The sequence below is a fragment of the Brassica rapa genome, chromosome A02, assembly GCF_000309985.2.
Source record: "Brassica rapa cultivar Chiifu-401-42 chromosome A02, CAAS_Brap_v3.01, whole genome shotgun sequence".
NCBI lineage: Eukaryota > Viridiplantae > Streptophyta > Magnoliopsida > Brassicales > Brassicaceae > Brassica > Brassica rapa.
In genome coordinates, this window is record NC_024796.2 from 15,853,038 (window position 1) to 15,924,619 (window position 71,582).

General features: G+C 33.4%; 8 protein-coding genes, 2 long non-coding RNA genes and 2 pseudogenes across 30 annotated transcripts in view; 5 read left to right on the forward strand and 7 right to left on the reverse strand.

The window, feature by feature from the left end:
- Nucleotides 1-4,572: 4,572 nt before the first annotated feature.
- Nucleotides 4,573-10,794, forward strand: LOC103853311 (probable E3 ubiquitin-protein ligase RHA1A). Its single transcript, XM_033285727.1, has one exon. The coding sequence runs from the start codon at nt 6,641-6,643 to the stop codon at nt 7,019-7,021; it is 381 nt and encodes a 126-aa protein (XP_033141618.1). The 5' UTR covers nt 4,573-6,640; the 3' UTR covers nt 7,022-10,794.
- Nucleotides 10,795-14,913: 4,119 nt separating this feature from the next.
- Nucleotides 14,914-16,296, reverse strand: LOC117131934. The gene is made up of 2 exons (XR_004455403.1): nt 16,076-16,296; nt 14,914-15,946 (listed from the first exon to the last, which is right to left on the reverse strand). It is a non-coding gene; the product is annotated as an uncharacterized LOC117131934 (long non-coding RNA).
- LOC103853312 (cytochrome P450 86A2) lies at nt 15,942-23,616 on the forward strand. The gene is made up of 2 exons (XM_009130236.3): nt 15,942-17,527; nt 17,699-23,616. The coding sequence occupies exons 1-2, from the start codon at nt 17,106-17,108 to the stop codon at nt 18,942-18,944; spliced, it is 1,668 nt and encodes a 555-aa protein (XP_009128484.1). The 5' UTR covers nt 15,942-17,105; the 3' UTR covers nt 18,945-23,616.
- A 759-nt stretch (nt 23,617-24,375) lies between these two features.
- LOC103853313 (acyl-CoA thioesterase 2) lies at nt 24,376-28,646 on the forward strand. 16 transcript variants are annotated; one of them, XM_018656152.2, is made up of 17 exons: nt 24,438-24,552; nt 24,617-24,709; nt 24,779-24,849; nt 24,922-24,997; nt 25,078-25,124; nt 25,203-25,319; nt 25,404-25,481; nt 25,583-25,670; nt 25,743-25,855; nt 25,936-25,998; nt 26,073-26,128; nt 26,210-26,314; nt 26,421-26,477; nt 26,707-26,808; nt 26,947-26,995; nt 27,397-27,465; nt 28,244-28,361. In XM_018656152.2, exons 1-17 carry the CDS (start codon nt 24,522-24,524, stop codon nt 28,352-28,354), a joined length of 1,326 nt encoding a protein of 441 aa, XP_018511668.1. In that variant the 5' UTR covers nt 24,438-24,521; the 3' UTR covers nt 28,355-28,361. The 16 variants fall into 16 exon arrangements, 14 of the variants coding, with proteins under 14 accessions (XP_033141022.1, XP_018511667.1, XP_033141026.1 ...); XM_009130238.3 differs by having other exon boundaries at nt 24,441-24,552; nt 28,277-28,560; XM_018656151.2 differs by having other exon boundaries at nt 24,377-24,547; nt 24,615-24,709; nt 25,583-25,855.
- On the reverse strand, nt 28,266-32,893 carry LOC103853314 (transcription factor MYB3R-2). The gene is given in 7 exon segments (XM_018656701.2): nt 28,266-31,727; nt 31,843-31,971; nt 32,058-32,170; nt 32,259-32,368; nt 32,481-32,538; nt 32,625-32,685; nt 32,808-32,893. Coding segments are annotated over 7 exon segments (1,263 nt in total). The 3' UTR covers nt 28,266-31,021.
- Nucleotides 28,266-34,618, reverse strand: LOC117131933 (annotated as a pseudogene).
- Nucleotides 29,967-30,497, reverse strand: LOC103853468 (BON1-associated protein 2-like). Its single transcript, XM_009130372.1, has one exon. It carries the CDS (start codon nt 30,495-30,497, stop codon nt 29,967-29,969), a length of 531 nt encoding a protein of 176 aa, XP_009128620.1.
- Nucleotides 34,619-34,854: 236 nt separating the features above from the next.
- On the reverse strand, nt 34,855-43,039 carry LOC103853469 (transcription factor MYB3R-2). Its single transcript, XM_009130373.3, has 7 exons — nt 38,292-43,039; nt 38,107-38,167; nt 37,963-38,020; nt 37,754-37,863; nt 37,553-37,665; nt 37,342-37,470; nt 34,855-37,226 (listed from the first exon to the last, which is right to left on the reverse strand). Exons 1-7 carry the CDS (start codon nt 38,375-38,377, stop codon nt 36,536-36,538), a joined length of 1,248 nt encoding a protein of 415 aa, XP_009128621.2. The 5' UTR covers nt 38,378-43,039; the 3' UTR covers nt 34,855-36,535.
- An 8,117-nt stretch (nt 43,040-51,156) lies between these two features.
- LOC103853316 (methionine adenosyltransferase 2 subunit beta) lies at nt 51,157-54,478 on the reverse strand. Of its 5 annotated transcripts, none has more exons than XM_033285050.1 (7): nt 54,185-54,471; nt 53,910-54,111; nt 53,624-53,811; nt 53,419-53,545; nt 53,218-53,348; nt 51,909-53,131; nt 51,157-51,524 (listed from the first exon to the last, which is right to left on the reverse strand). In XM_033285050.1, exons 1-6 carry the CDS (start codon nt 54,401-54,403, stop codon nt 52,988-52,990), a joined length of 1,011 nt encoding a protein of 336 aa, XP_033140941.1. In that variant the 5' UTR covers nt 54,404-54,471; the 3' UTR covers nt 51,157-51,524; nt 51,909-52,987. The 5 variants fall into 5 exon arrangements, with proteins under 5 accessions (XP_033140941.1, XP_033140940.1, XP_033140939.1 ...); XM_033285049.1 differs by having other exon boundaries at nt 51,157-51,552; XM_033285048.1 differs by having other exon boundaries at nt 51,157-51,633.
- Nucleotides 54,479-62,598: 8,120 nt separating this feature from the next.
- LOC117131920 lies at nt 62,599-66,846 on the reverse strand. The gene is made up of 2 exons (XR_004455366.1): nt 66,535-66,846; nt 62,599-65,240 (listed from the first exon to the last, which is right to left on the reverse strand). It is a non-coding gene; the product is annotated as an uncharacterized LOC117131920 (long non-coding RNA).
- On the forward strand, nt 64,846-69,942 carry LOC103853318 (annotated as a pseudogene).
- A 1,123-nt stretch (nt 69,943-71,065) lies between these two features.
- LOC103853319 (FT-interacting protein 3) overlaps nt 71,066-71,582 on the forward strand; it is a 4,924-nt gene continuing 4,407 nt past the window's right edge. For both annotated transcript variants that reach the window (XM_033285047.1, XM_009130245.2), the window contains exon 1: nt 71,066-71,582. This exon is cut by the window's right edge. The gene's annotated coding sequence lies outside the window, so the exon portion shown is untranslated.

The window sequence follows — 71,582 nt, forward strand, 5'->3', positions numbered from 1 at the left end:
TTCTTCTTCTTTTTCCTCATCTTGGTTTATAGCTTCATGTTCATGATCATCACCTTGATTATTACCTTCTTCTATATCACCCTCATGTGGAAGCTTAAGCATACTTGGTTCATAATCAGCTTAGTTTGTTGTAGACGTCACATCCCAAGCTTTCTTCTCCTCGAAAATCACATCTCTACTAACCATCACCTTTCTTGCAACTGGATCATAAAGTCTATAGGCTTTGGAACCCAGCTCCGTTCCGAGATTGATCACACTGTCTTATCTCTAATCCAACTTATTCAGATAAGGTTCAGTGATTTTCGTATGTGCTACACAACTCAATATATATCCTCAAGTGTTGGATATTTGGTTTCTTCGTTGTGAGGCACTCGTATAGCGTTTGATCTTTCAAGGCTTTTGTAGGAACTCCATTGATTAGGTAAGTTAAATGTCGTACAGCTCCCCCCCCCCATAGGTAGTTCAGCATCTTCATTGCCTTAAGCATACTTCTTGTCATTTCCATCAAGGTTCGGTTTCTCCGTCTACAACACTGTTTTTCTGGGTGTGTAAGGTGTGGTTAGATGCCTTTTTACTCCATTATCTTCACAGAATAAATTGAACTAAGCTGAGGAAAACTCTCCTTCTATATTGGTGCGAAAGTTTTTAATGGTTGACCCGATTTTCTTCTCTACACTCTCCTTAAACCTTTTGAATCGATCGAATACCTCACTCTTCTCTTTCAATAGCATAACCCACATATACATCAAGAAGTCATCAATTAGGACAAAGACATAGCGATTATTTTATGGGGTCGGTGGTGTGATTTGTCTACATAAATCTCTATGCAATAACTCCAATGACTTTGTCGCAGGAAACATGACAATGAGTGTCTAATCTGCTTCCTTGCTAGACATGTGTCACAAACGCTTTCCTCGTCTGTTATACTCGGCATTCCTACAACCATCTTCTTCCTTACCATGTTGTTCATCACTTCATAGCTTATATGTCCTAGTCGAGCATGCCACCTCCATGTAGCATTTTATTTCTGACATGTAAATATTTCGGGTAGCTAATCTCCATCGGGGTCTTGTAGAGACAGTTTGGGGATCTTGTAACACGTACAAGAAACCTTCCACACAAATCTGTGAATGTTATATAGACGTCTTTCATGTTAACCTCACATCCGTTTTATGTTGCTTGTCTGACGCTCAATATGTTATGCTTGAGATCGAGTATGTAATATATGTCTTTGAGTGCCTTTTTCTCATCAGGCTTGCACACAAAATTTACCACCCCCCTTTCCTACGATATCAACACACGAACGATCACCAAACTTCACCTTGCCATTGGTGTTTAGATTAAAACTCGAAAAGAACTCCTTGTTTTCCGTCATGTGATTGCTCGCTCCATTATCCAAATACCATACACTTGCATTGCTTTTTTCGATATCAAGGTTCTTTGGAATCACCTTTTCTTCATTCAAGAACACCACTTCATGTACATAGAGGACGTAGGCCTCTTATGTCTCGTTTAGGTTGGTTTCTTGATTCTTTACTGGTTTCTCTGGACAGACTGTTGTATAGTGACCCAGCTTGTCACATCTCCAACATATCACCTTTGAATGATCTTTCTTCTAGTTTTTGTCATCGGTGTGTGACACATGGTTTTGGTTGTTTAACTGACCTTGACCTCTGCCTCTAGCATTCCGTCCTCTACCTTTACCATGGAAACTTTCATAGTTCCTATGACTATGCTGGTTGTTATTTGAAAACATAAGCTTATATTGGTCTTCTTTTTGAGTTTCTTCTCCTACATGCTCCTTGTACGCCTTTAGCCTTCTAACTATGTCCTCAAAACCCATAGAATTAAGGTCTAGGACTCGCTCAAGATACTCTACGATCTGGATATACTTGTGTCTCGGAAGTCCCTTCAAGAATTTCTTCACCATCTTGGATTCTTATATGTTTTCTCCCAATGAGGCTGCTTTGGATGATAGGCCTGGTATATTTCCTTCAAATTCATCAATCGTATCATTATCATCCATCTTCAACCTATCAAACTCTATCATCAATGTCTGAAGTTTCACCTCCCTTACACGATCAGATCCAAGGTGTCATGACTTGATGACGTTCCAGATATCTTTTGTTGCGGTTTGTTCTCCCACCTGAAGAATCAACGTCTCAGAAACATATTGAAACAAAAGAGCAGTCGCAACATCTATCTTCTTTTGATCATCTGAACCGTGTTCGATCGTGTCCCACAATTCATGAACACAAAGCAGAACTTTCATCCTCATTGAATAAACCGTATAGTTTGTCGATGGTAACATACAATGGATGGATGCAGATCCAAAGTCCTTCGTGTGAAGAGCCCTCACATCTGCCATCTTGCTTTTGTGATCTCTTCACAATGGATCGAAGCTTCAACTTAAGCTTAGATCGAATCTCCAACCTGGGGCTCTGGTGCCAATTCAAATTTCTAGAAACACAAATTTATAAGAACAATTTTTCTTATTGCTTAAGAAACTTCTCAAAACTAAAGCTTTCAATATTTGTTTTAGATCTTATAGAACACCGGCCTCTCCATTAGATATATATTTTTATAGTGAAAGTTTAAATGTATGAAATGAAAACACAAACTTTATTTAAATAGAAAAATTTCTTTTCCTATTCTAAATTTTGTTTTTGTGTGTGTTTATTTTCTAACATATTAGAGCACCCGCATCGGTTCAACTTTTACACAAGTCTCTAGCTACATAAATAATCAAAAAATAAAGGAGGAAAGAGAGAAGAATAATTACCAAAAACGTCCCTTGAAAAAGAGACTATCACACAAAGAGGAAGAGACTATCACTAACTTGTCTTTCATTCATTGCTCATTTTTGTTCATTTTTTTGTTATCATTTATTTTAATTATATAACTAAAATAATAATAATACAATAATGTTAAGAAACTGTTTTTTAGAACTTGTCCACGAATGATGCTCTTAAAGACCTATTAATATGTTAACTCTCCACAAGTTTTGGAATTATCCAACATCATCCATTTACACGATTACTTCGAGCAGTTACCTCGAGGCATAAAGGCTAATTAAGCATTGTGATCAAAAGTGAAGGGAAATGGTCTACGTCTACCGAGCTTTACTAGATTCTTTTTTCTTGGGCTTCCAGGCACGAATCTCTGTTAATGGTTAGCGGAAGCAGCGGAATTACTCCATTCATCTCCATTATCCGTGACTTAATGGCCATGACCCAAACAAAAACATGCGAAATTCCTAAAATAATCCTGATTTGTGCCTTCAATAAGACCTTATTCTCCCTATATCTGGTTTCGAAATATCACCAACTGACCTGAATATCCAAATAGAAGCTTACATCACCAAAGATACTGAACCCAGAAACGAAGAAACACAGAAGATCAGACCCCTCTTTATCAAGCCAAGTCCCTCAGACCAACCAGTATCAGCAATCCTAGGACCAAATCAGCTTACCATGTTTTTTTTGTAATATCCACTAAAAATTGTACGTAAATCTTACCATATTGGTGTGTAATATGTGTGTGAAAGCAGATATTTTACTTGAGACCAAAGGTTCAAGTGTGTGAGTGATGGTGTGTGTATTAAGGATTAATCACATATATGACTGATATGTGAATCTTCAGAGAATAAGGATAGTCAATATATGATCATAAAAATATATATATGGGCACTTCCCAACCACTTTTCTTGATTCCTTACCGGCCTTGAGAAATGAAGAAGATACGACCATTAACTACCTTCTGTAAACCCTAGGCTAGCTTGTATATATGTTACAATGTACATATATTCATCCTATTTAATATATTCAACACCTTTACAATGTGGACAGAAGAAGATGAGACAAGAAGTGGCTAAGATATGTTCTTCTGGTTTGGCTAAGAATCTCCACTTTGAATCTAACAGTTTCGGCTGGTGATTATGAATCTATCAGTTTCAGCTGGTGATTGCGCGCACTTTACTACTCTCTTTATGTGATCTTTTTCTTTTGTGGAAATGTTCTGTTTTATTTTCTAAATTTATCTATATGGAAATGACATCAGTATCTCTCTGTTTTGAAACACTGTATTATATTTAGAGTTATTCTTGGGGAGTTCACAAACCAATAGAATTTTATTATTTCATATTCGATATCTTTTAGAAAAGTAAAAACAATATTGTCAAGTTATATTATGTTTTTAAAACAAAAAGATAATAAAAATAGTAGTTACAGAAAAAAAAGAATTAAAAAAAAATTAACTTCGTAAGCAAAACACTAAACCATAAATCCTAATCCATAAACCCTAAATCTTAAACTCTAAACCCTTGGGTAAACCCTAAACCCTTGGGTAAACCTTAAACCCTTGGATAAATCATAATCTCTAAATAAAAACACTAAACACTAAAACCCTAAACCATAAAGGCATAAACTCTTGAGTGTTTTAGTGTTTAGTTTTTTGATTTAGAGTTTAGGATTTATCCAAGGGTTTAGGGTTTACCCAAAGGTTTAGGGTTTACCCAAAGGTTTAGAGTTTAGGATTTATGGTTTAGGGATTAGGATTTAGGGTTTAGTGTTTTGCAGACGACGTTAAATTTTTTTTTTTGTAGTTACTACTATATTTTTATTTATTTCTTTTTACCTTTTAATTTTAAAAACATAATTAATTTGATAATATATATATTTTTTTTAAAGATATCGAATATGAAATAACACAATCCTATTGGTTGGTGAATCTAGAGGTTTACCCTAGAGGTGAACCCAATAATAAGTCTTTTTAAAAGATATTGAATATGAAATGACACAATCTCATTGGTATAACTCATGAGCAAGCTCAGCTCAGCTTGATTTATTTATCTGTGCATGGTGCTTGGTCACCATTGCTAAACTATGTTCTATGGCCTTTCTTTTGGCCTTTTTCTTTGAATGGAAGTACTTATTGTTAAAAAAAGAACTATGTTTCCTAGGCTCATTTAATAAATGAGCTTAATGATCAGATTTAAATTAAATCATGAGTTATATGCATTGATGACTTTTACTTTTCTTACGTAAGAAAATATAATTTCTATATTAATCATATCGTCTTCTAAAATTAAAATGTAAAACCAAAAAGTTTTAAGTATATATAAAAATGTAAGATATTATTGATAGAAATCCTCATATCATATATATCTTTAGAATTAAAATGTAAAACAAAATATTCCTATAACTCTCATGCGGCATAAATATCTCTTTTTTTTCTAGACAAACGGCATAAATATCGTTATGATTTAAACATATGAAGACTTTGAAGATCACTCATCTTAAGACTCTTATGTGGAATAGACTTTTGGATCATTGATTTAGCTTTGATGTAATTTATTAGTAGGTGTTGGATTTATTTAGTATTTAATATTGATGTTTTGAATTTTAGGTATTTAAATTTTAAATTATATTCTGAAATTATTTTATTCTATAATTCATAATTTTTATAATTTTATATTTGATCGCTAAGCTAAAATAGCTCATGAAAAATCCAAATTTACTATAAGATAAATTGAGTTGAGCGAGCTAACTCATTTTGACACCCCTAATTATATTGTCTTACTTAACAATTTGGTTCTTAGCTGAGGTGTGAAGTATTGTATTATGTGACTTGAAATTAATGATTTGTTTTCTATCTCTTCTTTGGTTTTTTTTTTTTTTTTTTTTTTTTGTTATCAACATTACAGACTCATATTGACTTTGTGAACTACACTGGGAGATCTTGATCCATGTGAACTACAAATGACGTTGCCTTCCTAGCGCTACGGGCTAAGCTATCCGCCTTCTTGTTCTGCGTTCTTAGTACATAGATAATCTCTGCTCGGAAAAAACTCTTTTTCAGGCTGTTTATATCCTCCAAATAACTTGCAAACGCTGACCATTCTTCTGGTTCTGAAACCATATTCACCAATTGAGAACAATCCGTTGCAAACGTAATCTGAAATTGTCGTAAGTTTTTCATACATTCTATTGCCCATAGTAAAGCTTCCATCTCCGCATGAAGAGGAGAGAGGGAAGCCCGGACATTCCTTGGTAAATGCTTACAATAATTGATGGACCTGTTATTTTATTATCTAATTTAAAGACAAATTAGCAATACTTTTACGATTTACGCCGCTAATACTAAGTCAACAGATTATATACTTTAGCACTAATTGAAAAAAAAAACTAAATAAATAAGTAAAGCTAAAGAAACTAGTGATCTAGCCTGTCAGGAAAAAAGATTTGTGATATTATCTCTCTAATTTAAATATTATGTATATACTTTGCTTTTGCTTGCAAGTCATGTTTTTCAATTACGTGAACCTCTCTTTGTTTACTTCTGATCTTTAATTTGGTTTTCTTGTCCTTCACAAACCAATCATACACCGTGTATCTATTATCTTGTTCGTCTATGATTGGTCGTTCTCCGTCACAGCCAGTAGCTTTATTTCTTTAACGTACGTTTCAATCATCTCTTCTCCTAATCCAGCCCTAGCTCGGCGATCTACGCAAACACCTTATTGTAATATAGTACAACCAACCATATAAATAGCAATTTATATGCTTCCCAAAATCTTCCTTCTTTATTTCTCAAAATTTGATTGAAAAGAATTCTTAAACCATTCTTAAGAAAAGGAAAGATGGGCCTTTCTTACGGCAGCACCGGAGTTATAATCGTTGGAGTTATTCTGAATGATCTTATGAAAGAGGTTTGTTCTTTTCTTGACCTAACTCGTTTGTTAGGTCTTTATTCGTCGGAAGCTTCGGGAAGCATAAACAAGATTCCGATGGATGATATACTTCCAGCTACGAAATTTGAGGATATGTCTCGGGTGAATCCGCCGGAGAGTTGTCGGATATGTCAAGATGAGTTCGAAGGTGGTGAACAAGTCCGGTCTTTGAGGAATTGCGCTCATGTTTTTCACAAGACATGTATTGACCGTTGGATCCATGACGACAAGATGACTTGTCCTTTGTGTAGGACCTTAATCATCCCTGATTTCTATTTCTTTCGCTTGTAAAATCTCAAAAGAGATGCAACAATCGTTTGAAAAACTATTTTTGGATACTTTTTGGTATATATCTTTATCATTAGAACGATCTCTCAGACAGTTTCTCGTAAGAGTAATTCCAAAGTAACACCAAGAGGCTATATATATTGAATGCTTTCGAATGGAACTACAAATATGACATCAAAATATATATCTCCTAAATATTATTTGCAAAATGATTTGTATATGTGTCATTACCACAATCATTCCCAACAAAGAAAAAATGATGGCTTTTTAAAAATATGACATGGCATTGTGACATATATAATTTCTCTTACAAGGATTTCTATTTTTTGGCAAGGTTTTCTAAATATTGTAATGGCTAATAACTATTATATCATCTTTAATGTAAGTTTTCTATATAAATATTTATTTTTAGCAAATGTTTTGAAATATAGTAATATTGATAACTCATATATCAACATTAAATAATATATATATATATATCAAATTAATAAAAATAAATGAAATCTAAGTACAAATTTCTTTTACATCAACTTATATATCATATTTTGTATATATAATCAAAATTTTGTTGATAGTTAAATGATTACATTTTATTCAAATTTATCGGTTCATTAAGTTGATTAACATATTTATTTTTACGAGTTTAACGTAATTTAACTAAAAGCAAAAAGAATTTATATGATAAAATATAATGATATAAATAACATTATTTTTATAAAAATGTAAACTATTCTCTATTATACCATCCAGAACATATGGTATTCCAAAGTAGCACCAAAACCTACATATATTTAATGGTGAATGCTTTCCAATAGAACTACAAATAAGGCATCAAAATATATATATCTCCTGAATATTATTTGCAAAGTGATTTGTATATGTGTCATCACCACAATCATTCTCAACAAAAAATATGACATAGCATTTAAAAAATACTAGCGCTAGATCCGCACGCACGTATGTATATTAATTTTACATTTTTATAAACTGATATTTTTTTTTCATGATTAGTGTTATATATTTTAAATGTGTCACCGTAAAATTAATTGTATTCAAAACACCTGGACTGAATCGGGTATTAAGATTATTTTTGGTACAAATATCCGAGTCCATTTCAGATACATTGGTTATTTAGATATTTTTATGTTTTTACACATCAGAATCAAAATCATTCAGACCCGGAAGGACCCAACTCAAACCCCACTAATTTAAAGGCCCCAAAAAAATTGATCCAAAAAAAAAACTTGTACCTCAATGAATACCCGAATGTTTATACCTAACTGATTCTGTAAATAAATAAAAAAAATATTTCTATATGTTTGACTATTTTTTATTTAGTAAAATAGTTATATGGAGTGAAACATTAAATGACAATAAATGTAGTACATTTTAATTATTTTGATTTAACATATTATTTTGTTCATATAAACTATGCCTTTTAATTTTGTGTTTGACTACAAAATTTTCACCGATTGAAACTAAGATAAAGAAAAAGTTTTAGTAAAACAGATTAAACCGAAATATTAACCATATGAAAAACCCCGGTTATTTTACATTTTTTATTTCTATAATCTGCACAAAGTTAATGTTGATTAACTAATAAATAAAAATCTGCATTATTACTTTTATGGTAATATAAAATGTAGTTTTAAGATAAATATAATTAATGATGTTATGTACTGTTAAGTTAATATAATTAATTAAATTAATAAAATGACACTATACTTTTTTTGTATATTTCTATATCCATGTTTTCAAACAATTTTTGTTTATACTGATACCTATATTTCCAAACAAATCCCAAATGTACTTCAGTTTTAATAATATAGATGACATAGCATTGTGACATGTATATTTTCTTTTATAAGGATTTCTATTTCTTGGCAGTTTTTTCTCTAAATATGGTAATGAATAAAAACTCTTATACCATCGTTAAAGTAAATTTTCTATATAAATTTTGTTTTTAGCAAAATTTTTGAAATATATTAGTAACTGATAAATCATATATCAAAATTAAGATATATATATATATAATTAATAAAATAAATGGAATATAACTACAAATATTTTTTACATCAACTTATATATCATATTTTGTATATATATAATCAAAATTAATTGCAAGTGTTCATTAACAAATACCAAAATATAGCAATACTAATCAAATCAAATTTTTGTTAATAGTTAAACATTTAAAGTTTATTTAAATTCATCGGTTCATTAAATAATCTAGTTATGTATCAAAAACAATTGGGGGAATTCTGCTTTTACGCCATTTTTTTACCATTATTCATGTTTACTCTCATTAGATTGACATTTTCATAAATACCTAAAGTATGAGGTTTCATTAAAGAAAGAAAAGACTTTTCTACCTTGATTTATAGATAAAATACAAATATTTATTAAAATAAATAATAAAAATGAAAAACATTAATAGTTTCAGATATAAGTTTTTTAATTTGAATTTTTTATAATTTTTTATAATTATTTTTTCTTCAAAATGTTTTTTCAAAAATTATACTGAAATTTGAAAATGATTTTTAAATTATTTTAAAATTTTATTTTAAATATTTATTTATTTATTTTTAAAAGTTTTAAACGCTACCCTCCAAAACCGCACCCCTAAATTTGAACCTTAAATCTAGATTAATTAATCCTTCACTATAAGAAAATATCAAATTACCAAACTGCATGTTCCATATTATGCAGTCGCAAAATATTAAGATTGAATTGCTATTATGTAGCGATTGTTTTACGACTAAATGAATCAGTTGCAAAACAGTCGCTAAAATTACCGACTGTATTGCGACTATCCACTGTGGTCGGCACTAGTGGTTTCGAATCAGTCGCTAGTTAGCGACTGATTTGCGACTACTTACTCTATAACCAAAAAATTTTTGACCCTTAGATTAAAATGAAACTAATGGCTGAGATGAAAATTTTTGTTATAGAGTAAATATTCACAAAATTGCGACTGATTTACGACTGATAATTTCTGCGACATTATGATTTGTGACTGCGTGCATCAGTTGCAAATCAGCCGTAAATCAGCCGCAAAACGTAAGTTTACAACTGATTAGCTACTGATTTTGTAGTCGGAAAATACATGTTCCCTTGTACTGCTAGAGATATAAGTGTATATCTATCTCTTTAAAACTAAAGATAAATGTGAACATGAAAAATGATTTTAAGAATGTGGTAGCTTAAACAATTCATCAAAAAAATTTATATACACAAAATCTTTACAATGGTATTATATCAAACAATTGAGTTATGTCCTCACAAAAGTTATATGGCGTTATGTGTCTATTTTTCCATTACAGTCGCACTAGTAATAGATTTAAATGGGACATCAAATAAATTTCTTTAAATAATAAATATTATTGAACAAAATTAAAATAAAATTTAAAATTTAAAAAATTTCTTAGTTCTTATAAAATTAGTCAGTCAACATATACATAGAAATGTGAAGAGTACACTTTTTATAAAAGTACAAAATCATGAATTATATAGATGAAACAACATGATTTTTTTGTCATCAACATAAATAAACTCACTAAAACTCTATATATAATACTAGTAACTTTGCATTCATATGAACGACAAAAGACGTTTATTTCTTAGCACTGCGTGCAAGACTGTCCACTTTTGAATTCATCATTCTTAGTATATGAATGAGCTCAGAGGAGTGGAAGCTTCTTCTCAGGATCTTGATATATTCTAAATAACTTGCAAACAATGTCTATTCTCTTGGTTCCAAAACCATTTTCACTAATTGAGAACAATCTGTTGTAAATGTGACCCTAAACTGTCGTAAATTCCTCATACATTTCATTGTCCAGATAAGCGTCTCTACTTCCGAACGTAAGGATAAGAGACTAGTGCCTCTACTTCCGAAACAACATGATATGACCTCAGTTTTAACCAAAATTGCGTACGTTTGTATTTTAATAGTTGACATCTGAATGAAAAAAATATTATTTGCCTCGAAATAATTTTATATCCATGTCACAAAATAAAATGTTATGGCTAAGAACATAAATATAATATATTTAGGAAATATAATTAAAGGTAAAAATTAGGATAAATAATTATTGACTACATGAAATACTGACCACCATATTGTTAGCCATACAAACCGGATTATTTTATTTAATTATACAAAGTATATGTTATGCATGACAACATCCTTCAATTTAATGATATTATGTAGTCTACATCATGAACTTAATTTTATTAATCCAAAAACTGATATAAATTCAGAGACATTAACTAAGTTTAGCTCTCCGGTTGATCAATTAAAATCTGACTCATCCGACCAAAATTTAACAAAAATTTGACTCATCACGATAAAAAAAAAATTTATTTAAATTACAATATGGTGGGTCAGATTTTAATTGATGAATAAGAGAACTAAACGGAGTTAACATCTCAAACCTCCAAGTCACTTTTTGGATTGATGATATTGAATTTTTGATGTTTATTACATAACATCACTAAATTAAAAAATGTTACCACTTTGTGTAAGTAGATATATACATTAATTTAATCTACATGACTAGCCAGAGAGATATACCCTTACTGATAGTGGGGCACATGCTCCCTACTCTTTTTTATTTTCTTGTTACGCACATATGCTAACTTGTTTAATTGTTCTTAGATCAATGAATAAACTAAATAAGTGCTCCCATTTCACAATTCTTTTGTTTTGTTTTTGGTATTGTGTCCCCGACTGAAAGCATTTCTAGATCTTCCACTGTGGCTAACCATATAGTGGTTAATATTTCAGGTAGATAGCAATCATTTTTTCTATAAATTTAAAATAATTCAACCAGCTATAAAATAAACATATCTAATATAATTAGTTGCATTTAATAAAAGTAATATTTACATCTAAATATGAAAATTATATTTTGAAACAACAACTATCGTAAACAAAAAATATTATAAAACTAATTCAACGATTTGAGAAATTTATATCGATCTACCTACGGAGTATTATTCTAGTAGAGTAACTTTTTCATTCGTTAGTTAGCAAAAAAAAAAAAAACTTTTTCATTCGTTGACTTAGACTTTTTTGTAATATATTATTTCTTCAGCTATTTTCCACTCCGGGTTTGTAACCTTGTCATAAGAAAATAAGTCAACTGCAATAGTAAATGCTTTCGAAAAATCATGTTGGGAGGCAATTAGCACCGAAAATTAAATGCATCACTGATTTCTTCATTTGAGTTATTGGCATCTGTATATAATGTACTCCATAAAATAATTATTGGCATAGTTATCTCACTGAGAAAGAAAAATAGAGAGAGTCAACGCTGAGTGATAAATGCATTTTGCATATTGAAGTTGGCAGGCCATCTACTCGTTGTCTGACATCTCTCAAGTTGTTCCGTTCTGTTATACTTACACACACACACACACACACACACACACTTGTTCATTTGTTCGCAGTTTACAAAGTCAATGTGCTGCAATATATGGAGAAAAAGAATCAAATGTAGTTATTGCATTTAGCAACAAAAAAAAAGTAGTTATTGCAGTGTAGAGTACCAGAGTTTAGAAGTCTGAGAACAAAAAACAATCTTAAGAAATGAATGAAGAATCTTTAAGCAAAAAAAAAAAAAAAGAATGATGAATCCATGTCTCCAGATCCATGTAAGAATGAATAATAGCTGAGGATACCATTTTTAGCTTCTAGAATATATTTCTTAGTTCAATATATTTCTTAATAAGACTATGAACAATGGTTTTGTGTTTCAACACCCTATTTTTTGCTATTCAATATTCCACGTCATTTTCTCCTTTTTCACCTAATAATCTAATAAAAAATATTCATTAAATACAGTTTTTTTTTCAGTATCCAAATTACATGAAACAAGTTTACAAATATAAAGTTTTTGTATCTATAAAATAAATAGTCACAAATAATAAAGAGGGAAAAATATGCAAAAAGACTCAACAAGAACTAAGGAATACAATATGTGGTGGGTGTCCCACCATAATCTTTTTTCAACATGTTGAATACTTTCAACACAAATGAATCCACCTCATCTTAACATCCATATTCAACACTTCCATTGTGATCATTCAACTGTTGAATCATGGATTCAACACCTCCATTGCACATAGTCTAACTGGAATCAAAGAATTAGTAGATCGGTACCGCCCAAAAAGGGAATGGACTAAGGTTGTTGGCAAAAAAAAACCATTTCCCAGCTTGAATCTCGTTCAATCCATAAACTTGTGAAATTCCATCTCCAACTGAGACCACTCTAACAAACCTAGGATGCTTATGTTGTGTATAGTAGTCAAAGGGGACTGAGCAAGAGACGCATGCTCATCAAACAGTGCTTTCTAGTTTTCTTCATGATTTAGCATGAACCGTGGGTTGGTCTGGTATGAGAAGTTATGGAAAAGAGTATATTACAATATTTTTTTAATTTGTGCATTTCTACAAGACAATTACGTATTTAAAAAATATCGTCTTAATTCATCCTTTCATCTCGGTCTTAGACTGCTACGGTTAACTCTTTCCCGAGCACCTGGACTGTCACTTCCCGCTTCGGCCGCTTCAAAAACCTCGAAGGATTTCTATTTTAAGGCTGTTGATGTCTAACGACCACACCCCCACTCACGTCCCTTTTTGGAGCTGGGTGGTCATGAGGCAGTGATGTTTGGGTGTTTCATTGGGTCTTCATTTGAAAAAATCAGGTTGGAGCTTTTGATTCTATAACGCCCGCTCTCTCGGCCCGTGGGCCCCATCTCGTTTGACGGTCGGTCCGTTAATTTTCCAAAGGCTCGAAATCATTGTTTACTGACCCTGCAATCACCACCTGACCTTTTCCCATGCTTTGGCCTCACTCGCACGCTATCGCGAATCACTTCCCGATAGGTCACCCATCCTTCCACTACTCCAGCTCAAGCACGCATAACTTTGGAGTTCTTTCAGGATGTGTTCCGGAAAAGGTAAGTCAACTTTGGTGATATAGGTAGCCAAATCAATTCTCTTAAGCCTTTTCACATATCACAACTCGGGATGTTACAATTCACATTCTCTCAAAGAACGCAACGTCCTCGTTGCGCCCCACGACATGTCTCAAGACGCCTCTCGAGTCAGAACCGCGATGGCTAACCAGCTCTGATACCACTTATAACGCCCCGACCCGCCCACGGCTAATGGACCACCCACGCCCGCTCTCTCGGCCCGTGGGCCCCATCCCGTCTGACGGTCGGTCCGTTAATTTTTCAAAGGCTCGAAATCATTGTTTACTGACCCTGCAATCACAACCTGACCTTTTCCCATGCTTTGGCCTCACTCGCACGCTATCGCGAATCACTTCCCGATAGGTCACCCATCCTTCCACTACTCCAGCTCAAGCACGCTTAACTCTGGAGTTCTTTCAGGATGTGTTCCGGAAAAGGTAAGTCAACTTTAGTGATATAGGTAGCCAAATCAATTCTTTTAAACCTTTTCACATATCACAACTCGGGATGTTACAGATTCTTTATCATGTCTTCTATAAAGTCGCTTATCAGACCTTGTCTTAGGTAAGGTGTCTCGCTCAATAGTTAGATTGGTGGTAATTTGTTTAGTGCAAAGTATCTGTTCTTTGAAGTTGTGATATTCCTTGTTTTTTAACCTACATGTTTTCTATATTTCTTTGCAAGAGATTGTGGAGCATTAGCTCAATCACCTTCGGTCTTGAGTAGTTGATTATTAACCATGTTCTTCTTCAGCTACTGGGGTGGAGATCCATTTTTTGTGGCTTTCAACAATTGAAGCTTGTTTCTGAGTGACGGTTGCTCTTGTTCCTTGTCGTAACTTGTCTTGGAGCTCTTCTCGTATATTAATAAATCGACCATCGATGTTTTCTTATTGACTTCTGAATTTGTCTTTGCTTCACACTTATATTGTGGTGTTATATTCTTCAAAAGTTCTTAGTGCTCTTTTTGTACCGTGTTTTATATTAAGTTATGTAATCGTCGTGTTTCTTTGATTTAGCTCTGGGTGGTAACACTTACCACGCCGTTTATGGCTCGGGCGAGGAGACTTGAGTGGAACAAAATCCAACAAATGAAAAAAAGTAAAAAAGAAAATCTAGTGAACTGATAAATGTAGTCGGGTAGGCCAAGTCTCAACCAATACACAAGAAAATGTATATATTTCTTGTGGGGTTAATCAATTTACTCTAACAATTTCCTCACCATTGAATCAAAGAAAAAGAAGCAAATTAGATAAAAGAGTCACGAGCTGCTTACCAAATCCCCGAAAATAAAAGAAAGCTGATAAACCAAGCGAGAAAATTGAAAATCACGTCTTCTTTTTTCTATTACAAGTTTATAGCCTTAACGAAATAAATTAATTAAGGGGTACCAAATCATTAGCTTTCAACAAAACGTGATCGTTGGTTTACGATCACTTATAAAGTCAGACCTAAAATGTGCTATTGGTACATGACGTAAACCATATACATTAGTTATATCATGCAAACCCTAATGTCATTACCTAACTATACTTTTGTTGATCTCTTCTTAGTTCTTAGAGCAACTCCATCAGTTAGGACCTCTAAGAGGTTCTAATGATTTAATTAAAATTAAATAAAGTGATTTGGCAAGATTAGAACCTTTGTTAGTGGAAATATTTTTTTCCTCTTCCAATGGGAGAACCCCTATGGGGTTCTAAATTTTTTTTTATAATGTAGTCCCCTGAAAAACTAACTTTCAGACATGAAAACATAATTTTTAGACATGAAAAACTAACTCTCAGACATGAAAAACTAATTTTAGAAGGAGAATGTAATCCCCTGAAATATGTTTATAATCTTAGATCTTGAGAACTTTCCGCAACTACTCGAATCTGTTGACAAAGGAGAGATCATTAAGCATCTTCTCGATCGCTTCATCACTATGAGCTCTTCCTTTTGTCTACACAAAACATAAGCTTACATCATCGCAATGGACTAAGACCAATTCAAATGTAAAGAAGAAAATAAAAACCCTAATTTTCCAATACAATATCTGGGGATACAGAGACGGGAATAACAGAGAGGTTACCATCTCCAATCTTGAGTTCGGCAGCGTTCTCTTCTTCTTCTCCGGACATGGCTGAAGCTGAGGAGAAAATGATACTTGAGCCTATGCGTCGGCTTCAATAGAACGGCAGCCTCCATCTCTCGAGCTTCTTCCTTCTGAAAAATCAACTGTTAATTGATTTCGTGAAAAACATCAACAAAGAGATTCCCGAAGAGAGAGACGGGGGAAAATTTATTACCCAATGACACGTAAGGGTTCTAACCAATTCTAAAAAAGCCATATTAAGCAGCGGTTCTATGTTTTTATCTTATTTTTGATTTATTTTTTTTGTCTTTTTTTCTTAGAACCCCTTTCTACAACCTCCGATGGAGGTGGTCTTAGTTCTTACCCTTATTAAATGTGAAAAAAAAACATTCTTCTTATTCTTTCCATCTTTTTCTGTGCCTTCGGTTCTCAACTAAACTCATTTAATCTAGCACACAATCTATAATATTATACTATAGTTATAAATTATTACACATATAATATATGGTAATATAAATGAGATAAATAACTGAGTCATTTAATGGTTTTATCACTAAATGGTACTACTATCTTCTTCCCCTTGCCCTCTCCCATATACTCTCATAATTTTATTAAATCCTTTGACTTCAGAATCTGAACATTCTTTAATTTATCTCCAAACGAATTGTTTCCACTGATAGAAACTTAGCCAAATTTTCAAATCCCATTCAATTAGTATACACTCTCTCAACAGCCTCCATTAATGAGGGTTGCTGCTTCTGATGGCTAGCAGTAACAGTTTTTATTTTCCTCCACTTGTTTTTTCTTCTTAATGCCGTCTTCTCTCTATATATATTTTCCCAAGAAAGCCATATCCTTTTGTATTAAACTTTGATTTAATCTCAAACTCTAGTTTCGGAGACACCATTCAAATTCCTTAACTTTCCTGGAAAAAGAAACAACCATTTCATTTCCATATTAATCAATCACAACCTCCAATTACTATTTCAAGAGAGAGGAAAATCAAGTTGACCCTTTGGCCTCAGATATGGATGTATCCAATACGATGCTGATTGTAGCGATCGCTGCAGCTTACTGGCTATGGTTCAAGCGGATCTCACGGTGGCTAAAGGGTCCACGTGTCTGGCCGATACTGGGCAGTCTTCCGGGTCTGATCGAGCAGCGTGACCGTATGCATGACTGGATCACTGAGAACCTCCGTGCGTGTGGCGGTACGTATCAGACATGTATCTGTGCAGTGCCTTTCTTGGCCAAGAAGCAAGGACTCGTGACGGTCACTTGCGACCCCAAGAACATTGAACACATGCTCAAGACCCGCTTCGATAACTATCCTAAAGGTCCCGCGTGGCAAGCCGTTTTCCATGACTTCCTCGGCCAAGGCATCTTCAACGCTGACGGCGACACCTGGCTCTTCCAGCGCAAAACCGCCGCTCTTGAATTTACCACCAGGTAGATTCTTGATGGCACCGGTTCACTATTTGCTTAATTCATGCATGTTTTTTTTTTTAAAATGTCGAAGTAATTAATTTATGCACACTATTTTTTTTAATTCAATTATCCGGTTTTATTGGTGTTTTGGTTTGGTATATTAATATGAACTGCTGGCAAAATAATTTGCAGGACGCTGAGGCAAGCCATGGGTAGGTGGGTAAACCGGGGAATCAAGCTCAGGTTCTGTCCGATTCTTGAAACGGCTCAGATCAAATGCGAGCCGGTCGACCTCCAAGACTTGGTTCTACGCCTCACATTCGACAACATTTGCGGTTTAGCGTTTGGAAAGGACACTCGAACCTGTGCGCCAGGACTTCCCGAGAATGGATTCGCTTCGGCTTTTGACCGAGCCACCGAAGCTTCTCTGCAGCGGTTTATTCTGCCGGAATTCCTGTGGAAGCTCAAGAAATGGCTGGGGCTCGGCTTAGAAGTCAGCTTGAACCGGAGCTTGGGAGAGATTGATGGGTATTTAGATGCAGTCATTAATACACGTAAGCAAGAACTGCTGAGTCAGCAAGAGAGTGGGGTCCAGGGACACGACGATCTCCTCTCCCGTTTTATGAAGAAGAAAGATCAGAAAGGTCAGTCTTACAGCGAGGGTTTCCTGCGGCACGTGGCGCTTAATTTCATACTCGCTGGTCGTGACACGTCATCAGTAGCACTGAGCTGGTTTTTCTGGCTCGTCACGACGCATCCAACGGTGGAGGATAAGATCGTGCGCGAGATATGCTCCGTTCTGATCGAGACGCGTGGAACCGACGTCTCGTCGTGGACGGAGGAGCCCTTAGGATTCGATGAGGTGGATCGATTGGTTTACCTCAAGGCGGCGCTCTCGGAGACGCTCAGGCTTTACCCATCGGTGCCGGAGGACTCGAAGCACGTCGTGAACGACGATATTCTGCCGGACGGAACCTTCGTACCGGCGGGATCGTCGGTGACGTATTCGATATACGCGGCGGGGAGGATGAAGACGACGTGGGGAGAGGATTGCCTGGAATTCAAGCCGGAGAGGTGGATCTCGCCGGACGATGGGAAGTTCGTGAACCACGACCAGTATAGATTCGTGGCGTTTAACGCCGGACCAAGGATATGTCTGGGGAAGGATCTAGCGTATCTCCAGATGAAAACGATAGCTGGGGCGGTTTTACTCAGGCACAGACTGACGGTGGCGGCGGGACACAAGGTGGAGCAGAAGATGTCGTTGACTTTGTTCATGAAGAACGGACTTATGGTAAACGTGCACAAGAGAGATTTGGAAGGCATCATGAAGAGTCTCATAACCAAGGAGAGTAACGACGTCATTGTCCTCAAAAAATGCAACGGCGTAATTGGCGAAGGCATTTCCGTTAATGCAGCTGTGGCTGTCGCGGTGTAGGCAGATAGTATCACAAGCTTATCGGGTTTATCATTGATATTCTTTATACTATTTACTAAATACATACATTTTCGTCGGGGTTTTGTGATTGTGAGGTGGTAAAACTCAAAGAAATTGGTTTGGTTGTGTGATATGAAACTTGTCACTTGTTATAATCAAAACAAAGGTAATGGTGTGGTTACTTTTGTTTTCTTTTCTCTTTTGTAAAAGCTTTTTACATTATAACTGTTGTTCTTCCCACCAAGAATAGCAAATCATTTAGCATTAATTATGATCTCATGACTATCACAGAAGAACCGAACTGAACAGAAAAACGAAGTTTGGTTCGGATTTGGATTTATTAATTATACTAGTGGATCCTATATATGTAGAATTTAAAACCGAAACCAAACCGGTACTTGAATATCTTTAATATAATTTATATATTTATAAATATTAACTATATTTAGTTTTTAAATAATCAAATAATTTAAAAACAATATTTACAAATCAAATCTAAATTTTTTTCTGAAAACCCAAAAACATATCTGATATTTTATTTGAAACCCGATATTTTTAATTTTTTAATCCAAATAAAACAAAAACCGGAGTCGAACTGGAACCTAATGGGATTCGCTATTATTTCAAATATAAGTCGGTTTCCAACTTTGCTACCCAACCGAATCAAAAACCAAGATAACCGAACTTTCTAAATAACCCTAAAGGATCCTAAACCTAGGAATCGAACCGGTACTGAGCTAAAAACCGAATGCTCATGGCTAATCACAACAAATTTAAAGAAGAGAAAAATATATAAAGCTTTATTCACACGTAACCAGTCCACTGCAGTAATTTCCTCTCCGGTTGCGAACAAGTTCCAGACTTGAGCTCCAATTAAATAAACTGCTACTTTGAGCACATCGCCTCAAGAACCTATAGTATGGATTGACGTTAAAATAACGGAGAAGTTTTAATATTATCTTTATTCCAACACATAATTAAGATCTAAAAATAAATACTTGAATTTTGATGAACCCGATATCTGCTCCACTTTAAACAATATGTACATAATCTAAGTATATCCAGATTATGAATACTATAGATACCTCGTTGGAGGATGTAGCCAGTAGCCGCAGTGCCAAAGACACTAGCGAGGACTCCTGCTGTGTTTAAAAGTCCTAAGAGTACACCCTGGAAGGATCCACGTCGAACATAGTTATTGCAAACAAATCATTTTCAACCTTAGATGTTTGGTAACAAAAGTAATGGAATGGAGGAACTACTTTTTATCTCACAGCGTAGCGTGGGGGGCAATGCCTTGATTATTAGAGTAGAGACCCGACTAGGAGAATGCTTCAGAGCCCTGCTGGGGACAGCATGAGTCTTTATGTCAGAGCTGGACACCACTTTTGACTGGTTCTAAGTGAGACAACTGTCAGACATTTGCATTTAAGATATGTCCAATTATATAGTTGCAGGTTTGCAAGTCTTAAAATGGCATCAGTTTTGAAACACTTCCAAGCTGTAAAATGCATGACTCTATGGCCACTCTGAATCCTTTTAATCATATGATGCCGTACCCGACGGCACGTCATGCAGAGAACCGCCACTGCTGGAGTTTTGACACGGTTCAGCTGAGACAAGAAGAATAAAGTAGGACCCAGAGAGCCCATTGATTGCATGATCTGCCACATTGAAGAGTTTATCAGCAGAAAGAACTAACAAGTATACTTTTGAGTAGCCTTGAGACACATGATTGACCCCGAGAACATATAGGTTTCCTAAAGGCTTATTTGTTTGTTAATTGAAAGCATCATACAGTAAGTTTAGCCTTAATCGGTACTTGAGATATTATGAAAATACATTTAATGGTCAGAAAATACAATTGTGCATTTCTTGCTTCTTTCTTTCTGAACGGCAGTAATAGAAAGACCTCTGCTCATAGGAGTATCACCAATCCAACCTCCAATATGAACGAATATAGCCATGGTAAACCATGGTAACACGCGTGGGAGCCCCGATGGTAATATGTGGGCATCCATGTTCAGTGTTGGGCCCTCACCTAAAGCTGGGGAAGCAACTGCTTTAGGCGCCAAACTAGGATAAATATTAATGGGTGCCACAATGTATAATATATATTCATGTATCCCAGTAGTTGTAGAATGCTTTATTGCATGTTAGATCCTGGGTTTGAATCTGGATGGGGGCAAAAATATTTTTTGCTTTAGGTAGTAGTTTACACTGGGCTGGCCTGTCCATGTCAATTGTATGAATGTTCCTAATATGGCAGTAGTGGGATATTATGAGAGCCCGTACAGGGGGGTTTAGTCTAGAGAGTGTCAACTTGCATGGGATAATTGTAACAAGTTCATGTGGTCTGCTACATCCAAGTATGAACTTCTTTTCTTCTTCATTTAGCTGAGGGTCATCATTGGGAGAGCTATATGCCTGAGAGGAAACAAAAGAAGTGTTTAAACAAGCATTATGTTCGAGCTTTTCTAGATATTAGAATCTTGGCTCATGTCATAACTGGACTGAAAGTTGCTTATAAATCTAGATATTGTATTGGCCTGAAGCTGCTTAAGATGTTCCCAAATGTAAAATACACTAATAGGTGTGAGCACCAAGCCTGGCTTAAAAAAATAATGGGCCCTATGCATATTTTTTTTCTTTCTAACAATGGTGAGCTAATTTAAAAATTGGACCCATAATTTTTTAAAATTTCAAAATAGAGAGCCTTAAAATAGTAAAGAAAATTAAACCAAAGATGTGGAGCCCTGTGTATTTGCACTACTAACACACCATCAGAGGCGGCACTAGTGAGCATGGTCACAGTCATGAATTTCATCCCAATACTCTCCTTCAAGTATCTGCATAGAAATACTAGCGAACATATCATGAGGCCGAGTATCGCATGGGTCGATTGGGTCAGGAAGTCATTGTCGAGTAAAAGTCTTATGATCATTATCATGTTAGGATTAGGTTTTTGGGACTAACCTTGTAGACGGAATCATTCGCCTCACTAAAAAATTGTATAGTTGCCTATGCCGCATTTAATGTGGCAGGTTCTAAAGATGGTCCAGGTTGACGCAAGACAAGCGACCGAGGTTGTGAGTGATGTCCTAGTCATTTAGGTTTAGTATTGTATATGATCAACATTATTATATTTAAACTACAATGTATCAAATCCATTATGATTAATAAAATGCGGCCATATGGGTTTCTTTCCTTCCGCATATTGATTGAGTAGTTAAAGAATCTTTGGTTGAGAACCTCACTTGAATATTACATTTAAACAGGATAAGGATCTAAAATATAACCGACCAGAACTGGATTGCCTAACGGCTCGAATTGTTTGATTCCGCTTCGAACTGCCTTGGTCGGGTCTTACAATCTGGCCTTTTTGGCGTCATCTCTTTTATCGGATCTATTTTCGGTAAGGACGTTTGATGCTCGACCTTTGGGTTTCAAGTCGTAACATTATGTGTGAAGCTTCGGCGAGGTTGTGTCGTTCATTGGTGTCTAACTGATGGGTTTCTTTGGATTTCTTGGTAAAGACTATAGAGCTTTAACTCAATCACGTTTGGTCTTTGCATAGTTTGATTTTCAACCGTTTCTACGTCGGCTGCTCGGGTGGAGATTCATTTTCTCGTGGCTTCAATTAGTTGAAGCTTGTTCTTGAGTGGTGGATGCTCTTGGTTCCTTGATGGACCCTGTCTTGGAATTCTCTTTCACCTATAATAATTTCGACCTTCAATATCTTCCTGCTTATTCTGGCTTCCCTTGCCGTCTTGCTTTGCTTTTTTTATTGTTAGTTAGTCTGGTCCAGAAAGTCTCTGTAATCTAGTTTTTTCCTTGTCTTATGTTATGTTAGTTGCTTAGTAGAATTCATATATGTTTGGCTCCGGGGTAGTGTTTATCTTGCCGGCTGTTGGCTTTGAAAAGGTGGTGTACCTTTGCCGACTTAGCTATGTACCAATCGTTTGTATGTTAACTGTTTTAATATAATCTTTGGATGTATGTCAAAAAAAAATATAATCTTTGGATGACCATTTTTTTTTACAAACAACCAAAAATACAACCAGCTATACAGTCACCCTATGCATGTCAAAACAGCAGCAGCCATGGCGCACCCTTCCTACAGCCAAAACACTCAGCAATCTATGTGGAAACATAATCGATGGGGACAATAAGAAAAATCACAAATTTTTGTCAAGGATAAGGAAATTTCGGGTTGGCTCTTTCAGGCATTCTCAAAAAAAAAAAAGTTTCACAAAATATTTGTTCAACCAAAAGAAACAACCCACTATATAACACAAGCACATCATAAAATGTAAAAACACATAATTTTAAAAATCAATTCCATCAACGCATGAGACTACTCCAATCCAAGCTTTATATCAATAGCATGGCCAAATTGCCAACCATGGCTAACAAATTTTCTTGAAAATATTGCAACACTAAACACAACCAGCGGCCAACGCAACAAAACTTTAGACACTATAGTCCACAAATACGTAAAGGAAAATACACTTCTATCAAATTTAACTACAAACAACAATTATAACACAAACGAAAACCTAACTACGAAATATACTGTTAGATGGACTGTTTAATCCACAAATACGTAAAGGAAAATACACTTCTACCGAATTAATTAAAAACACCAAATATAACACAAACAAAAAATCAACTACGAAATACACAGCTAGATGGACTGTTTACGCCCCCTCCCTCCCATTAACACACATGTGACCACGACAACCAACAATCGAATATAACAACGAACATCATCATTTAGAAAACAAATAAATAAAACACACAAATTAAATCCCTAGATAACGATAAAAACATTGTTATCCAAAATCCTAACCGGAATTTATCATATACTACCCTTAACTTTGTTATCCAAACCGAACGATAAACCAAAATAACTGAACCAAATCCAAACAAAATTTCATTAATAACCAAAGATTCTTATATCTCTACAACAGAGAACCGGAAAATGAAATAACAAACCAAAATTGAATCGAAAACCAATCACCAAAGCCTAATAACAATGCAGAAATATACACAAACCAACAATTGAATAAACAACACTCGTGCGAATCACATACAAAACCACTAGTATTTTAGATGATGACATGCATTCTTTGCAAATTTTTCATACAAAATATATTTTTTTTGCTAAAAATTTCAAATATAGTAATAATATTTTTAATTCCTAATTATCTTTCTCCTCATCCCATAATTAAATTGAGAATTTGTACTATCTACACATAAAATCTACTCTATTTACATTCCATACCTTATTTCCCCCTAATTTTGTTTTTCCCATCATTATTATTTTTCCGTCTATTTTATGATATTTTACTTTTTTTTAGTATATTGAACTAATTTGTCGTAGATGAGCTTTGAGAATTAGAGCCCATGAAAGTAGTCCATTTTGCAACTTTGCGACCACGACATTAATAACACGTTTATCCACACTAATGTACAATGCACCCAAGGGTAGACGATAATTGCATCCTTACTAAATCCATATCCATAGGTCCGACGATTGATTTGACTTTTTTTTAGTTATTATTCAACGTCTCCATGAAAACTTCATCATCATCATCATCATCAGGTAAGTATCTCACAGATCTCATTACCCGTCGATAAGAGAGGAAAGTGAAGTTTGGTTTTTATAGTGGTGGAGTTCCTTGAGAAGGTACCCTTGTTGCATCGGTTAACTTCCTCTTCTCTGAAGAAAATCGCCCAAGTCCTTGTCTTCAAGCGTTACGGTCAGTGTGATCTCCAAGATTCTCTGATTTCAATCACCAATTTGATTAATGGTTCTCTGTTAAATGCAGAGAGAGGGGATTATGTAGTTGGTAGAGATGATGAGGAGATGGAGGGAGTCTATTTTGTCGTGGAAGGACAGGTTTGGATTGTTACTTTGTGTGACTCATATGAAGATAAAAGACAATTGCAACTTGTTATGTTTTGTTTACAGGCTCAGGTTCTAGGACCTCTCGGAGAAGAGAACTGTTCGGAGTTTTTCTTGAAACCATTTGATTACTTCGGCCGTGGTGAGAGGAGGATGATTGTTTCATTACTGAACTGTCTCTTTAGTTAGTGCTCATTGTTCCTTTTTTTGTATCCTACATAGGCATTTTTGGGAATGTTTATGCAGTAGATGTTGTTGCTGTCTCACAGGTATTATTTTTTTCTCTTCTTTATACAAAACTGCTGCTTTGGTATGCATCATTGAGTACTGTTTTTTTTATGCCTCAGCTTACCTGCCTACTCTTGACTTGTGATCATTGTCATTTGCTTGAGACAAAGCCAATGTGTGATTCAGATAACGAACGCTCTCTACTGGAACGCATTTTGTATATGGATCCATTAGATGTACCCCCAACTGCGCTTTCACCTTTTACCATTCTCTCTCACTTTTCTACATATATTTTTATATTACATATTTCTTTCTTGTAGTTGAATGTATTCAGGGGGTTCACTCTACCCAATGCCCCAGCCCTTGGAAAGGTTTTCGGAGGGCAATTTGTTGCACAGGTAATTTAATTAGACTACATCACCTATGCTTTGTTTATGTGCGACTATCTATAGACATGACTAGTATTCATTGTGTACACAAACAACCTACACATTGGCAGGGACTTGCCGCAGCCTCAAAAACTGTTGAATTTATGAAGTTAGTCCATAGTTTACACGCCTATTTCCTTCTTTCTGGAGATACTAATAGTAAGGACTTTAATCTCAATATGCTTTTGCTAGCAAGCACATTGCTGTTTTCCTCTGAAAGTTCTCTTGCAGTTCCCATCATATATGAAGTTAGCCGCTTACGCGATGGCAACAACTTTGCCACCCGAAGAGTAGATGCAAGACAGAAAGGAAAAACCATATTCACCTTGTTCGCATCATTTCAGGTGTCCATTATCAATCTCTATGCTTTTCACGCTTTATAACAACAAAGAAAAGACCTTTGTAGCTTCTGTGGTTATTACAGAGAGAGCAACAAGGTTTTGATCACCAGGAGTCGAACATGCCTCATATGCTACCTCCTGAAACGGTAAAAAAATACATTTTCTCCTTGCTTTGAAGCTTATAACGAATGGTGATTATTGCCATTTCTATCTACTGCAGCTTGTATCAAGGGATGAAATGCTTCAACGGCGTATGACTGACCATCTGATACCTAGGTTTTGTTGCCAGAGCCATTCTTCCAAGACCTTAGACTAGAATGAATCACTTTTCAATTGTGTTTTTATTTCTCATTACAGGTATTACCGAAATAAAGTTGCAACCCAATATACTGCCCCACTGCCTATAGATATTCGATTTTGTGAGCCAAATTACTCTACAGAAGAGAGAAAGTCTCCTTCAAGGTCAACATAAATGTCTAAATCATGATAAACCCAATTAATATATTGTGTCACTCTTAAAACCATTACTAAATGTTAATGCAAAAACTGGCAACTTGTCATCTTGCAGATTGAAATATTGGTTTAAGGCAAGGGGAGAACTTTCTGACGACCAGGCTTTGCACCGGTGAGCAACTCTGTCAATTGGTACTTCTCTTATGATCTAGAAGCTTTTAAATGTAGTGCTCTATTTTAACACAGTCTAAGCAGTTCAACGATGAGGGTATGTTAGTATCACCAGTTATTTATCTTTGGCCACTGACAATGGCAACTTGTGGGGGGAATAGATCTACTGCAGTGTTTCAGAAAATCTGTTGATTATAACTAAGGAAAGTGACTATATTGTGCATACACAGATGTGTGGTTGCATTTGCTTCAGATTTGATGTACGCCTTTATCAGTTCAGACCCTCACCTTAAAAAGCGCATGAGTGCAGTTCCTGTTAGCCTTGACCATTCGTAAGTCCTTTTCTTTGGTTCGAGCCAAGTGTGTTTGTGTTTGCATTATTCATTATATAACTAAATTCTGTATTTTTACAGTCTAAGAAAACAATAGTTGAGAGTAAGTTTATTACTCTAGTTAATTACCTTTTGCAGGATGTGGTTCCACCGACCTCTAAGAGCTGATGACTGGCTCCTCTTTGTGGTAAGATAATTTCATCTTCTTTTTTTCTGAAGATTTTCTGAAGAAGGAATAGCTCTTACTGATAGAAATCCAAATGCTTATTTTCTGAAACTCAAATTGCCTAAAGTACACTTAGCACATATTTGAGTTGTTATTAAAAGACATAAACCGTATGTATACTCAATATGAGGATGACATTGCAGTGTATCAAACCCGCGGGGACATCAACCACTAGATTAGAACAAGTTGTTTGTTTAGCTGGTATTCGTTTGGTTTTATATCTCTGCTACTTATGAATCGATTTGGTTTGTGTTTAGAGTTGCATATTCAAATTAACTAAACCGCAACATTTGAGTCTAATTGCCAAAGAAACAAAATCTCCGGAGGAAAATAATATACATAACAACTTTGCTCTTATGCAGATGGTGAATCTAACAGCGTCTCAAAGTCGTGGTTTAGCAACTGGAGAAATGTTCAACAGAAAGGGAGAGGTACGTTGTTGTATCCTTCTTAGTCTTAAGTACACATACTCAGAGACCAGCTGAAGAAGCTTTGTGGAGTTCTCTCATATGCTCGTATGACTGGTTTTCCCGCTACCACCCGCAAACACAGCTTTTGCGGTTGGTAGCGGTTGCTGGCGTTTTGCAACAATCGCTCAAACCGTTCAAAACCGCTCCAAATCGTTCCAAATCGCTTTGAACCTCATAAATTCAAAAGCTGGTTCCAGCTAGCGTTTGCGGTTGCGGGCGTTTGCGGGAGGAAAACAAAGTATTTTTTTCCAAAACAATATAAATACAAAAATAAAAAAATTCAATAAAAAAATTAAATTGAAATTATAAAAATGCTAAAATATATCAATTACATTTTAATTAATATTATAAAACTTTAAAATAAAAATATTTTCTATATTTTTAAAAAATTTAAACTATAACTTTCTAAATATAAATTTTATATTTATTATAATATTATTATTTTTGATATTTTTATAATTGTATAAAATGTAAATATTGTTAATTTATTATTTAACCGCTGCTGCATTTGGTAGTTAACCAGTCATAAGTATCCCGCAAACGCACCAATTTTTAACCGCATAACCAATCGTACAAATCTCTTAAAACCGCTAGAAACCGCAACCACCCGCATCCGCAAACTCCCGCAACCGCAACCGCAACCGCTGCGGTTGAACCAGTCAGGCCCTTAATCATCAATCAAATCTTCGATGAAAGAGTTATTTTGAATACAAAATGGATCTCTCATTTTTTTGTAAAGCGTAAAGAATGTATGGTAAATGGGACTGTGCAGCTGGTGGTATCGTTGAAGCAAGAAGCTTTGCTCAAAGAAACTGTGACTGGTAACCCCATCTTGGACTCCAAGCTGTGAGTGATAGTCTATCACTGATAGACGTACCACATACATACAAGGGAGTTTTTGCAGCTGATACATTCTAATGCTTGAATGATTATTTCCCCTCGATAAAGGGGGTATTGAATGTATATTATACTGCGATATTTGGTCAACAATGTTTTTAAAGAAAAAATCGAACCGGGAATTAGTGACGGTTTAAAATTAGGGATTTGGTTAGGGTATATTCACGTTTCAAGTAATAATATACTTGTAAGCAAGAAGAAGCTTTGCTCAAACATAAAAATAATATACTTGTAAATTTTGAATATTGTATGTGAAATATCTAAAATTACCACAAAATTGGTTCGTTATGGATATTTGGGTGAAAAACCAAGATATTTTGGGGTGCCTTTCTGTGTCCTGAGTATTTTTTGGATATATTTTGTATAATTACTCTTTGATATTTTTGAATACTTTTCTTGTATTTTGAAAATTTGAAGTATTCGGATATTTTTAGATAATAGATCTAAAATAATTAATATATTTAAATATATAATTATGATTTGGTTATTTTTAGGTACTTAAAAATATTTAATAATGGAATTTTTTTTGTTTATATGACATGTATAAAATTAAAAAAATATTGAATCGGGTCTTCGGTCCCAAATGTTCAGATTTTCAGGTTGGGTTTGGGTCTTCGGATTCGGATATTTTGAGTCATAAATATTTAAACCTAACTAGGTATTTAGAAAATTTTAGTTCCGGTATGGATCGGTTCCTCTCGCATCAGGATCGGTTCCTCTCGCATCCGGATCAGTCCTTGTCTACAATTAAAATGCATGTAATTTTCGAGTCCGTACTGTCGAGTTCGGATCGACGACTCCGAGTATTTAATATCAGAAAATATCTGAAATACTCAAAATCCAACAAAATTTTGCTGAAATTCGTCATAGTTATCTAAATTTTGTAAAATAACCAAAAATAAAATACTAATAATTGAAATTATTCATTTTAAAACTCTAATTTTTTACAAAAATAGTAATGAAGATTGCTAATAAGAATACAGTACAACTAATTATAAACTAAAATATATAAAATAGAACAAATAAAATCATAGTTTTGGATATTAATATTTTTAGGTCGGAAATAAATCGATTCTTATCGGGTCGGATCTATTTGTTTTTATATTCTATCAGAACTCTTAATTTTAGAAATGTAAAGCAGAAAAACATGAATCCAAATAATTAAACCGCTAAAGACTCATTTTTATGCTGATTAGTTACAATTTGTATATATATATATATATGTCCAGATTTACCCGTATTGATCTATTTGGACATCTTATGCGGGTTATGCCACACTTTAACATATCTACTTTCGGTTTATTTTCTTTTATAACTAATAATCACTTTATCCTTATTTATGGTATATCAGCTAAATGATATAATTACCCAAATTAAAAATAACCGAAAATCCAAATATACAATATACAGTATCGATTTCATTAGTTTAAATTAGTTTGTTTGTTTTTTTTGGTTCTTTTAGACCATGGTGATCAAATTTGTTACAGTAGACCGATCGAATATGTATAAGTGCCGGGAAAATAAACCAGGTGAAACCATAACAAACCAATCTCAAACCTAAAAAACTACCTTAACCAAAAGGGACGCAGACCGGGCTTACTAACCGGCACGATCCTCGCCGAGAAATTGACAATACCGTTCCTTTTGCCGTAATCGTCCCACAATCTGTAACTCAGACACTGCAAGAAACCCTCCGGCGCATATTCTCCCGTAAAATCCTTTATCGGCACACGTGCCGTTCCCACGTGTTTATCCTTCCCGCCGGAGATCTCGCAATAAACCCTAACGTACATGAAACCCTCTTTCTTCTCCGGCGGTAACGAAAACTCCGTCTCTAGGTTCTCTTTCCACACCGGATGATCCCCACAGACCTCCGTTCTCATTGCCCGGTTGCTATAATTCCCGGCGATGTCAAAGGCGACGAATGCGTTTTTCTTTACCGGTTTTCCACCGATGAGGAGACCCTCCGCCGATACGGCCGTGATTTCGAGTTTACGAGTCGTCATACCCTTTTGCCCTAACGCTGAAGCAGAAGAGACACCAAGCCTTTCACGAGGCGTTGGTTTTTCAGCAGAGAGAAGGCTTTCACGAGACATGTATTGCTTCGAAATTTGTTTTTTTTTTGGTTGCGCAAGGAATGAAGAACTTGTTTGTATTTATATAGAGATATGGTTTTACCTTTTTTTTTCAGTTAGCTTAGGATTAGGGTTTCGGAAAGTGATGAGAAATTACGTTATCAAGAAGGAAATAAGCTACGGTCTTTCCTTATAAATATATTGTGATATTATTATTATTATTATTATCGGATATTAATAGTTTTTATCATGAAAAGATAACATTATGATAAATTTGCAAGGATTTTTCATTGTATTATTTTTCTTGTACTAGTGTGAAAAAACACGTTTTCACAAAATATGAAACGGATTTAAAGAAAACTAAACGTCGGATCCTAAAGTATGGTGGATAAGAAAACTAGACTAGACATCAAATATGTACCATGAAGAAAAATTGCTCCAACAAAAATATAAAAAAAATACATGAAGAGAATTAAACAAACTGCTGAGTTTTTAAACTTGATGATTCCAAGTATGAAACCTTTGAAAAAAGGTATGTTCACTTGTCAAATAAAATCAAACTCCAAGCGCCTCTCCAAGGTTTTGAACCTGAACAATTGTTGCTGCGTGTCATGAGTAAAGGAGCTGGAAGAAGAAGAATTTGAAACTGAAAGTTCTTCCTCACTTGACAGGAGAGTCCGAGGACATCTATCAAATGGTGAGTCGTTTTCTTGTTTGCGCCGTGAGGCTGGTGATCTTCTTCTGGAGATAATGGAAGGTGTGTTCTCGAAAGTACTCGCAGCCATTTTCCATCTCCCTATGATCTCCCTCACTTCTTGTCCAGCGCTGCTGCTCTGTGGGGTTTCCGGACTCAATGGAACTTTTACACAAGACGGAGTTGTTAATTGCGGAGTTAACCATACATTCTTGTGGTGATGGTCATCTGAAGAAGGTGTTATTGTTATTTCAACCTTGCTATTGCGTCTTAACCAATCAGATTCTAGTGATGACGAGATTTTTGATTCTTCATCCCCTTTAAGAGAGTTTATGGATGAAGACGTGTTCCTCCAATTCATGGGCTCTAGAGTTAATTCCAGTGAATCCCTTTGAGGACTCTTGGCAGCTTTCTTGATTTCCATCATGTTGCTTTGATTGAAAAAGCTAGATTCATAACCACAAGGTCCATAACCAGACAAGGGGCTACTAGTAACAAGGTGTTCCGATCTCCTCTTAAGTGAGCAATTCCAGTGGTTCTTGATATTGTTCTCCGTCCTGTGAGTTTTCATGACCAATATTTTACAAGAAAAAGCTAATAAATTGCCAAGATCCACAACTGTCTATCAAAATCAGACAAAGCTGATCATATATCTGAGTTCTAAGGACAAACCTTCCAGGCAAGAGCTTAGCAATCTCGGCCCACTTATTGCCTTGATCTCTTTGTGCCTGAACCAGAATCAGTTCCTCTTCTCTAGTCCACGGAGTCTTTTCGATAGTCGGATTTAGATGATTATATATGCTACCTATATAACATGCAAATATATAGTAAGCTTTAATTTTATGGGGGTAAACGTGGAGTTGAATGTGAAAAGAAAAAAAACATACCTTTTACGACATTTCTTGCCAATGCGACCAGGGAGTTGCTTGGATATTTTGGACCATTTAGGCTTCTCATTCTAAATAAAGACATTAACCAATTCACTCAAGAGATCATCTTCCTAAAAATAACAAGAGAAATTTATATGATCGTCAGCAAAAAAAATAAGGAATTAGTAGGATGAAAGGATATCAAGAAAAGTTGATTACCTCTTTTCTCCAAGGTCCTTTGTTGAGGTTAGGATTAAGAACTTTAAGCCAACGGTGTTGACACTGGACATCAGTCTTCCTCTTGTCTTTTCTCCCGGGAACACACTCAGCTAATTAACCAAAAGACAAGAGAGAAACAAACATATATATATATATATTGGATAGGTCATAGGTGTACAAGAGTTTTTGAGATGACAAAACCAAAATCAAAATATCAATTACCTATCTTTTTCCAATTCTTTCCTTTGTACCTCCACACACCATTCATCAAGAGTTTGTCCTTGACAAAAATAACAAATAAGATGATGGAAAGAAAGATTTTCACCAATCACACAAAGAATATTCCACATGAAACAATTGAGCTACCTGCTCTGGGGTCCATCCTCCTTTATTTGAGCTTCTGGTAGGACCACTTATTCTTCTGCATCTTTGACCAGACATGAAACATCAATAATCGAACACAACCTTGTTAATTTATCACATATATATATACAGTTGTTCATAAATACACACTGGAAGAAAGAAGATTATATAAGAAGAAGAACATACTCTTGAGAGTCAATTGCACAAGTAGGAGGAGTAACTTGGGCGCTAATATCAGACCAAGATCGAATCAAATGCTCAGGTTCTACCATTATTTCTGAATAAAAATATATGGACGAAACCGTAACTAACGACGACAATTCACCAAATCCGAGGAGTTACTAATAATTACATATTTTTTCTTAAATTATAAAATCAAACGGAGATTCAACAGGAGAACAGAGAAACATTATTTACTGGAGAACAAGAATGTAAATATCTCGGAGTAGAGAAATTAGGGATTTGTGTTATCCTTGAGAAGTTACTGACGAGTAACGGCTACCAATATAATGTCATTGAAAGACCTTTCTCCAAAGTTAACTCAAGAGTTGTTGAAGTTTTAAGTCTAAGGAGATCGACTGTTTATGTTGTTTTGAGTTAATGACTTCTCAAGAAGAAGTTGGTGTAATAAATTACTAATACAGATTTGTTCTGTTGAATGGTTTGTCTAATAATTTATACATCACATATTCTCATATTTACTGTTAAAGGCATCTGAATGACATAAAATTTTTAAAAACGACTGATCAAAGGACATGGTCAAGTCAAATTAAAAAACGCATAAAAAACAATGAAAATGTCTGCATGTAGCTTATTTAGTCACCCCTCTTTCTCTTTTGACTCAACTTCAGAATTTGAACTAAACTTGGAACATAATCATAAAAAACATCTATGGCTTCTCCATTCACTTGTTTGACTTCCTTATCCTCCCCAACAACGTATACCCTCCCTGATTCTTTCAATTTCTCATCCTCCTCCCCAACAACGCACAGGTCTGGAATATATAAACTCTCACAACACAAGAAGACTTTCTTCTCATCGTCGAACAAAAAACTTACGATATTTACCAACCAATCACGTTTCCATTTATCCATTGTGAAGACCTTGTTCCACTCATCAATCTTATTTGTTACCCATATCTCTCTCCTCAACGTATCTGAGGGTAGTAATAGCACCGAAAGTTTCTCTTCTCCAACAACTGATAGAGAAATAGTCGAAATACCAGATCTATAATAGGGAAGACGCATACGTACTCCAAATCTCTCTTGTGTATAATCAAAACTGACTAACACCATGGTTCTCTCTTTTTTTATCCCAAGTAACCCAATACGTCTTTCCCCTCCATGACACGGCGTCCGAAAACCTAGTTAAGTTGTAGTCATTAGTGACATCTAGAATCCTCCATGAATTACATCCAAACTCATAGATTTCGAATCTTGACTTGTCCTCATATTCATCGCATCTCAATATTTTGTAGCTAATATTGTTGGATTTGATGTCTTGGTAGGATCCAAGAGTATAGGTGTCGCTCATCTTGTGACGATTACCGGGTTTGATCCACCTGGCTTGACGTGTACAAGGGTTACAAACCACTAGTCCAGTCTTTTTTTGGTTAGTGCATAATAATAAGCCGTCGCAGTGGAAGACTTCAGAAATTACGAATTGTTTATAAATATAAACAGGGTCGGTTAGTCTGATCTCATCTATGAGATCTATAGATGGGCATCCATTGACGCTCAACGAACAAATCTTCAATCTACCTAAAAACCCGAAGAGAACCTGAGACTGGTTTGGAGCTTTACGAAAGTGTTTCTCCGTGAATCCCTGGTCTTTCAATAAAGCGTTCCATCGTTTGCAAGTAGTTCGAAACCGTTTCAGAGATGCCGCTGGGACGCGAGAGAGTATCTCCTCTATCAAATCCTCAGGAAGGTCCGACATATGTATCATTGATCTCCTAAAGGAAGAAGGTGCCGCTGGCTTTGACTGCTCTTTAGGGTTTTGCGGTATACTTCACGTTTGCTTCCTTCTGACTCTAAATAAATATATTGAAAAATTATATTATTATTTTTTTTTTCTTTTTATTTTCAGAATGTAAAATTATTATTCAACAAAAAAGGCCTTTTTACAAGCCTTTTTATCGTTTTGAGAAAGGTGTTCAATTTGGAATTCAGTTTGGTTTTGGTTTTGGTTTTGTTTTTTGGTTTTCGGTTTTCGGTTTGTAACATGACTGTTTTTTTTTTTTAATGTGTCTTTCTTAGCTAAATCAGGAATGAAAATACTACAGTGATAGTGCACGTTTCCTCTAGAAAACGATACCTACAAGTGGGAAGGAGAGCAAGCCTAAAGTTGTTGCAGCTTGGAGGATTAGTCAGAAGTTGTAGACCTGCGACGATGCAGGTGTATATGAAGCTATTCGAGGTTATGATTGGCCGCTCATCAGGTAGCACTATGGAGTATTACATGATACTTCTTAAAATAAAAGCTAATGGCAAATTACCTTGTGAGTGTGAAATGAAACCGTTTTGGAGAATGAATAAAATGCTATATTCTCTAAGTACACTCATAATTAATCAAGCATGTTCACGGCCAAAATAAACCCAATAGAAAACCTAGTTGTATGAGAAAATGAGATGTGTTTTAGCTATTATCTCGATTTACGTCAAAAGTCTGAGGGGTTCAAGACATTATGTTTACCACCTTTTCAAGTAAGTCTGATAGCTATTAACAATGATTGGTTCAAAGCTGGAAAAATGCTACAAACTTTTCATACAGTGGATCTTTTTCTTGTACTCTCAAAAATTCTTCTGAGTTTTGTCTAGGAAATCAAGTATGTCAAGTCTATCGAGTTGTCATGTGTCTAGATTGAGTTCTATTCATGTGGAGGATTGTTAAAATTCGTTTTTGACGAAATGGTTTTAGACCATTTGCCGGTATGTTTCCATGCGGGACGTTCGTAAAGCACTATCACTATGAAATAGTGTAATCACATGTTAAAATTAGAGTGGTTGTGAATAAGAAATGAAGATCCAAAGTGGATTGGTTGTAAAATTTAAAATGAAACATTTATAAAATATTCCATTGGAATATAAAGTGAAAAAGGAGATATATGGACCAGACTAGAGTTTTGGGATTTGAAAATGGGCTTGGAGTCTAAAAGATTAATAATTCTTTTTACCAAAAATCATTTTCAAATTTATTGTTGAACAAGTCAACAAATATCTTTCTTCTTTATGTAAGTTTTTGTGATTTAAAGTGCATGGATTATTTTTTATGTTACAAAAAAATAATTATGACTTTAGAGAATGAATTCTCATTAATACAAAAGATTTCTTGCACTTTATGGAAAAATAAAGGGATAATTTGAAAAGTATCCTATTTAATATTTATGACTTCAATTTTAAAAAATACACTTGTTTTTTTTTTGTTGCGCAAGGAATGAAGGAACTTGTGTGTTATAGAGATATGGTTTTTCCTTTTTTTTCAGTTAGCTTAGGATTAGGGTTTAGGAAAGTGATGAGAAATTACATTATCAAGAAGGAAATAAGCTACGGTCTTTCCTTATAAATATTTTGTGATATTATTATTATTATTATCGGATAGTAATAGTTTTTATCATGAAAAGATAACATTATGATAAATATGCTAGGATTTTTCATTGTATTATTTTTCTTGTACTAGTGTGAAAAAAACACGTTTTCACAAACTATGAAACGGATTTAAAGGAAACTAAACGTCGGATCCTAAAGTATGGTGGATAAGAAAACTAGACTAGACATCAAATATGTACATGAAGAAAAATTGCTCCAACAAATATATATAAAAAAAAAAATACATGAAGAGAATTAAACAAACTGCAGAGTTCTTAAACTTTGATGATTCCAAGTATGAAACCTTTAAAAAGGTATGTTCACTTGTCAAATAAAATCAAACTCCAAGCGCCTCTCCAAGGGTTTTAAACTTGAACAAGTGTTGTTGCGTTTCATGAGTAAGGGGCTGGTAGAAGAAGAATTTGAAACTGAATGTTCTTCCTCACTTGACAGGAGAGTCCGAGGACATCTATGAAATGGAGAGTCGTTTTCTGGTTTGCGCCGTGTTCTGGAGATAATGGAAGGTGTGTTCTCGAAAGTACTCGCAGCCATTTTCCATCTCCCTATGATCTCCCTCACTTCTTGTCCAGCGCTGCTGCTCTGTGGGGTTTCCGGACTCAATGGAACTTTTACACAAGACGGAGTTGTTAATTGTGGAGTTAACCATACATTCTTGTGGTGATGGTCATCTGAAGAAGGTGTTATTGATATTTCAACCTTGCTATTGCGTCTTAACCAATCAGATTCTAGCGATGATGAGATTGTTGATTCTTCATCCCCTTTAAGAGAGTTTATGGATGAAGACGTGTTCCTCCAATTCATGGGCTCTAGAGTTAATTCCAGTGAATACCTTTGAGGACTCTTGGCAGCTTTCTCGATTTCCATCATGTTGCTTTTATTGACAAAGCTAGACTCAGAACCACAAGGTCCATGACCAGACAAGGGGCTACTAGTAACAAGGTGTTCCGATATCCTCTTAAGTGAGCAATTCCAGTGGTTCTTGATATTATTCTCTGTCCTGTGAAATTTCATGACCAATATTTTTCAAGAAAAAGCGAACAAATTGCCAAGATCCACAACTGTCTATCAAAATCAGTCAAAGCTGATCATATATCTGAGTTCTAAGGACAAACCTTCCAGGCAAGAGCTTGGCAATCTCGGCCCACTTATTGCCTTGATCTCTTTGTGCCTGAACCAGAATCAGTTCCTCTTCTCTAGTCCACGGAGTCTTTTTGATAGTCGGATTTAGATGATTATGCCACCTATATAACATGCAAATATATAGTAAGCTTTAATTTTATGGGGGTAAACGTGGAGTTGTACGTGAAAAGGAAAAAAACATACCTTTCACGACATTGCTTGCCAATGCGACCAGGGAGTTGCTTGGATATTTTGGACCATTTAGGCTTATCATTCTCAATAAAGACATTAACCAATTCACTCAAGAGATTATCTTCCTAAAAATAACAAGAGAAATTTATATGATCGTCAGCAAAAAAAAAAAGGAATTAGTAGGAGGAAAGGATATCAAGAAAAGTTGATTACCTCTTTTCTCCAAGGTCCTTTGTTGAGGTTAGGATTAAGAACTTTTAGCCAACGGTGTTGACACTGGACATCAGTCTTCCTCTTGTCTTTTCTCCCGGGAACACACTCAGCTAATTAACCAAAAGACAAGAGAGAAACAAACATATATATATTGGATAGGTGTACAAGAGTTTTTGAGATGACAAAACCAAAATCAAAATATCAATTACCAATCTTTTTCCAATTCTTTCCTTTGTACCTCCACACACCATTCATCAAGAGTTTGTCCTTCACAAAAAGAAAACAAATAAGATGATGGAAATAAAGATTTTCACCAATCACACAAAGACTTCCACATGAAACAATTGACCTACCTGCTCTGGGGTCCATCCTCCTTTAGTTGATCTTCTGGTAGGACCACTTATTCTTCTGCATCTTTGACCAGACATGAAACATCAATAATCGAACACAACCTTGTTAACTGATCACATATATATATATGTATACAGTTGTTCATACATACACACTGGAAGAAAGAAGATTAAGAAGAAGAACATACTCTTGAGAGTCAATTGCACAAGTAGGAGGAGTAACTTGGGCGCTGATATCAGACTTAGATCGAATCAAATGCTTAGATTCTGCCATTATTTCTGAATAAAAATATATGGACGAAACCGTAACTAACGACGACAATCCACCAAATCCGAGGAGTTGCTAATAATTACATATTTTTCTTAAATTATAAGACCAAACGGAGATTCAACAGGAGAATAGAGAAACATTATTTACTGGAGAACAAGAATGTAAATATCTAGGAGTAGAGAAATTAGAGATTTGTGTTATCCTTGAGAAGTTACGGACGAGTAACGGCTACCAATATAAAATATCAAACAAATTCACTCTCAACAAAGAGAAATAAAAAAAAATCAACCTGAGAGAGATTCACGCTCAATTATAGGGCTGTTCGTTTGGTTGCCGCAGGTACCGGCGGCAGCGGCAGTGTCAACATTCTGCGTCAACTCTTGTTCGTTTCGTTGACGCAGGAACCGGCGGCAGCGGCAGCGTCCGAACGCTGCGTCCTGCGACTGACGCCGATAAAACCTGCGGTCGCGATATGATATGCGGCAGCGGCAGCGTCTGCGAAACGAACAACAACTGTCCTCATTGACGCTGCCGCCGCCGCTGCCGCTGCCGCTGCCGCTGACGCCGAAACCTGAGGCAACCAAACGAACAGGGCTTATATCTTTTGTAACTTTTTGAAATATCATAACTAAATTTCAACCATAAAATAAATCAAATCAATCGACAGGATTAAAAAGATCTCCAAAATCATTTATTTAGAATTTTATAACTGTTTTAAGAAAATTTACCTAATGTTAAATGTGCATATGGCGACTTCTAGATGTTTTCTTGAAATCTCCTCTACCATATTTTGAAAAGTTCTATTAATTAAACCGGAAATTACGTAGTCTAAACTGAACGTATAATTTGCACACAAAAAAACATGAATACGCTATGGTAATGGTACTCATGATAATCATACATATAAAAAGTTGGTTGAAAAAACAAGACTTAAGAGTAAACATATTTTATAGGTATCCTTGTGCTACTAGACGGCTTGAAAACAGGTACGGACGTTATTGCCTACTAGCCAAGTGACATCAATTGCAGCTAAGAAGCCTCCTTCAGGGGTTTTGTAAACTCAATACATCCAATACATATATTCATCTACCCTTTTTTTACTGCAAACACCGTACTTTATTCAACCGGTTCAAATGGATTAGGCTGAAAAGCTAACCCAGAGGAACCACATTGTTTACATGGCAAAATTCAAAAGCTTTCGCACGAGCTCCTTTCACAAGGAAATCGGTTCTAACATTAAAATCACGAGAAATAAAAGACAGAGTAAATAGCATAAACAAAGAACGGATATGGAAAAATCTTCCCATTCTATGAAGCCGAAGATGGCCAAAAATCTTCTTCTTCGAACAGCTTTACCATTTGCAAGCAGTCCGACTCGAAATGCATAGTATCATGCCTCATATGGAGAGAAGTTCACATAGCCAAAAGTAGTGAATTCATCTCCACATGCAGGGGAGTGAGGACTTGTTTACCCCCAGAGAACCAGAAATCATAGACCCGTCTTCCAGCTCCATAACGAAACCACCTCCAAAAGTAGACTGGTTGGTTGCCCAAGATGCATCCACTTGACATCTGGATTTATGCAACCTATTCATCTCCTCCTGGTCATCTGAATGTGATCGCTCCTTTGCATTTTCTATCGTCATCACTTGTTGCGCCACCAGCCACTCGCACTCCTCGCATTCTTGAGTAGCCTTTTGAAGTGAGTCCATAGGTGATACCTAAACTTCATTCAAAAGTTTGGCATTCTTTGCTTTCCATAAGAACCACATGATCCATGAGAATTTAGCTAGTCGTTGCATCAATATACTTTTTGTTGGGGCTCTGAACAAAAAAAATCAAAATTTTCATAAACTGATGTACTCGGGAATTGTCCCTCGATGGTAGATCCGATAAAGCCCATGTCTAGAGTGCTGGAGGGTATTCAAAGAGAAGATGATTTATGTATATTGAAATGGATAAATAAGCAAGAAAATGTATGAATGTGTACAAAAAAAACAGAAAAAAAAACATTCCTATGTTATGGATGATTGGGATAAGAAAAAACATTCCTATATTGAAATGAATAAATAAAGCACAAAAGCTGCAGTCAAATAAGAAAACACAAGTTCAATATGGATGTACTTGGAGGGGGTGGTGATAATTAAACGGGTACTTTCTGATTGATTGATGATCAAATAATATATTGGGATAGATACGTGATCAAATGATCTTTGGACAGCATAACCACAATATCCCAACCAAATTTGTATTGAGTAATTCAATATCTTCAATGCATCCTTGTAAACCTCTACGGCTTTACTATTTGTCATCAATGGTTTCTCTTTATTCGCAAAGGTGATCCAATATGTAGAATTCCATGGGAAAAGAAGTTATTTTCATTCTTGTCAACAACGTTGTTAAACGATGATGTGTGAATTTCTAGTTTGTGTGTGTTAAAAATAATGTGTTGTTTCTGCTATTTGTTCCATTGTATGTGTATGTTTAAGAGTAGTTTAATGAATTTATTTTCTTAATTGTGATTTTGGTTCATCATATTTAGTTTAGTTTGTACTAATTTAACTCATTTTTTATTATAGGGTTTGTGTGCCAAAGATATTATTCTCGGGCTCTATTCATATCTTCTTCCGTTTGTTTTTCATGTCATTAGATTGGTCCAAATCTCATTATTCTTGGATTTAGAAATTCAATTGAATTTGAAGGAATTAGAGTTTCTGTTTAAACTTTTATTATTTTAAACTTTTATGTTATTAGATTAAGTATTTGTAATCATTCTTCTGAAATCTTTTAAATTCTAGTGTTATTCAATTTAGTGGTTTCCTAATTCCATTAAATATTTGTGTTATTTAATTTTTGGTGGATTTTGTGATAATTTTATTTGAAAGGAATTTAATGTAAAATTTACTAAAAATGTATAGAAACAATTCTTTGTCTTTGGGTTGGGATTTTAAGATAAGTTTTATATCGCTTATCTATCAGATATATAAGTCAAAATTTTTATTGATCATTATAATATACGAGATTTGAAATTGTAATTTTCATTATAAATTTTAAAATATGTTATCTTCTTGACAAAGATATAAATATATTATTTGTCGTAATTTATATTCCTATAAAACTGCCTTATAATTAATTAAATTACTATTATTAAGTGTTTTAAAAATTGTTCTAAACGCATTATCAAGCACATACAAGTTATAGGTGCCCGATTAATCAATAATATTTTATAAAGCACTTATTTATCGCCTAACAATTTCTTGAACATTGATTTTCATTAATCAAGTTTTTTTCTCAAATGATTTTCTTTAATTATATGAAATAAAATGATTTAAGTTTTTGTTACTTTCACTAGTCAAATTTTTATTCAATTTTTTTCTTTGTGTAAAAGTTCATAGCATTTAAAGGAATTAATATCTATCAAATTTATTTAGATTCTCTTAAAATCCAGAACAACAGAATTAGACAAATGCGTTAAATTTTTTATCAAATCTTTTAAAATACTTTGAAAGCTATTGTTTATATCTTCAATTGAATTCTTCTATGATCAATTAAATTCTTGTATTCAATACCACATCCCCAATTGGAGGAGCCATTTTTTTATGTTTATACATTATCAAGCTTCACTCTGCAAGTAAATACGGCGGACTTGACGACCGTCATTGTCATGACTCATGGGCTTAGTCCAATGGTTGACTAGCCAATTTAAAATTGTGAATCATTCCTCTTAAATAAAAAACTTTTCTAATTTTACCCTCCAAATCTAAGACATCAAGTTTATACCATATAATGTCATCTCCAACCCAACTCAAAAACATTATTTTAGTGTAATTTCTACATCAAAACCTCTCCAATTCAACTGCAAAAAATTATATCATTTTAGTACAAAACTACAGAACCGTACCAAATTTGGTGCGTTACTATTCACAACGCCAAACATTGTTTACTTACTTTTATTAATAAAACATTAATTAAATAAATATTAGTGGCAAGATAAACACATATAAAATAGATAAATAGTTATATAATAATTAAATAATTACAGATATTGAAATAGTTTATTTTAGTTTGTTATTTTAATATTATTATATTTAAAAATAATAATAATTTATTTTAAAACAAATATTTTAGTGTTATACATTTTTGTGCAATATAATTACATAATAATTTTATATATATATATATATATATATCAAGTAATAATAAAATTTCTAACTAAATAGTATAAAAATCAAAAATAAAATTTTGGTGTTGTGGTTGGAGATGAAAAAACTTTTTGACACTAAAATGATATTATGGGTTGGAGATGCCCTAATGCAGACCGACCAGAATCAATCAGAAGAAATGACTTAATAGTTTGAACCAAAACCTTACTTGATTTGATGATTGATGTTTTTTTTTGTCAACGATAATTAATGTTTAATTGTTTACTAGCTGTTTTGCCCGCATATGCGGACATAATTTTCTTATCAATATTTATTAGTTTATGTCTTATTAATCTAAAACAAGTATACTAAATTATTATTTTTGTTTTCAAATAGTTAATTTAAACATCAAATATTTATATATGTCAAATATATTTTTATCAAAATATATACTTATTATGCTGTTAAAATTTTTAAAACACTCATATCTTAGAAATTGTTTAGAAAATATATTTATATAAATATTTTTCTTGACTAATATTTAATTATAAATTTTTTGCATCTTAAGTTTTTTAAATTTTATAACAAAAATTTGTTTTCAGATAGCAATATATTATATATAAAAATTATCTTATTTTAAATTTTTTTTATAATTTTATTATATTATTTTAGAATCAACAATTTAATATTTAACATAACATATAAATTTGACATGATTAATTTTTTTTAATTATATATAAATTCATAAAGCGTATTCTTTAAATTAATAAGGGTTTTTGCAAAATTGACCTACAACTTAAAGTCAAACACAAAACTAACCTCCTTTTTTTTTGGAAATTGGTGCCCTATTCACCCCACAAGTTCATATAATTCACGAAAATGCTATCAATTTTTTTTTATTTTTTTTTTCGAAAATGACATTTTTACTCTCTCACCCTCATCATCTTCAAATAATTACAAGATTGCCATTGTCATCAATACCCTAACCACCATGAACAACCAATTTGAAGCTCTTAATGCTCCCAAAATTGAGTTACACTTCTTCTTTTTCCATTCTTATGAACTAAACACAACATATGTCTCACTTTCTCTCCACATTGAGCTAAAAAAACCCAAGTTTTTGATTTTACATTTTTTTATGGTTCATAAAGTCATAGAAGCTAACATTTTTTTTTATTTTACATATCTCTCACTTTCGTTTGTGTGCTTGGAGAAGCCTTATGTGTGCTAAGGAAGTTATCTCACCAATTTAAGATATGAAATCAAATTTTTTCCCAGATCTGTTCGTCAGACGACTTACATGGGAAGTCGTCTGGCAGTAGATGACTTATCTGGAAGTCGTCTGGTCAACGCAGAGGTTATTTTTGCAATTGACTTTGAAATCTATTTTCTGAGACGACTGAAAGTTAAGTCGTCTGATTTTGTTTGGTTACAAAAAAATCTCCAAAGAACCTAGACGACTTACATTTCAGTGGTCATATGTCAGTTTTGCATTTGACTGGATTATTTCAGAAGTTTGACTTTCCAGGACGACTTACATTTCAGTCGTCTGGTGAAAATTGAAATATCAATATTTTATTAACACTATAAGACTTACAATTAAGTCGTTATAGGTTAGTTTTGCAATTGAAAAAAAAAACTTCAATATTTAACTATACCCAGACGACTTACAATTCTGTCATCCGCCCGACGACTTACATGTAAGTCGTCCATTATTTTATTCCGAGATTCTGGTCAAACCTCGTAAATCCTGGACGACTTACAAGTAAGTCGTCTGACGGACGACTGAATTGTAAGTCGTCTATATATAATTAAATATTGAAGTTTTTTTTTTCAATTGTAAAACTAACCTATGACGATATAATTGTAAGTCGTCTAGTTTTAAAAAAAATATTGATATTTTAATTTTCACGAGACGACTGAAATGTAAGTCGTCCAGGAAAGTCAAACTTCTAAAATAATCCAGTCAAATGCAAAACCAACCTATGACGACTGAAATGTAAGTCGTCTAGCTTTTTGGAGTTTTTTTTTAACCAATCAAAAGTAGACGACTTATTTTTCAGTCGTCTTAAATAACAGATTTCAAAGTCAATTGCAAAAATAACCTCTGCGTTGACCGGACGACTTATATTTTAGTCATCTGGAATACTTAGATTGAATTCGTCCGCGTCGAACTAAATGGACGACTTCTCTGGAGGTCTACTAGATGACCTCCGTGGATGTCGTCTGCGTCAATGTTTAATAAACTTGCATTTTCTCTAAAACTATAAAGACTTTTTAACATTTTCTTGTTAATTCATGTTTATTAATGAATATTTGGGCTACTGAATGAAACTTATAACTGGTGATATTTATGAGGTTACCAACATTCACGTTAATTAAAGTTTCTAACTGATCCGAGAAGGCTTCAGTGGAAGTCTTCTCCGTTAGTTTTTAAGTCTTCTACGTTACTTTTTGAATAACTTGTATTTTTAAGAGTGATAAGTAACTTCAAGATATGTAAAACTCATATTTACAAAATATGTTTTCTCCCTTAGTTTTACTAAATTTGACTAAGTTTTTTAACGCAAACTTATAAAAAATATGATATGCTTTGACTAGTTACTATTGTTTGTTTCCTTCTCTTAAGTATTATTGTTATAGACAATAATGATGATTATTGTTATGAGTTGGAAGAATGGTTAAAATGCTTCTTAAAATGTTGTATCAATATGAAGCTACCAACATTCTTGTTTATTAAGATGAGAAAAAGGCCAGTGGAATTTATTATTGCATATGAGAGATTCAAAGATAAGAAAAATGCTGCTGAAGTCTATTATTTCATTGATTTGTAAATGTGTAAACACATTGTTAGCACATGTATTACATTTTGGGAAACATTATTACTGATTTTACAAAACAATTACAACTAAAAAAGTAGACATGCAATTCACAAAACAGATCACAAATAAAACTATTATAGATCATTCCTCTACAAAGACAAGCTTGGACTCTACTTGATATGGAAGAAAACTTTGTCAGAAGACTTTCAGGAAGTCCAGACGACTTTTAGGAAGTTCAGACGACTTCCAAACGACTTCCAGGAAGTCAAGACGACTTTCAGGAAGTCCAGACGACTTTCAGGAAGTCCAGACGACTGAAGTGGAAGTAGTCTGGAAGACTTCCTGGAAGTCGTCTAGTGCATTATATTTTAGACGACTAACAGGTAAGTCTTCCCAGAAGTCTTCCAGATCTGAAAAACTTGCATATCAAATCCATATCTGAAAAACCTGCATATCCAAAAACGTTCAAATGGCTTAAAAACAGAAAAAATGAGTGGAAGATTAGATAAATCTACCTTTATAGAACACACAAAAATATATATCTAAAATTAATAGATCTACCTTTAAATGAGTGGAAGATGAGTACCATCTGATTAAAAACCTGCAAAAGAGATAGATTAGTAAGAAAGACATGAGACAAAACTGAAAAATTCATATAAAGTTTGGTGTTTTCAAGTCAAAGAGATTAGAGAGAGGTTGAAGAGATTTAGAATGATGAACATTACATTTTTGTTGCAGCCATTTGAGAGGAGGAAAGAGAATGTGTAAATTTTTCTTTATATAAGGAGACAAAAAATCCAATTAGGTTAAATAATTTGATTCAGACGACTTCCTAGACGACTTACTTGTAAGTCGTCCAGAAGAGTTTAATATTTTTAGCGGGAAATTAAAATATTTTTAGCGGAAAACTAAAATAGAAGACTTTCCAGACGACTTACAAGTCGTCTGGTTTAAATAAGTCGTCTGGTTTAAATTATTTAAGCGGGAAAATAATTTTTTAAAAATTTTTAGGCGGGAATATTTGGACGACTTACATGTAAGTCGTCTGTTTTAATTTCTTCACCAGACGACTGAAATGTAAGTCGTCTAAACTCTAAACATAACCCCTAAACTTAATTAACTAACTAAACACTTCATAAAATCAAATTAAACTTCAAAAGTGTTTATTATACACAAAAATAAACACGTATAGATAAAAAATTAATTTTTCAAAAAAACATTCAAGCTTTCCAAAATCTAACCCTAAGAATACATACAATACTACAACATATGTTGCCAAACCCTAGACCAAAAAATACCATGATTCACTACCTACACTCATCTATGTTGATAACAATTCAATTTTGTTATATTTTAATTTATATCACTTAAAACTGTTTATAATTACATGATTTTAATTTTTCGCTTATCAAAATATTTTTTAAAATTTTTATAAATTATTTTTAAGATTAGCTAAACCAGAAGACTTACTTTGAAGTTGTCCAGACGACTTCCAACATCTCAGACGACTCAGACGACTTACTAGGGTTATATTCATAAAAATAGCTTCTGTTTTTCTGTTTGGTCACAAGGTGCTGTGATGCAATTTCATAAGGCTTTTAAGTTAGTTTTGCACTTGATTCAAGTTTGGATATAGGTTTGGGGTTAAAATCAAGTTGTGGGTTAGTTTTGGCAAATTCACCAATTAATAAATTAGTGAATCAGTTAGGAACTAATAATAAATCAATAACCTAACTAAAAGTCTAAAACTTAATAAAAACATAATAAGAAAAACTAACTAAATTTTAATATAACATATACATTTAGTATTTTAAAATAAAATTCGTTTTTAATATATATAAGATTCATTAAGGATATTTTTAAAATTAATAAATTAGTAACTTAACTAAAAATAAATAATAAATCAATAATTTAGCTAAAACATAATAAAAACATGAAAAATAAAAAAATTACCTAAAATGAAAGAAAACATGACAAATAAGCAAATTTAATTCTCAAATAATATTTTACAATAACCAACTAAAAACATTTTAAAATATAACAGATTACTTTAAAAATAAAACAATTAGCATAATTAATAAATAAATATTGACAAATAAGCGAAAAAACCTAAAAATATGGAGAAGCTAACACATAAGCCAAATCAATTCATAAATAATAGTATAGATAGATAGATCACGTTATCTTAACATACAATATATATTTTAAACTCAAAAAGATGAAACGAGGACTTAGTTGTAAAACAACAAAACAAAAGTAAACAATAAAACCAGAACCGTTTCAATCCTTTATTTATACTAGATTTTTTAACCGCGATACGCGCGGATAAGATATTATATATATTTCTCAATTCTATAAAATATAATGTATAATATTGTATTACATTATTTAAAAATATAAAATAATACTACATAACATAAATATATTTTAAATTTTTTTTTTGTGGAAATCATTATGTTGTTTGATTGTTATACTTGATTCACATATTTGCATAGATATTTGTGATAGATGAATAAATATATTTTTATTATCAGTAAATAATATATATTTATTATATAATATAAGAAAAATGAAATTATTTACTTTTTAAACAAATTTGTCTCATGTTGGGGACTCGGTTATAAACATATCATATTCGAAGAAGACATTTTTACAGTTATCAATCTTCTTAACAGTCAAAAAACAAATCTGAATATCAAAACAATATCTCATACGATCTCTTTGTGGAATAACTGCTCTGAAGAAATTGAATTTAGGCATCAAAAAAGATTGGATATGGAGGTACATATGTGTTATCTAAGTCACCTTTACAAAGTACTATTCATAGTTCATATATAATTTATGTTCATCCTATTTTTTGTCCATTCTTTATTAAACATTTTGAAATAACTGATGCTAATTAATAATAAATTTTTGGCTGTCAAAAAATAATCACATTTGTCTAATTATTGTATAAATATTTTATTAATATTGTTTAAGAAACTTTTAAGTGATATCATAGTATAATTTTTATTAATTTTTTTTGTTAATTTTTAGAGTTTTTTGTATTTAAGATTTTTTTCTATATTAAGTTTCTATTTCTTTTACAGAATTGATATATATATATATATATCATAAAAATTACCATCAAATCAGTGTTACTTATTTATTATTTTGTTTTTAATAAAAATATACTTTTTAAATAATTTAATGTAAAATAAAATTATATACTTCTTTTGCAGTTTCGCCTTGTTTACCTTTGTATAATGGTTTTCTTAAATTTATTCTACTGCACTTTACATGGACATTCATTTGACCGAACCATTAAAAAAATCTTAGACTATATCTAATTGGATCGCACATTAAATAAATCTCAGTTCTATTGAGTGGTGGCATCTATTCTATTAAAAGGGAAGCAGTCTTGAAAAATCTACTTATAAAAGATTGTTGGACTTATTTGTTAGAAATTTAACATGTCTTCTTTTATATAGTATCAATAATATTAACAGAGAATAAGACATTCATTAATAGCAGAATATTCTTTTAATTTTTGGGATTTAACTACATTTAAGCTAACAATAAAATCGACCAAATTAATTATATTTTACCCCACAATAATCGGTTAGTATGGTATTTTACCAAATACAAGAGCGGTTATTTAATATTTATTCATTTCGAATATTGAATCAAATCACATAGAATAAATATTTATTCTAAACGTGGACTAAGTAAACATACTAAAAATGCACTAAGATTTTTATACTAATTAACAACTTATCTATGTTTTTTCTGTAATTCAAAATCATTCAGAACTAAAAGAAATAAAAGGTTATAGATTAACAAACAAAATGACATCTAATTATTTTTTAAAAACCTATGTATCAATATTCAAAATAAATCATTCAAATATTATGCATATATTCAAAATAACAAAAAAAATCTAATATAAACTAAAATACTATACTGTAAACCATATATCATATACATATTTTAATATCATTTATTTTAATTTTTATCCATCATAAATTTTTTTTTGAATATTCCGTAAAACCAAATAAAACTTTTACCTAAAAATTAACATAATAAATTATTAAAGAAAAAATATTATAAAATTAGCTTTTAAACCTAAAAAATTTACCTAAAAATTAACATTTTTTTGAATATTCCGTAAAACCAAATTAAAATTTTACCTAAAAATCAACATAATAAATAATTAAAGAAAAAATATTATAAAATTAACTTTTAAACCTAAAATGAAAACATAAACTTGTACTAAGTTATTTATAACAAAAATAAACTAAAACTGTTATATCAATAATTTTTTTTTCTGTTAACATTTTTTCGAATGATATAATAAAATTTTATTCAATTTTAGCTTTCTAAATATATGAAAAATTTAATCAAAAAGTTTTATCATGTTTTTTTGAGTTTATATGAGATCAATCGGTATCGTATTACAGGTTAATAGCAAATTTTTGGATTGTTATTAGATTTATCATATTTTTTGTAAATGTGAACTGGATTATATTCTGGGTCGTCGAGTTGCGACCATGAGTCGGGATTGGATATAAAAATGGTGCTTCAAACTCAAACATTATGATAAAACAACTTAAAAATTATTTATTTAATAAGAATTAAATTCAAGAAAATTTTGTCAAAAGGATCAACAAAAAAATACCCGCGCTTTCGAAGCGCGGGTCAAAATCTAGTTGTTGTTTATGATTATACGAAATCAATAATAAAGATCAAATGTAAATCAACAATGTTGCATATTTCTTTTGTTTCAAGGCTCAACAATATCTCTCTTCATTTTATTCCCTGCTATCTCCTCTTGTCCGTCTTGATTGAACATACAAATAAGTCACAGTATACGCATGTTATATTCAAAGTCATAATTGACATTATTTGCTTTAATGTATGGGACAATTTGCTGTATAACCATAACAAAGAAAAAATGAAGAATATAGCTATACTTTGGAAAATGTGTCATTATACCACATAAATAGACATCCCAGTCCTTTACGGTGAGTGAACGTGTGTATATCACATACTATAATCATATACTATTCTATTTATATTTTCGATATAGAATAGATTATTTTAACCATATATGTTGTAATACATAATAATTTGATCTATTAGTATTATCTATTTATAGGGTTCAATGCAGTTTAAGTAGTAAACAATATAAAAGAACATATTTATAGAGAGGAATGATGTTTAGTGTATATTAAATTACATAAAATAATATATTTGACTGATATTGTATATTGTTTATCTATTCTATGTTTCTAAATAGTTTGGAATACAACAAAATTATGTCTTATTTGAAAACAAAATATGACTATACTATATATGTTTCTATGATAGTATAGATTTAAAGTCGTGTTTATGGAATATTGTAAAAAAATTATAAAATATATGTTTGTTTTGAAAGTTTTAAAACATAATATGTGTAGAAAAAATTCTATGTTTTTATCATGTTAAATTTAAAGTTTAATAATTGTTCTAACCAAAATTAAAATCAATTAAAAGTAGAAGGGAAAAACATATTTGTAAGAATAAAAAAAGTGTTGTCAAGGGTAATATAGCAATTATTATACAAATATCATAGCCTAAGTTCTCTTATGGTTATATGCTTAATTTGATGATCTGTTATAGACATGAATCCCAATTTCCCTTAATGTATCCCACTGTGTGGTTTGTACGTAGTTGGTTTTTTATTTGTTCGACACTTGAGTCCTGAACATATGTTTGTGTCATCCAATTTTATATATACATCCTAGTTTTATCCATTTTGTTGAAATTGGTAATATAAATCTTAAAATTCATGTGAAAGTAAGCTTTGTAACTGTTTAGTTTTCTTCTCTTCTGCAATGATGTCTTACAAACAGAGTTCATAAGAAGAGTAAGTAAGCTACACATCCAAATTCCTTTGAAGATCCTATGGTTTTATCATTGTCTTTACTAATTAACTAACATATATGCTGGTTTTAGATTGAACACCGATGCATTTAGAACCGCTCAAGCTTGTGCTCTTCGTGAGGTAAAGAGTACTGTAGCTTCCTCCTCTATTCTCTGTTTTCCTAGATTCCAAGGTTGAAGCCCCATCAGTTGCTGCACTTTTCTCAACGTCACCGCTTTCTCCTGCAGTTTCGACTTTTGGAGCAGGAGCAGGAACTCACTCTTTGCAATACACAATGCTCCCTAGGTTACATAAACAACCTACACTTTACTGCATATAGGTTTAGTTAAAACCAAATTTAAATGCAGTGGAAGAAGATGATCCAGAAAACATTGTGAGCACTAAGGTACCCTGCGGAAATAAAAAGAACATATCAAGACAGCTAAATGGTGCTCAAAAACAAAATATAACTAAACCAGTTTCATGAAATAATCACTACTTAATACAGTGATTTATATCTTTAGATGCATAATCTTAAGAGAATGACCAATTTGAGATAAGAAGATGGAAAATGAAAGATAATAGGAAGCTGGCTAATATTAACAAATATCTAATACAACCCAAACCCAAAATTATTAATAGGTGACGAAATACTAAAATACGTTGCACGAACCGTAATATCACACCTTTTAATTAGCAAATGCGTTAATGATTCTCTGCACACGCATCTCCTACTTGTAATGGACAACAATCATAGAGAGATATGGCTTAGCGATACTTCTCTTCTCCATCGCCAACAACTCACAGGTATGGTGGGACCGGGAGAACCATCGGGACATGGCTCAGCCGCCGGATCTCATCGGGCCATTCTTCTTCATGTTTCGCTCTCAAAGGTTGATTGGTGTTTGAACAACAATCGCATCAGACAGACATTTTCAATCAGGTTTCTAAGTTTGAGATAGAAGAGAAACTGAGAGGATATGTGGAGATTCATCCTACTCTCAGCTATCTCCAATTTATAGAATTTGAGGTGAATTTACGGTTTTCATTGACTGGGAAGGGAGACGGAGAGTTCGAGATTGTTAATGGCTTTACTAGAGAAAAACATTCATTGTCAAATTAAGGAGGAATACGTTGAATGAAGCCAAAAATATGGATATAAACAAAGTTGGGAGGTTAAGAGTCGAGAAATAGACGTTTTTTTGCAGACACATGAAAAAACAGAGACAGCGTTGAAGGGTCGAAGAAGAAGAAGAATGAAAACCTAATCTATGAAACGGCAGAGTTTGGTCGCAAACTCATAAAACGTTAGAGCTGCTAGGCCATATATACAAACTGTACCAATGGAATTATAGCTAACTCGGCCTTTTTGAGACTTGGACCAAAATCATGTATCAAAATTAAATCATATCACAATACTAAATTTAATAACCGAATCAAACTTAATAACTAAACTGGACATAAATGTGGGACCCACAAACTTAAAATACTGTCGACGGTAACGCTTAGAAATATACAGATCAGTCAGGCCGAAAACAATATATGATTGGCCCACAAACAATGTCCAATTCGATGATCCAACATTCGGTGGTGACGTGGAGAGATGAAGCTATATGATTGGCTAGAATTAATAGTCCTACGTGGACAGGCTAGAATTGGAGAATATCTGGCTTTTAGTATTGTGATTAGATTTGGTTTTATCATAACCGAAATTTATGTAGTAGAAAGAAGCAGCGGTAGGTAAGGAAGACAGAAAGGAACAATGTTACGAGAGGATATGGGAACGAGATTCAGACTGAAGCGTTAATCTAACACCGTCTTTGAACGAAGTTGGGGAGATGTCAAGTGTCTGAATGAGTTTAGTTATGTCCATTGATATATCTGCTGGTGACACCACTCCTCGATCAACCTAGTTAAGCAAAACAGTTCACCCCCATTAACAAGTGACTGCTCTACAATATTCTTCTACAAGCGAGAGTGAAAACATCATATTACCGATGAAGCAGAAACATGTTTAATCAAGGAAAGATCGTGTCCTCTGACTTGTGCAACCACTTCCGCCATTTGAACACGAGAGAGTCTGTCCGGTCCACCAGCATTCAAAACAAGCCGCATCTGTTTATCATCTGAAGGAAGGCAACAACAACATGTTACATTTTATTACCGAACTATGATGACTCAAGAGAAATAATATACCTGAGAGAACCCATCTGTCAATCAACCTCAAGATGATGATAACGAGATCCGTAACATAAATGGGACAACGATACTCATCGTGGAAGAAATCAACCGTGTCTCCCTTCTGTAAGACACTATCCATCCACTATATAAAAAAAAAAGGCCAATTCAATATACTCAGAAAAGAGATCTAACTTTGATAATGTTTGTGTCGGAAAGAAACCTGAACTGGGAGATTCTTAGGGAGTGGTGATAGAGTTTGAGGACCAAAGATGATACTACTCCTCAAGATAACAAAGTTTTGACATTTATCTCTGATGAGAAGCTCTGCTGCAACTTTTGATTTCCCATAAACGTTGACCGCGAGAGTCTCGTCTTCTTCCTTGTAGAAAGACTTGACACCTTCATAAACTGATATTGAGATCCAATCAAATTAAAAAGAAAGAAAGAAATAATGGGTGTGTGTGTGTGATAAAATCTCTCTCTCTATATATGTATGACTTGTTAACCTTGATCAGTAGAGAGATGAATCAACAGGGTTTTGTGTTTTGTCTGAAAAGATGAAGATAACCAGTTAACAAGGGAAGAAGGGACGTTGATGGAGAGAGCTGAATCTGGATCTTGCTCACAGACTCGAGGAACAGAGAGAGCTGCACAATTCACGACCACGTCGGGCTGGAAACAAATTGTCGATTTCAGACCAGAGAGTCTCTAACACACAAACATTAGTTCTTTGAATCTGGGAAGAGATCCGGCGAAAGAAAGGATAGTTGATTCGACGAACCTGACCAAAGTGGTGGGAGATGGAATGGAAGCCAAGACCGGTTTTGAGATCGACATGAAACGATGGGAAATGTGGGAAAGCGTCGAGCAAGAGGCCTGGAAGGGGACAAGAGTGATGAGTGAAAGCGACGTCGTAACGATCTTCGGCCAAAGCTTGAAGAAGATGCTGGCCCAAGTAGCCCGTTCCTCCCACAACCACCACTTTCGTCTTCTTCTCCATTCTTTCTTCTCCGGCTACTCTCCCACCCACGTTTGTTTTCTTATGTAACTCAATTTTTTTTACCTCTTCATCACTGTTCAGTAAAAAAAATGGACTTAAATTTAAAATACAGAAAAAATCATCTATCCTATACTAAAAAGGAAGATATACTCAACAGAGAAGCATGCCACCTCAGCTTAAAAAATCAACCAATCAAACTATTTTAAACTTCCATGTCATTTTACCTTCATACAAAAATTAAAATTTACGGTATTAACCAAACTAAATATTTTGACTCATCGTCTATTTTCACGTAACTTTTTTTTAATAATATATGTTCCATAAATTGTGATGTCTACCTTTTGGATTCCATCTGTCAGTTTAATTGTTTTCAGTTTCGGCCATGAAAACACCAATTCTTCAGCTGCCATAACTCAGAAACTGGTTCCAGATATTATAAATTCTAGAATGAACTTCCCCTTCCACTTCTAAAGTTAGGCTTCTAGCTCCTTCCTGCAGTGATTTCTGTTAGAACCTTAAGCGGCAGCAATACATCTCAAACGACATTACTCTAACAATTCAATCCGCATCTCCGCCGGACCTCCTAAAACGTTGTCGGAAGGTTTCTATGGCTCTAGAAAGATGCAAAATCATGGGAATCGTACTCCTCCTGTTTGATGAAAAGGTAGTCTAAACCTAACGCCTCTAATCAATGTTTTCTGTTTTTGCAGAGACGGTCTACAATTTAAGATCAGAGTTATCAAATAAGGTGATCTAGCGAAAGATGATGTTAGAAGATCTTCGTGTGCAAGCGAAATGGGCGGCTTTACCGGAGGTGGCGAAGCTCTTGCCGTTACCGAACTTTTGCAATATGTTTCTTCAATCAAGGCCGATTGCATGGCACGTCAACCGGTATGCTAACATGATCATTTACTCTAAAATTCTGCCGGTATGATTGTGATGTCAATTAGTGTCGAAGCTGGTGCTCTTCGGGAGTCTTTGAGTGATGACAAAAAAGTTGTTGACATACGAGGTCACATGAATTCTCTTAGTGTGGATTCCAAGCATTTTTACTGCCTCGCTTTTTTTGAGAAAATATTTCAGGTGTAAGATATATATATATATATATATATATATATATATATATATATATATATATATATATATATATATATATATATATATATATAATATAACATTCTTTGTGCTCTTTTATAGAAGCTAACATCACTTGATGGTAACAAGAGATTTGCCTTAGCAGCTGTTTGATAAGAGATTAGGAGGCTAAGGTTTGTGTATATTCATTCTAATATTTCATTTACTTTGTTTTTTGTGCTTACATGAAGCGGCCAGAAAGCTTTAGTTCCAGAGTTACTCTTGATGCCAAAAGTATGGTTTATGATAACTAATCTCAATAGCCTTTAGAAAGCATGTGCTTTAGGGCTACAAAGAGATGGTCCAATCAGATTACCATTCATGTGTTTCTTTTCCGTGAGGAGTCTCAGACGAAAAGGTTGAAAAGGATGTTTCAAACAAGATTCAAGATTCCATATCAATTTCTCGACACTCATCCTTTTGTAGACTCTTTAGTCCAATCTGATTACCATATTTCATTGGAAGTAAGTAGCATCCAAACTTTCATGGGAGCTTATATACTTTTTTTTTATTTTTCTTTTTATACAAAGTTCAAATTTGATATGCTTTGTTAATTATTTAAGGTAAAACATCAAAATTTCTTTATCTCGGAGATGAGAAGGCTTATCAAAGAAACACAGTATACACTGCTGCTCTACATTCAAGCTTCTCATGCGTCTGATTGGACTGATAACAAAGGAAATAAAGAAGCAAATCAGAGTGTCGAAAATAGTCGAAGGAGATACATTGATGGTGAACATTGGTTTGATGTTGAAGGGAGCCAGGATTATGGGAGTGAATAAAGATATGTTGAGAATGCAACTGATCAGTCTAGAATGGATCAGTAACCGTATTCCTTCATTGATTTGACGGATCTAAGTTCTGTTTTGGTAAAAGTTTGAGACTTATTCCTTACATAATATCTGACCATAAAATGTTTATATTTGACTGGGATGGTTAAGTTTAGATTTGCCTGGGATGGTTATTTTAGTTTTTAGGGCTAACTCTTCTTACTTCTTTGGAAGATAGACATATCTTATGGGTTTTTTTTCTCTCTGAACTAACTTTACGCTACCTTGAATTTTCTATATGTTTTACTCGCTGAGGAGACTGAGGTAAAGGATTGTGCGGATGATTTTGGAAGAGATGAAAAATTGGATTTAGATGACAAATGAATCAGAGTATGATGCTGATGAATATGGTGGGGGAGGAGTTTGAAGAGAGATAATTAAGACAAGAGGATCATGAGTTGGTAAATCAGTAGGACAAAGATCTGGAGGAGGAAACTGAGGAAGAGAAAAATGCAGGTGAGTTTGCCGACGAGATTGGAGATGGTCTGATCTTGAGAGTGAAGGTGATGAGGTGCATGCTTATCAAGAAGTCAAATTTGGAGAAGTTGTTGATGTGTAAGAAGAGCATCATGGTGTTCTCCATGATAGACGTAAGCGTAAACATTTTGAAATATTTGTTAGAAGCTTAGACAAAGGTACTACGGAGGAGGATTTAAAGAAAGTATTTAGTCCCTGGGCAAGTGACTGAATATAGAATTATGAAGAATCCACAGACAAAGAAGAGCAAGAGTTATGCTTTTCTGCTTTTTGTGTTTGTTGATTAGGCAAAACGAGGTGTTAAAGAGCTTAGAACCCAATGGTAATCCTTACACTTTAGTATTTAATGGAGCGTTTTGTAGCTTTACACTGAACATCACTCCTTTGGTCATTTTGTGTTTACCCATTATATATAAAGTATTTTTTGTTTCACTATATAAATTGTTTTTATATTTCAATGTAACTTTATATTTATTGGATATTATGTTGCCAATTAAATTATGTAAACTACTATGTAATTGATTAAATTTATATATTAAATAACAGTTTTTTAAAGTAATAACTTTTGAATATTTGTTCAAAAAAACTTTTAAAAGTATTACAGATTTTAATTAAAACTGGAGGATACAAATCTCAGATAGTGTATCCACGTAGGCAAAAATAATCGGCCAATGAGAAACTATATTTTTGTCATGTCACCTCCTCTATTTGTTTTTACAAAATAATCCTTTAACTTTTTACTTAAACAATTAAAACCGAAAATAGTTTTTTAGTGAAATATATTATTTATATAAATATAATTATTTTTTTTACATAATAGTTTGTAAAGAAATATTAAGTGTAAATAATATCATAATTTTATAAAATACTAAAATAAATTGGGCTGGTTTTCAAATTTCACAAATAAAAAATATTATTTGTAAACTTAGAAGAATATATCAAGAATATTCTTTTTTAGGAAAGAAAATATAAAAAATATATCGGAGACAAATCCATCTCTATTATGAAATTCCTCTATTTAAAAAAAAATAGAGGAATACATTGGAGATGGTCTAAGGCATGGCCGACGTAAATGATCGACGTTGAGATTTCAGCTTTTCTAATTCTTACTATTATAATGTTTCAATATAATTTTAATATTCCATTTGTTTTATAATATAATGGTTTAAAAGTATTTTTTTGTTTCACTATATTGTTTTTTATATTTCAATGTAACTTTATATTTATTGAATATTGTGTGGCCAATTAAATTATGTAAATTATTGTGTAATTGATTAAATTTATATATTAAATGACAGTTTTCTAAAGTAATAACTTTTAGATATTACAGATTTTAATTAAAACTGATTACATTTTGAAACAAATAGAGTAATCTCTAAATTAACTTTATATAATTATGAGGATAAAATTGTAAAGTGGTCTCACCTTAAATTTTTTTCATTCTGTGCATTCCTAATTAGAATGAGATAATCAACCTCTAATATTATATTACTCTCAGTATATTAGAAATGGTCGAACAGTAAACCAATTAAGGATGATGGAAGGAAGACATAAAGATGTATTTCCAGTTATCACAAATATATAAACAATTGACAACAACTTAATTATGTCCAGCGTAAGACAACCGAGAAGAGTTTCCATACATTCTAATTTAATAATATCTTACTATATTAGTGGTTAAATCAGTTTTCTCTAACACAAATATTCACTTCATTCTTGGAGTTTAAGCTTTTCTATATGATGATATTAGTAGTTTGATCCCAAAAAAAATGATCGAACGGTACATTGTAATTGGAGAAAGAAAACAAACAAAAATCAACCGAAGAATTTTAAGGTATATGAAACAAAAATTAGAAATCGTAATTCTCTGCAGTTAAAGAATAAGACAATAAAATTGTAAAAATACAAAATAAAACAAAAAAATATACACAGAGAGAAAGATTTAGTAAAATAAAATCATAATATAATTTCCATAATTGATAGTGCTCAGGTACACTAAAAAATCTAAATTTACAACATACAAAGTTTTATCTAATTAAAATGATTCTACAAAAAGTGCCAGCATGAAGAGTTAGAAATATATGATAAAATATAATACATAACGTTAAAATACATTATCACTTATCACTAAAAAATCATGTTAGTAGTAATAAAAATGAAATGACAACACATTTATTAAAACCATAGAATGAAACGCAACATGGTGTTATTAAATATACAAACTAAAAATTAAATATGCTCAACGCAAACACACATAAAAATGAGACATTATATTTGGGTATATTTAAAATTATTAAATATATTATATTGTTGATAATTTTAAAATTACTTAAAAAGAAACTACATTATTAAAAAATTAATATACAAATAAAACGAAAGCAATTTTGGTAACGTCAAAATAAAAAATGAATAAAAAATATATTATGTTAATAAAATAGATTTTATATTTTAAAGACTTCTAATTCATGTAATATTACAAAATTTAAAATTTGTTTATTACAATTAATATTTTACCATTAGATATATTAAAATAATATTCTTGATCGATATTCAATTGTCAGTTTTCAATTATTACACGTAAAAAAATATTATTACGTACGCTTTTTTTTTTTTGAAAAAGGGGTTTTATATTTTAAGTAAGTTATTGGAGTACTTTTTATTTTCATGAATTTATTCGATATGAAATTCCGATCTTTTAAAATAACTCTAAAATCTCGGACTTGATTCTTCATATTTATTAGTTAATTGTATTACATATAATAGAAATATTACTTTAAACTAAAAATATAAAAAAATGAAATTTAAAAATTAGTTATATATAATTTAATATACAAAAATTTGCAAACGAATAAAAATGATAAATGTAACAAATTTAAATATATTATCCGCGCGTAGCGCGGAAAAAGAATCTAGTTTGTTTAAAAACATGATTCTCTAACTATTTAAAGCCTCAAATTATTTTGACTAATTGTTTTAACTATTTTGACTAAGCCATTTTTAAGACGTCATTAAAATAGTTAGCAGGGTTAATCTTCGTCTTTAATCTCTGTTAAATGCATAGTTGTTTTGAAATTTTGAAAAAAACTTATTCTTCAAAGTAAGCGAACTCGTTACCAAAACTACGTACATTTTTATAAAACTAAACCACTAGACCACTTACAATTATGTTAACTTGTATGAATACTAATAGTCAATATTATTAAACTTCATTTTCTCCCAACCTAAATTCTTAAATTGTTTCAAATCTAGAAATTATATGTTATTTTGAAGATTATCGTGGCAAGGAAGTAGTCTTGGGTTGAGTCTATGGGACATATCTTGGAGCTCATCAGTGTCTCCATTCATCTTTAGGTTGATATACTCCCGTCAAAAAAGAGCTGAAGACTTTCTTTAGGTGGTACACGAGATACATACATCTAAGTCTTCGGTTTAGTTGTTGATATATATGTATGAAAAGGAAGACTCAATTTTAAGAGGCGTGACTCTGTTTTGTATGAGTGATAATATACTGATACAATTAGATTTAGGTTTCGAAAATAAACAATTTTGGATTTATTAGATTCAGAAACGAATTAGGGATTTAGACTGCGAGAAGATGATTTGGAAGTTTAATAATATTAACTATTAGTAGTTATACAAATTAATAGAATTGTAAGTGGTCTACTGTTTTAGCTTTGCAACAAGTGTAGCTTTGGTCACGGGTTTGATTCCCTTGAGGAACAATTTTAAAAACAAATTCAAAAAGCGATGTCATTTGAATTTAACAGAGATTAACCCCACTTACTCAATCTTTTAGCCATTTTAACGAGGTCTTAAAATGACTAGAAGTTAAAACGGCTAGTAAATATAAGTTGGGGCTTTAAATGATCTACAAAAAAGTTTATATTTTTCAACCAAATTTGAAAATTGATGATTTAAATGGCATTTTTTCCAATCTAAAATTAATTGGAGTTGTACATCATATAAAAGGCAATATGTACACTTTCAAAGTGTACATATTAATTGAAGTTGTATTAGTTGTACTAGTAATACTATGCATTATTCTTTATTTTAAATTTTATACGTAAAAGATGAAATTTGATTCTGGGAAGATATAATTGATTAAATACAACTATAGGTCTATCGATTTGGGATAAGAAAAGAGAAAATTGGTGGATGGTTGATGAATTTTTTTTATTTTGTTTTAAAGTGAAAGAACACTAGTGGAGAAGAAAATTAAAAAAAAAAGAAGAAGAAGATAAGTTGAAGTTAGGTGGCGTTTTGAGTTTGAATAATAATTAGGGGAATTGGGGTGTATAACCAGACAAAAACGTATAATTCACTGCATAACCATTTTCCCTAACATTTCTATACACGGTGTTAACTTTATAAATTAATACAATATTGCCCTTTCCTGCAACCGGCGAAACCTGAAACAAAAAAAAAATTATTCTTAATTATTATATCTAAAAAGTATAACGTGGCTTTACTAACTTCACATCTTTCTTTTTTATTCCTTAGTAACTTCGTATCCTTTCATTGCTCTCCGACACCGCTTTGTTGCACATCATCGCCTCCACCGGATTAACATTGAATTGTTGACTTCTTCTTCATTCTTTGCAAGCGCATCCTCTTCTTCTCATCTGAAATCGTCTGTCACACAACAGCGTTATGGTGTCAGCGGCGAGTAGTACCAAACCGTTCCTATTCCACTTCACACCGTTGATTCTTCTCAGATCTCTGGAACTACATTAAGTTCTCAGGTGTTTACCTTCAAATCTCTTCATATGTTGTTATTTTTCTTTTCTATTTGGGCTATTGTCGGAATTAGAGTACTATAATTGGTAAATCTACAACCTCGTACCATTGCATGTCGGATCTGATTTTTGCGTCGAAATTCACCAATTGATTTAGGGTTTTGGTCTCCTCGATTGTTCTTGATTTTGAATTTTAGGAGAAATACATAATAAATAGTATAGTAATATAATTTGTTGTATGGAATAGCATCTATAATACAACTTGTATGCGTGAAATCTCTTACGCTTATTTTATTTGAGATGGAATAGGAAAACTATATGTTCGAACTATGCTATTTGAGATGGAATCAGTTGATAACCTATTCTACTTGAGATGGAATTGAATGATCTGTAACATATGTGCTATCATTCTTTATTAACAATCGTATTGTTTGAAATAAAAAAAATATTTTCTATATAAAATAGAATGAATTACTCTATTATAACAATGTTTCCCTCTTACTTAGTTCCTTAGGTTTGGCATGGACGAATTAGGCCTTCTCAGTAGATTGCTTGAGACATGTTTTGAACTCACTGGAAAGACGGATTAACAAATATTTCAACTTCCTTTGGATTGATGAGGTGGTCAAGAATGCATAAGAGGGTTCAATCTTGTTCGTTGTTATTTCATGTTCTCTTGATATTAGTTTTGTAACGGTGCCTAAATGTGTTTTATATTAGTGTGTATATGATTTTGTAAAGAAAAATAATATGTTGAACGTAAATGGAATAAAATTTATTATGACATCAAATAAAACATAATACAATGTGATATTGAATGGAAATGATATTCATATGATGTTGTCTCTTCCACCTATTATCTTTAAATGCCGTCAATCTTAATTTCTTTCCCTACAATCAATTTGAATTTGGTGTAAGCATTACTTCCTTTCCCTCAATTGTAAACACTTCAAAATCTGAACAATATTTACTGTCTTATATTGTTTGACACTGTTTCTATTCTATATGCTCATGTAGAATGGAAATGCATCTTACTGGCATTTCAAAATTTGGGTTTAGTTTATGAAAGATTATGATTAACATTGGATTAGGATTTATATTTCCATGTTGGGTTTAGTGATTAGTGGTTTTGATTTAGTTTAAAAAAGATTAAGGTTGACATTGGATATTGGATTAGGATTTATATTTTCATGTAGAGTTTAATGATTAGTTGATAGGGTTTAGTTATGTATGATTGGGTTGACATTTGGGCAAGCATAACCACATTTCATGAAGGTATAGCCATATCAACATTTGAGAAATGTGTTAAGATGATCTTTAGATTGTAACTACATTTTCACATTTTCTATTTTATATGCCTTATGTAAAATGGTATTGCATTTTACTGACATTTTAAAATTTAAGTTTAATTTATAAAAGATTGGGGTTGACATTGGATTAGAATTTATATTTCCGTGTAGGATTTAGTGATTAGTTGATAGGTTTAGTTTATCAAAGATTTGAAGTGACATAGGATGAGGGTTTATATTTTCGTATAGGGTATACTGATTATTGAGGAGGGGCTAGTTTCTGGCATATTGGGTTCTCCATTTGAAGATTGGATAAAGAGTTAATTAATATGGAAAAGTTTTAGTTTCATAATTGGGTTAGGGTTTATATTTCCTTTTAGGGTTTAGTGTGATTAAAGAAGGGTTAGTTTCTGGCATATTGGGTTTGTCATTTGAAGATTGGGGTTCACATTGAGGTCATATTTATGTGTAAAGTTTAGTGATTAGTTAATATGGTGTAGTATATATTTCTCTGTGTGTTTACTGATGTTTTACACTTCCATGCTATTTGACCTTTACATTGTGACATATACTATTGTGTCATATAGAATAGCAATGTTCTGAATTGGTTTCTCCGTTACGTTACCATATATAGAACGCGTATTCTTATTATCCACTCATTTTCTTTCATAATTTTCTATCATATGTGATAAATACAGCTGGCCTCTCATCTGCGTATTGGTATGTATGTGTTTATATTCCACTGGAAAACACCACGTCGCTTATTTTAGGGATTGTAACTGGCAACCGTTTATGTAAAGGGGCAGAACCGGAGAAAATATGATCAAAGAGTCTAACATTTAATTATGTCAAAATCAGTGCTACTCACCTAATTTCACACTGAAATATGGCTGTTTAGCCAATAAGCCCTAATAATTACATGGAAAGTGCAACCCACGAAAGTGTTAGTAATTTTTTGACATGTGTTTTTTTTAAAAACAAGTTAATTATGCTATTACTACAGTGTTAGTAATTTTTTTTATAACACAAGTTAGGTCGCGTATTTTTTTTCTCTTTTTTTTTACTACAGTGTTAGTACAAAGCTATTACTACAGTGTTAGTAAATATTATTTTTTTGTTAAAGAAAAAGGTTAAACTCGGGTCTATTAAAGACACATACCTAACTTCCAGATGGGAGGTGCAATCCACGACATGCTCTCTTCCGGATTTTCATACGGACGTATCCGCAACCATGGTACGCAGAATAATGTGACTTAGTAAATATATCACTGGAATGTATTTACATCCAAGGCCCGTCCACTACCACTAGACCACTAGGCCCGCTCAAATATATATATATATATATATATTTTTTTTTTTTGGTTAAGTAAATATATTCAAGTCTTCAGGTTTTACGATCTTAATTTTAATTTATTTTTAATCTATTTGTAAAAGAGAAAAAATAAGGGGTCTATTATATAATTTTTGGTGGTCTTGTTGTCTATTCCATCATTTGTTACAAACTTTTCTTTTCAATTAATTTTAGTATTACATAAATGATAACTCTCTTTGTGGTTAAAAAAAAATGATAACTCTCTATGCGTTGTCTGCTTAAAGAGAGAGAGAGAAAAAGTGAAAGGTCCGTTGGAGAATTGAAGCCCAAGGCCGCGGTTGTGTAGCTCTCCCACCAGCCCTAACTGGATGCCAAAGAAAGAAATCCGACCAAGTCACCGAAAGAGGGTTGTCTGTCTCTCAAGGCAGGCAGACAGAACCTTCTTCTCAATACTTATAAATATCCCCTTCTTTGGTTGCTCTCTTCTCGCGTCGACCTCTTTCCAAAATCCTTTGACTAATCCCAATTTTGTGTTCTACAAACTCTACATTTCTCAGCAATAGTTTTTCTTTTGTGAAATTGAATCGCGATTTTGTCCACTGTGGACACTGCAGTAGGTTTTTGTGTTACCGTAGGAAACCCTAGACGTTCTTCTTTATTATTGCTGTACAAATTCAGAGTTAGGCAGAGTTAGCTTTTTAGCTATCGATAAGAACAAGCTGTGATGATGAACAACAACAACAACAACAACCGAGGAGGAAAGGGGATTGGCGCTGGCCGTGGTGCCTTTAACCCTAACCCTAATTTCCAGTCCCGGCCGGGTTATCAACAGCAGCAGCATCAGCCACAATACGTCCAGCGCGGCGGCGGTTACTCGCACCAGAATCAACAACAGTTTCAGCAAGCCACATCACAGCCGCCGCGTCAATGCCAATCGCAATGGCTTCCAAGACCCCAGTTCACTGGTCGCAACGGCAAACGTGATGAAGTTGAGAAAACTGTTCAGTCCCAAGCCATCGACACAAAGTGAGTACTTGTGTTTTCTATTTTTTTACGGTTCTTGTTGAAGTTTTTTTTTTTGACAAAATGTGAATTCATTTCATAGAAATGGCATTGAGATACAATAGCTTGGATCTAATTCTGCTAGAACTTAGCAAAGGCTATCTAAGAATCCCCAAAAAAGATAAAAAAGATCCTTAGATACATTGTTAGGCTTGATCTAATAAAGACCAAGGCTAAAACATGAAACATGGAGAACAACATGACAGCAATTGACTCCCGTATGACCCAGAGGACACTTTAATGCTGAAACCTGCAAAAAAGATTTGAGATCAAGGGAAAGTTCAGGAGCGAATGAGATCCCGGAGGAATCAGATGTTTTGACAGGCGGAGGCGGTTAGGCGTCCCGGCCCCGGCCATCACTCCATCAAGAGTCCGCTCCCTAACAAACCAGAAGATTGAGAAGGATGAGGCTGTTGGTCCAATCCGACAAGAGGAAGAGCAAGCGATGAAGAACGAGAACTCGTGAACTGCAGGCGGTGGTTTTTGACTCCCTACACCGGCCACAGCGTCGGAGAGATTGATGCTTTCCTATCAACAAAGAGGCAGCACACTTCCACACCCACCTTCTTGCGAGAGCCTGAAGAACCGGAGCTGGAGCTCCAAACGAACAAAGCGACACGACTGACTACTGAAACAGCACCGTACAAAGGAGAACAGACTGAGCATGTCCTCGAAGCTCAAAGTCTCCAGTAGACAGCGAACGAGACAGGACGACAGAGAAGTGTCACCGAGATTTGCTGGCATGTAGATCTAAAAACAGAGGCCCTCAGCGAAGTGTCTCGAACTCCACTGCTCTCGAAAGAATGATCTTTGAGGAGAGGCTCTACAACACCTTGAAACACCAGAAAACAGAGGAACCGAGCAACAGGAAGGAGAGGAGCACAGTGGAGGCAGCGACGCTCCAGATCTGCTCCGCCAAACCTTGAGAAAACGAATCTGACCCAGATCCGACAACAGCTCTTCGTTCTACCAGAAAAGCAAGGACCCAGTGTCCAATCTGCTGGTGACCTCCTCGCCTACTCTCCAGGGAGGCTTGGTACACACAAAGCCTCCGTTTAGGTCCGTTGAGGCAGAGATCCAGAGAGTATAGGCAGAGAGGAGGCGACGAGAACAGAGGGATAAAGGGTGAGAGACTGAAGCTTAAGCATATCGGAAGAGGTGGGAGGTCGACGGCGAAGGCTCGCCGACCACCAGAGGAGAGATAAAGTTGGCGGCGGCTACTAGGTTAAGAGGAGATGAAGGGGAGAGACACTGGAGAGAAATTTTCTCTCACCTCTTTCTTGTTTTTAACCTTGTTGAAGTATGGACATGATTGTTTTCAAATTTATCTTTTTTTTTATATATGAGTAGATTCTACTTTTAGATATCTCTCTTATTTGAAAGGGCAATTGTCAATAATAGCACTTTTTGAAGTTTATGTCTCAAAAATAGCACTAGAAAGAGAAAGTCACAAAAATGACATTCATTAAAGGGTAAATATCCCTAATACCTTTGGTTTAAAATTAAATAAACAAACAAAAATAAATAAATAAAATAAAAATAAAATAAAAATAAAAAAAGTGAATTTTTTTTTTTTTTATAGTTTCAGATTATATGTTTTCAGATTCGAATTTTTTTTTATTTTTTTTATGAAACTTTTTTTCGAATTTTTTTTTTATTTTTTTTTCAAATTTTCTTTTTATAAATTAAAAATACTTTTTGAAACTGTTTTTTAAAATTTTATTTTTTATTTTAGTATTTATTTTTTATAAAATTTTAAACCCTAATTCCAAAAACCCACCCCTTAACTCTAAACCCTAAGGTTTGGATTAATTAACCCAAGGGGTCTAAGTGTATATTTACCTCTTTAATGAAACCTATTTTTGTGACTTTGAGCTTTGAGTGCTAATTTCGGAACAAAAACTTGGTTTAGTGCTATCATAGTCTTTTTCTCTATTTGAAAAGTAACTAGGCCCTTGTTTATTCCACAAGAAATAAAATTGCATTCAACTGTTTAGTGTTGTGTTTCAATTTTCTTCTTTTAATAAATTTTCTGCGTCTTTTAATATTCATTGTGCTGTTCTTGTTTCTTCAGTTCTGAAGATTGGAAAACGAGGCTAAAGTTACCCGCAACTGATACTCGCTACAGAACAGAGGTAAAGTTCCAATATAAATGACTAATAAATTTTGTATAAGGAACCGTATATTTACTTTCTTACCTTTTATCAATACACTTGTTGTCATATTTTTAGGATGTGACAGCCACAAAGGGAAACGAGTTTGAAGATTACTTTTTGAAAAGGGAGCTTCCTCATGGGAATATATGAGAAGGGTTTTGAAAGACCTTCTCCTATTCAGGAAGTGAGTATCCTAATCGCCTTAACCGGTAGAGATATCCTTGCCCGAGCCAAAAACGGCACTGGCAAGACTGTTTCCTTTTGTATTCCTGTCTTGGAAAAATTGACCAAGATAACAACCTTATTCAAGGTACCTCTTCCATGTACCATGTTGTCACTTGATTCTTTGTTCTGATAAAATGCTGCCTTCAATGTTTTCGGCTGATGCCTCCCGTGTTGCTTGCAGCTGTGATAATTGTTCCAACTCGAGAGTTAGCCCTTCAGACATCACAGGTGTGTAAGGAGCTGGGGAAGCATTTGAAGATTCAAGTCATGGTGACCACTGGAGGCACCAGTCTCAAAGACGATATCATGCGTTTGTATCAGCCTGTCCATTTACTGGTTGGAACTCCTGGGAGAATTTTGGATCTCACCAAGAAAGGTGTTTGTGTTTTGAAAGATTGTTCCGTCTTCGTTATGGATGAGGTAACTGTTGTATTGCTTCTTTTGTTGTTATTTTTCTCTTTTTTCTAATTTAAAAATTAATCAATTCATCAGGCTGATAAGCTTTTATCTCAAGAGTTCCAACCTTCAGTGGAACATTTGATCAGCTTTCTTCCCCAAAACCGTCAGATTCTGATGTTCTTAGCCACGTTTCCTGTCACTGTCAAGGATTTTAAGGATAGACTCCTGAAGAATCCGTACATCATCAATCTCATGGATGAACTCACGCTCAAGGGTATTACCCAATTCTGTGCTTTTGTTGAAGAACGTCAGAAAATTCATTGCTTGAATACACTCTTCTCCAAGGTTAGACCATTAACATAAAAGTATTGATTCTTTTGTTTCTTTTCTTAGCTGCCCATTTACTCTCTCCTCCTTCGTCTGCAGCTGCTAATTAACCAATCGATCATATTCTGTAATTCCATGAACCGTGTGGAGCTCTTAGCTAAGAATTGAATTACAGAGCTTGGGTATTTGTGCTTTTACATCCATGCAAAGATGCTTCAAGACCACCGAAACAGAGCGTTCCATGACTTCCGTAATGGTGCATGCCGCAATCTTGTGTGTACTGGTATTGCCCTAGCCTTGCTATCTTGTTATTTTGACTTTGTGTCCTTCATCTGAATAGTTTATGATTTTGATGATGCAGACCTGTTCACGCGTGGGATTGACATTCAAGCAGTCAATGTGGTAATAAACTTTGATTTCCCGAAGAATGCAGAAACTTATCTCCACAGGGTAAGCTGAAAATCAGATGTACTTGATTCCTACGTATTCTTATCCTGGGGTGCTTTTCAGGTTGGTCGATCAGGACGGTTTGGCCATCTTGGTTTAGCTGTGAATCTTATCACCTACGAGGATCGCTTAAACCTGTATATATGTCTCTTTAACTTGTTTTTAGCTCATGTTGCCTACGCATTGCTTAACCTTACTCTTTACATTTTTCTTGTAGTTACCGGATTGAGCAAGAGCTTGGAACTGAGATCAAGCAGATTCAGCCACATATCGATCAGGCAATTTATTGCCAATAAGGTTGTCTTCTGTTAGGTGTATTAAGTCATTTTTATTCAACTACATATAGATAAAGGCCTAGAAGGTTTGAAATGCTGGCTAGTAGTAGAATTGCAGTTTTTTATTTAGTTTTTACGTAGAATGATCAGTGGTTTCAGTGTTGTGCTGCGTCTTCAAGAAGCTGTGGTTTCTTGACTCTCTCATGTCCCGTTTCCATCTTTCCAACTTCAATAATAAGTCATTGAGACCTTAAGGTGTTATATATTCCTTTTTACCATTCAGCCAGGTTGCAGATTTGATTTATCATATGTTTTGTGTTGTCAATTGGTTGATAGTTCAGGGTTTTGATTTGTGGATAATGCATGATTGTTGCACTCTTGTTCCCAGTTCCCACTGTGCCCATATTTTCACATGTTCTATCTCTTTACGCATTATTATTTTTATTACTTTGTGGTTGCATATGAGCTCATCTGAAGTTTTGGTCGAGAGAACATTGGAACGTTGATGTTATCATGATGCATGTTTTCTAACTTTTCTCTCTTTTTTTCCTTTTTAATTTTGGTCCTCTCCCTTCAGTCATGATCTGTCTCTTCAGGCTTCTACTGTCTATATACTATAAATCGATTTTCTGCCTCCCCAATGTGACATCTAATCCATGAGTTCAGTGTAATTCAAAAGAGGGACGGTCCAATACTTCCAATTTATTGCTTTCCGATTTTGACAGACTTGCTCAGTGTTAACTGTTAAGAACTTAAGATTCATGCTTGTTTGTTGAAATAAAGCCGTTCGTATTCTGAATATTCAAATCGATATATTTGTAAAGCTAACAATATCTTCTTTCTATTATTAGATGTAATAGTGATTGATTAGTGAGCGTTTTACACTTAGAGGCATGCATATTAAAGGCAGAACCTTGTTGACTCGAAAGACAAATTGTTTATCGGTATGCATACTAGAGACGTGATTTGAAAGTGATACGTCTCCTACACAGAAAACGAGTTTTAATTGTTAATAAGATTTCTTAATAGCCATTCTTGATTTTATAGAGTCTAAAAATTAGACGCTTTGTCCTTTCTGGACGTAATATACGTACTTATTTTGACTTTTCTTTTGCATTTTCTTTATGTATTTTTCTATTTTCCAATTTATTTTTAATAAACTTCCAAAGGTACCTAACTTTTTGGCATTAACCCAATAGCTAGCTGTACAAAAAATGATACATCTGTTACATATGGTTATTTAACTACTGAATTTATAATGAGACAATTGGCTAGAAATACCAAATCGAGTGCAATATTAGGAAATACCCTACGCGCTCAAAAACTCTAGTACCAAGTACATTTTTGGTTCTCTTTGACGGTTTTACCCCTGCCCCAAACATTCCTCATCTTTCTCTTTCTTTCTCTTTCTTTTCCAGGTTTCCATCTCTATCATAAATCTTTTTTTATCTTTCTTCTCCACCTTTATCGTAGTATAAAGCTTTTCTTCAAACACACAATCAATTTTTCATCGAATCCTTTTACTATTGCTTACTTGGTTTCCAACTCAAATCCAACAATAATCTCTTCATTTTTAATTCATGCTCGTCATCAACATCTAATCTCAGATACACCAAAAACGTTTTCTCTAATTTATGAATTTTCTACCAATAAATTAGAGATTACGACAAGTTGTAGGAATCAATAGTCCACAAAGAGAAAAAACATAGTAGGAAACTCAAACATAGATTATTATATGTTAACAGAAAATGTTTAATGTTAAGCTTTATCATAAAATATTTAACGTTAAGATTTAATGTTAAGCTTTATCTTAAAATATTTAACGTTAAGCCTTAACGTAAAATGTTAACATTAAATATTAGATAAGTTAAACAGCTAACATTTTACGTTAAGCTTTAAGGAAAATGTTAGCATTAAATAATATATATTAGACAGATAATGATGTAGGTATCAAGTAATGTTAACAATGACATAAATCTAATTTCTGGTTTATATTAGTTGTTAGTGAATAAACTTGTTTATGAAAAAATTATAACTAACAAGTAACAAAAGCAGTGACCTCATTGTGATATGTTATTTAACGTGTAAAACATAAATTTAGATGTAGTTTATTAATTTATATATGATACAAATGAGGTCACTGCTAACTTTTCTAGTAACGGCTAATATAAATACTAACACCTAATAATGTCAATGTGAGGCATATAGTTAGCGTAAGATGAAAATATTTACATGCTAACGATAAAGTAATGCAAGGCACATAGTTAGTGTCTATTATGAATGATAACAGCAGTTCCAGCTATGTTAAAATTAAAGTTAATCAATACTAGGAATGATACCGACTATTGAAACAACTTTTAGTCAATAACTAATTTTCTATAGATACAACCATTGATGCCATGAATAACAATTTTGGGCAATGGTTAGCACGTAAGATGTAAACTACCAGCTATTAGATTATATATCTTACACTCTTCGTTTATTTCTCTGTCGTGTGCAGGGAAGTTCTC

Coding starts and splice junctions, on each gene's coding strand:
- LOC103853311 (XM_033285727.1), top strand. CDS start 6,641: ATGGGCCTTTCTTACGGCAGCACCGGAGTTATAATCGTTGGAGTTATT.
- LOC103853312 (XM_009130236.3), top strand. CDS start 17,106: ATGGATGTATCCAATACGATGCTGATTGTAGCGATCGCTGCAGCTTAC. Junction 17,528..17,698: donor GCTCTTGAATTTACCACCAG/GTAGATTCTTGA, acceptor AATAATTTGCAG/GACGCTGAGGCAAGCCATGG.
- LOC103853313 (XM_033285129.1), top strand. CDS start 24,522: ATGAAAACTTCATCATCATCATCATCATCAG. Junction 25,999..26,072: donor ATATGCTACCTCCTGAAACG/GTAAAAAAATAC, acceptor TATCTACTGCAG/CTTGTATCAAGGGATGAAAT. Junction 27,466..28,243: donor TGTTCAACAGAAAGGGAGAG/GTACGTTGTTGT, acceptor TTTTTTGTAAAG/CGTAAAGAATGTATGGTAAA.
- LOC103853468 (XM_009130372.1), bottom strand. CDS start 30,497: ATGTCTCGTGAAAGCCTTCTCTCTGCTGAAAAACCAACGCCTCGTGAA.
- LOC103853469 (XM_009130373.3), bottom strand. CDS start 38,377: ATGGCAGAATCTAAGCATTTGATTCGATCTAAGTCTGATATCAGCGCC. Junction 37,666..37,753: donor AAGGACCTTGGAGAAAAGAG/GTAATCAACTTT, acceptor TGTTATTTTTAG/GAAGATAATCTCTTGAGTGA. Junction 37,227..37,341: donor GCCAAGCTCTTGCCTGGAAG/GTTTGTCCTTAG, acceptor GAAATTTCACAG/GACAGAGAATAATATCAAGA.
- LOC103853316 (XM_033285050.1), bottom strand. CDS start 54,403: ATGGAGAAGAAGACGAAAGTGGTGGTTGTGGGAGGAACGGGCTACTTG. Junction 53,812..53,909: donor TCATCTCTCTACTGATCAAG/GTTAACAAGTCA, acceptor TCTCAATATCAG/TTTATGAAGGTGTCAAGTCT. Junction 53,546..53,623: donor CTAAGAATCTCCCAGTTCAG/GTTTCTTTCCGA, acceptor TTTTTTATATAG/TGGATGGATAGTGTCTTACA.